The 72,089-nt window shown below is 37.8% G+C and overlaps 1 protein-coding gene and 1 pseudogene across 1 annotated transcript; both read left to right on the top strand.

Annotated features, from left to right (window-relative positions):
- Positions 1 to 29,981: 29,981 nt before the first annotated feature.
- Positions 29,982 to 59,561, top strand: Oprk1 (opioid receptor kappa 1). The gene is made up of 4 exons (XM_046428633.2): positions 29,982 to 30,248; positions 30,616 to 30,917; positions 45,797 to 46,149; positions 51,708 to 59,561. The coding sequence occupies exons 2-4, from the start codon at positions 30,664 to 30,666 to the stop codon at positions 52,238 to 52,240; spliced, it is 1,140 nt and encodes a 379-aa protein (XP_046284589.1). The 5' UTR covers positions 29,982 to 30,248; positions 30,616 to 30,663; the 3' UTR covers positions 52,241 to 59,561.
- Positions 59,562 to 68,970: 9,409 nt separating this feature from the next.
- On the top strand, positions 68,971 to 69,825 carry LOC124082154 (HAUS augmin-like complex subunit 2; annotated as a pseudogene).
- Positions 69,826 to 72,089: the final 2,264 nt, after the last annotated feature.

Raw genomic sequence — 72,089 nt, 5'->3', positions numbered from 1 at the left:
TGTATTGCACTCCAATGCTGCAAAGTTAAAGTGTTGCTTTAAGGCTCATTTTAATTCTCTTGGCAAAGAGCAAGCTCATCAAATCAAGTGATTCTTTACTCTCTTCAGGACACTTTCAAATTTTCCTATCTTATAATTTCCTGGGCGGCATGAAGAGCACTACAAACACCAGTGTGGGTGAGAGCTTTGGCAGAAAGCTCTAGAAGTATCATCTGTGGCCAGAAGAGTGAGTTCAAAGAGAACTTGGCACCATCTGCACATATTGTACCTAACTTTGTTTGTTTATTTATTTATTTATTTGTTGTAGTTGGACAAAATACCTCTATTTAATTTACTTATTTTTATGTGGTGCTGAGGATGGAACCCAGGGCCCTGCATGTGCCAGGCGAGCGCTCTACCACTGAGCCACAACCCCAGACCCTGACTTTGTTTTTATAGTCAAACTTGACATAAATGTTTGATGCTTTTTTTAAAAAAATCATTCTTTATGGACTTCAATAATATTGTCCTGAATAATTTGTATGCCTTCTTTTTTTTTGTTATGCTCTTCCAGAAACTATTTATTTATTGATTGATTTGTTTGTTAGTATAAGAATACATAGAATAAACTTTTTTTAACCTACATCACAATAGAGGAGTGCATTACATTCATAATTTTTTTTTGCATTACAATTCTTAATACACCTCTATACCACAATTTATCAAATCTCTGTTTGTATATAAGGTATGTTGACACTAAAACAAATACCGAATGTTTTCTCTGATATAAGGGGGGTGACTCAAAGTGGGGTAGGGAGGGAGAGCATGGGTGGAAAATTACCTCTAGATGGGGAATAGGGGTGGGAGGGAAAAGGAGGAAGAATGGGAATAGCATATATGAAGATGTGAATTTGGTGTATGCCTTCTTTTAAATGCTTGATATACTGTGGTAATGGGGAAAGCCTGAAAAAATAGAATTTTCTTCTTAGAAAAGGAAATCTGTGGATAATCATTTCCCAGGTCTACAATGGTGTTTCCTGGCATTGGCTTCACATGGGAAGGTTGAGCCCTATATGTACTCTCAGCTTCTCCAAGGACTCAGGTTTTGTTGTATGTGAGACTCTGGGCTAGACTTTAAAGCTAAAAGAACAAGATCCAGATATTCTTTTACAGCATGATATTCTAGTTTAGATGCCAGAATATTGGTGTTCTGTGGTTCAATTTGACCAGAAGATAAACATTCTATTTAATCCATACAATGTTGGACTCCCGAATTTTGAATTAGTTGCCAGTTGATTTTTACGTTAAGCTAACATATCCTTTTACATTAAAAAAAATTACAGAGTCTAAAAAAAAGTCAATATGAAGATTCTAAATGCAACAATTACAGATCCTTAAAAAACCCAGCCCCCTACCCTTACATATGACAGCTGTCAGCTGGGCAGAATTTCGCCTTTGGAAGGTGCAGCCTTTGTCTGCTTCTATCTGGACTGGGCATTCAAGTGGTCTTTGCTGGGACCTAGTAAGCCTTTGAGTTTGACACATGGCCAAATTGAAGGAGGGAAAAATGCAATCCAGTCAGCAATGACACTGAGAAAGTCTATAATCAGTAAATTTATTATATGAAGTCATGGGGACATAGCATGTAAGTGTGTGTTGGAAGAGTATTTTCAGAATTCTTTATTAATATCCAATTTTAAGTTGTATTTGCCTATGAGATTGATTTGTTGGTCATCTAACAGTGCTGGAAGAACAAAGCCTGGGAATAGGCTTTGACAGACTGGGAACTTGGTCAAGCATGATTTCAACACGTGTCATTCACTTTGTGTTATTAATCAACAATTCCATGCACTGTCTAGTGGGTTCTACTAATGTACCATGCACTCATTTAAACCTAGGTTGATGAGATTATCTCACAGACTGGATTCAGATGTCACTCTCCTCTTTGCACAGGTATGTATCTGGTGTGCACATCTCTGGCCTTGCTCAGTTAGAGTCACTCTTTAAGTGCTAGCAATGATTTTAGCTACCTCCCCAGATATCTACCAATTTTTATGATGAAAACTCTCAAATCTGAAATACACAAATGAAAATAATATGACCCAATGGAGCTTTTTATTATGATGAGTGCATACTTGAAAGCACATGCCCCTCAAATTATGTCATGTAGACTTGGATGTTCATGTTGTTTTTGAGATGAGACTTGGTTGATAGCTTGGGAAGCAAGACAGATTAACTAGGGAAGATAAAAAGGAAAGAGATAGAATCATTAGAGACTGCACAGAGCTCTATGATGCTCTGAGCCACTTGAGGTAGGGGAAAGCAAGGGCATATGTTCACTTGAAGAGGAGCACACGGGAAGATGGAGTGTAGTTTACCTTGGAACATTTCCTGGGTCTGGCTTTGAACTCTTTAATTCACATTTAGCAAGTGATCACTTCTACATGCTGAGAAATTAAGTGGCAAACCAGTTGTAACTTGCTTGTAAGCAAGTTCCACATATTTTTGTGTCTTCAAAAAACCCAAGCAGCTACCAATGAGACTTCAATATCAGAAGCATTATTTATATGGCATGAGATTTATGACTATATAATGTGATATTAATGCTCTGTATGAAATATAAAAGGCCTAAGGATTATAAAAGGCAAAGCATTTTCTTATATTGCTTAAACATCACCTGGCTTCGTTTCATGTACACAAAATAAAATGAATGTTGGAGTTAATGAATTATACAGTTTAAATTTATTTCCATTAAAAAAAATGCATGGATCAGGCGTGGTGGTGCATATTTGTAATCCCAGCTAGTTGGAAGGCTAAGGCAGGAAGATAGAAGGTTCAAAGTCAACCTCAGCAAAAGTGAGGACTAAGCAACTCAATGAGATCCTGTCTTTAAATAAAATAGAAAAGTAAGGCTGGAGATGTGGCTCAGTGGTTGAGTGCCCCTGAGTTCAATCCCTGGTACCCCTGCCCTACCCCCCACCCCCAAATGCATGCTCTGAAAAGCCTGAGTGGTCTAGATTGATCATACTTGTAAAAGTCATTACCTTATTACTTTATCTTCAATTTCAGTGAGCCTTGTTGAAAAAGACAGTGTAGCCATGAATAATTACATCTATAGTTCTATTTTCATTTTCATTGTGATTTATTTCTTCTCTGCAATTACTCTATTTATACCACCATTAAAAGAAAAAAAATCAGTGAAGGAAAGAACAGTACTTAATTTCCTGCATAGGCAGGTGGTGTTAAATGCCAAAAATGAATGGCCCTGCAGGAATCAGTTTTAGACTTGAATTTAATATCCCCACTGATTTATTAGTAACTTTGAGAAAGTGGTATATTACCTGATAATTTTAAATAATGAAGGATACTTAATTGGCAAACTTGATAGCAGCTAAAATGCAAAAGTGCCTAGAATTTCTAGGAACATTCAGAGGGGAAAAAAAGTGCAAATTAGTTATGGATTTTCACTGCCTAGAAAAATTAGAGAAAAAATATGAACTTACAGCTTTACGGATGGTAATGTCCCACAACAATGATAGATAAATAGGATTTTTCTATGAGCCGAAGGGAACAAAACCTCACATACTAAGATGTTTGTCTTTTCCATTGCACATCACCCACCTAAAAATGAATTGGGATGCTTTAGTTACTGGTCCTGAATTCCTTCTTAAAAAGTGATGGCTCTCTTTGTTATTATTGAGCTGAATGCAGGAGATACTGTAATTAAAACCTTAAGAAGCTATTGCTGAAAGAATGTGATCATCAAAACCCCTAAACATACAGATGGAGAGGGAGAGAGAAGAGAGAGGTTGCATGTCAATTCTCCTAGCTCGGAATGCCAGCCCTTCCTGCACCCCACACCTCACAAACAGGAAGGGCTTCTGTCTTGGGTAACTTGAAAACAGGCTTTTTGATAGTTTGTGTAAAGCTCTCAGTGTCAATATGGATAAGGGAGTGGGAAAAGTGGATCTGAGCAAATAGAGAAGTAGAACTGTGCTGTTGATGGTCACAGGGGCATCTATAAACCCACGGCAAGCTCTGCATGTCAAATGGCCTTGCAAAATTGTCCCAAATGGAGGCAAAGGGAGCCGACTCTTGTACTCCAATTCTGATCAGTCACTGGGTAAGGTCTGGCCCCAGGAAAGTAGTACAGCCTTGAGTAGCGCAGCTTCTTCAGCCAAGAGCTATTCTCAGAGAGCCATTAAGAAGCAGTACTTCAATGTGTGGGGAAGCACTTTCCTCTTGAATGCAGGCCAGAAGGAACATGGCTGCATCCACTGCAGCTGGCTTGAAGGGAGAATATTTTGGAAAGTGACCACAAAGAAAAAGATGTGCAGAGAAATCAGGAACAATTAAACAGAGAAGAGGAGGAAATCAATTCAAGAAGAATATAATTGGACTGTCAGCTGCTGGGGACAATGGGGACTCTTGCTGAGAATTCTGTGCACTGCAGAATGGACAGAAACATCCAGGTGAGACTTGGAAAACGGGAACTTGCATGGAGGCTTCATTCCCCAGTGGACAAAGGCAGCTCAGCTGCAGAACTGTTAGCTCCCTCACATGTCTTAATTTGTTCCTGTGCCAGAACAGCTGAGCAGGCTCCTGCAGGACTCCCACCTAACATCAGCTGAGCAATTATGGCAGAATAGGAGAGCACCATGGGATAAGTGAGGTGAGGTGCTGTCAGGCTGTACCTGGTGACTGCCAGTTTTCAGAGCAAGGACTGGAGCAAAGCAGTGGGCTGAGATGATGTCAGATACAGAATAAATCATGGTCGCTTTGCTTTTCTCATTCTTCCTAACTATCTGACGTAGGACTTTCAGTCTTTCTTGCTTATTTGGCAAACTTGTAACTTGGAATCAATATTTATGGGTTTCTTATTCAGCTGTGTTTTGCCATATATATTATCAGTGGGCATAATCTGTCATATTTAAGGAAGCAGCATAAACATATTTGGAAATATGCTCAACTATGACCTAAAATCCTCACATTTCCCCCCTTTAAATCAGAAGAAATTAATATGAAGTACTAAGGCTATTTTTTTTTTGTACCGAGGATTGAACTCAGGGGAACTCAACAAGTGAGCCACATCCCCACCCCTATTTTGTATTTTATTTAGAGACAGGATCTCACTGAGTTGCTTAGCATCTCACATTTGCTGAGGCTGGCTTTGAACTTGTGTTCCTCCTGCTTCAGCCTCCTGAGCTTCTGGGATTACAGGCATGTGCCACCGTGCCCAGTGTAAGGCATTTATATTGGTCCTCATAAAAGTGTGGTAGCACAATCTCCCTAATTTATTTAGCATTCTCTGCAAAGTGTGTAGCAAACATATGTAAATTTCCCAAATAACTAAAATTTATAGAATTTTAGTAAAGGATGGCACATTAGAGAACCTCTAGTGAAATTTACTTTATTAGGTCGAGTAAACTGGAGCAAAGTAGTGGGCTGAGATGATGTCAGATACAGAATAAATCATGGTAGCCTTGTCGTTTTCATTTTTCCTATCTGACACAAGACCTTTAGTCTTTCTTACTTATTTGGCAAACTTAAAACTTGGAATCAATATTTATTGGCAAGAGAATAAATGCCAAGAGAAAAAATCACTGTGAAATGGCACGTGTTCATTAGTGATTAGACAGAATGGAACTCAGGTTTCATTGAGTACATTTTAGAGTTCTTCCCACCCAAGACTTCGTTTCCTCCTATACTATACTTTTCTTCACTTTTACTCTGATTAAGTACATTGCTTTCTTCCTAGACGTTGACAGAAGAATATTCTCAACATAATGCATCAGTTATGTGGAATGTTGTTTTAATTGTGAGAGGGTGAACTGAACATATACTGATATTCCCTCTCTAAATCAAATAATGGACACAGTGCTTGGTGTGTGGAAAATAAACACAAGGCTTTACTCAAAAACAAAATAAGGATCCTTGCCAGGGGTATGGTGGTGCAGGCCTGTAATCCCAGTGGCTCAGGAGGTTGAGGAAGGAGGATGGTGAGTTCAAAACCAGCCTCAGCAAAAGCAAAGTGCTAAGCAACTCAGTGAGACCCTGTCTCTAAATAAAATACAAAATAGGGCTGGGGATATGGCTCAGTGGTGGAGTGTCCCTGAGTTTAATCCCTGGGTCCAAAAAAAAAAAAGATTCTTTAGTTTGTTTCTAAACTGTACATATCTCTGGGAGGAAGTAGGTCAAAGAGAGAGGCTGCCACAGATGATGTGTAAGAGGAGGGCCCCAGGTGGGGGAAAGTCACCAGGTGAAATGCAAGCCTGAAGGTCTCAGGGCAAAGAGAAGGAGAGAGCAAGGACCCTTAAGGAAAGTGATTGGTTTGGGTCCTGGTTTGTTTAACCCTCGCAGCCAGCCCAGCTTCCCAAGGGGCTGCAACAGAATTGCTACTGCTAGGAATCAACAGTGTCCAGGGCAAAGGGACAGGCAGTGCCTTGGGCCAGAGCAAATCTTCCATCTGGTAAAAGGGAAGACAAAGTAACTTGCCTGTCTTGCCCATAGTTTTGGATTTCCATTCCTTCTGGAGTATTTGTAAACCTAAAAATATCTTTGTATATACTTGGAATTTTGCCGCAGTCTGGCTGCAGCAAACTAACCGGGGGGTGACGAACAACTTGTGTAGATTGATATAGCAGGAGTAGGAGCCGTTTATTTCAGGACAGGAGCAGTATTTATACATTCCACACAGCTTATCTAATTAGCATAAACTAGATACATCAGTCAACCAATAAGGAATCTCCACACTTAATGGCTCGCTTTTGTTACTTCTCAAACCACTCCCTCTGGCATTTTGCCAGGTATCATCCAGACTTGTTTAAGAACTCTAACATTCCCCTGTCAAAATGCCAGGTGTTATTTTGACTTATTTACAGACTCTAACAGAATTTTACTTATATTACCTTTATAGATTAGAAAATTATAAGTCAAGCATTAAATGAAAATATCTCTAGAACAATAGTGTCCAGTATACCTTAAAAGAAAAAAAAAATAGAGGGTAAAAATACTCTTGACTCTACCTCCTTTAGGATTACTTTCAATTAAATTCTGCTGGGCATGCCTTCAAAGTCAAAATGATTAAAACATCTACAGTGGAAACATTGATGGCAGAGTAAGACTTTGCACAGACTTTGGAATTATAAACTAGGGAATATGACAATAATGCAGTCTTAAACTCTTTAATGAAATGAAGAAGGAAATGAACATATTAGCAAGAAATAAAAGATCAAATCAGAAAAGGCAAATTTGAAAAATGATAGAATAGAAGCTTTAGAAAATAAAAAAAAAACATAATCGATGAAATTAAATGGTAGCAGATGGTTGAAACAGCAGATTGGGTACAATTTAGAGGGAATTAATAAACCAGAAAAGTAATTTGAAAATACAGCACTAAGACATAAGGAAATGGAAAGTCAGAGAAGCTAAGAGGTATGGAGAATAGGAAAAGGTGGTCCTCTAGAGACTTTCCAAAAGAGAAGTATAATGAAAGTGAAAAAGAGAATGGTTAAAGAAAGCATAGATAAGAGGTTTAAAACATTGGTGGATGATACGTAAACTGCTTTTTCAGAGGAACACTGAATACTCTGAGAAAGGTACAACAACCTCAAAAACAACAGAGTAATCGTAGTTAACCATCAAAAGAGCCTAAAGACAAAGAACTTAGAAGCAGATGGCTGTCAAGGGAAGGCAAACAATGCAAAGCTGATTTCCTGAAAAGACAATGGAACCCAGAAGCAAGGGCTCATAGAAAATAGCTGTCACTTTAAAATTATTTGGTCAGGGCAACTTTCATGACAAAATAAAGACAAAATAAAGAAGTATTAAAATAGACAAAAGTTGAAGGCATTCCTAACCATTCCTGGAACATGAAAAAGAAGCACTGTGATTCACAGAAGTCCTGGGGGGCAAAGACAGACCTTTAAAAAGATTGAACAAGTTTAAAAAGAGTGTAACAATGATGATTTTACTGGGTTAAAACACAACTAAAATCCTGACAATAATGTCACATAAGTGATGGTGGAATGGCTGGATACAAGATTTTCCAGGGTCCTTATTTGCCTTGGAAGAGAGTAGACTGTGGATTTACTTAAGAATTTATGTTTGTGTGCTAGACATCCACCATCCACCCTCAGGCCTCTCTCCATCCTTTTGCTCTGCACCAGGGAAGGTTAACCCCTTGTGGCCTGCACTATGGGCTCCTTTGTTCTCTGGATTTCAGTTTGCTCTTGGGAGGCCCTGGTGAAAGGGGAGTGAGGAAGAGGCATTTATTCCCTTAGTTCCCTCCCAGCTGGGTCACCAGAGGTGCGCTTCATTGCTTTTCCAAAGACAGTTTCTGCTGGAAGCATCTTTTAAAGTCTCAGCTACAGCTTTCGCTACTCTTTGTGACTTAAGAGACTGCTCTCCTCAATTAGCCCTTTCAAACCTAACTATGATAATGACCTCTTGCTGTGCCTCCCCAAACCCTGCTAAACCTAACTCTACTTTAGGGAAAAATCCCTTTTTAAAAAGTGTATTCATATTAGCTATTAATTTCCACCAGCAACTTAATTTATATGCTATTCTGACATTCTAAAGAGAACCGATGAGTAAACACAAACCTGTGGACAACTTCTAAAGGAGCCCATGTTGGGAACGGAAATTTTAAAACCTAGAATCTATATGTGTAATAAGGATTGTAATGCATTCCATTGTTGTCGTGCATTTAAAAATAATAATAATAAAATCAATAAAAAATAAAAACCTAGAATCTAATAAAAGGAAGAAAGAAGAAGAAAAGGAATATAGGAAAAGCTGGAATTAAAGAAAGAAAATAAAATGTTATGTTAACTCATACAGGTCAACAATTACAAAAGTAAAAATGGACTTAACCTCAATAATGAGAAGGCATAGACTATCATATTGGATATGAAAACAAAATGCATACACCTAAAATGTAGGTTCACAAAAATGTTTAAGTAAAAGGATAAATAAAATTGCTATCTAAATTTAAAAAAAACTAGACTTTTAGTCAGAAAGCATTGCTGAACATAAATAAAAAGGAGTCATTAAATAGCAATAAATACACAGAAAACTAAGACAATTCTAAAACTGAATTTACAATATTATCTCAAAAGATATAAAGTGAAGATGGACAAAACCACATGGGAAACTGACAAATACAACGTGCCTCTTATATGATCAAACCAGCAAAAACTCAGTCATGATAGATGAGATGTGAACAACAGAATTAGTGAGCTTAATGTAACTGGTGTATGTAGAATCCTATTCACCTGCTAACAATACACATTATTTTTTTCAGCACACATAACTATTTATAAAAAAATTAACTATGTATTAGATTAGAAAAAAAAACATTTCAGGAAATTACAAAGATTTGATATCATAGAGGCCCCATTCTGAGATCATAATTGGATTAAGTTAGAAATCAATTATGAAAGTCTAACTGGACTGCTAGCCATAAGGAAACAGATGGAATAATAGTATTCTATCATTAAAAAAATAAAAACTATAAAATATGGGGAAAAAAACATTTAAAAAAACAACAGTTTGCAAGCATTAAAAAGCAGCCAATGCTGGCTTGCAATGATAGAAACACAGAGGCATACAAAGTGAGCCCCAAATTTACCCAGTTTTATATCTTGGGGACATGTTTCCACACCATTGTTTAGGAGAAATGATCCCAGGAATAAAGTAGTGGTCTTGCTAAACAGAAAAGACAGAGGTGGGTTCAAGGTACCAAGGAGCCTGGCATTTGGGAGGCAGGATGAGCAGAGGGTGAACCACATAGAAGGAAACTCCTCTTACTACACAGGAAAAGCAGCCCCCAGGAGACTGAGAGCTAAGTGGAGATTCTAGAAAGCACACATTTCTAGGGAGGCATTAGATTTCCAGTTTTGAGTGAGATAGCATAGAGGGAGATATTCACCCCAGGCTTTTGGTTGAGACCCTAGGAAGACTATGCCTTAGGAGAAAGTATCATACACTGGGAACAGGGGTTCTGCCTTAGGAAGAAACACAAAATCATGTTCAGCTTGCATTAGCTTGACAAGGCCCAATCACATCACCTGCCTGTCAGAACAAACTTCAACACTGTCTGGAGGAGATGCCAGTCCCCAGCTTCCGTGATGGATCACCCACAATATTCAGCATTCAGTTGCAGTTGTGCACCACTTAATAACAGGATGTGTTTTAAGAACTGCATCCTTAGAACATCACGGAGTAAATTTACATCAGCTAAGATGGCATGACTTCAGTAGACCATTAAAAACCTATGGAGCAACCATCATATATGGAGTCTGTTGTTGGTCAAAACAGTGTTATACAGCACAATACTATACTAAATATGTAAGTAAGCAGGAAACTGTGGCCTATCTTCAAAATATAAATCCATTTGGAGAAGGATACCAAAGATCCATATTTGGGGCAAATTAGACAAGGTTCTAATATAAATATTATTAATATGCCAAAGAAAATAGAGAAAAAGCTGGATGATAATGGATTTTAAAAAGGAACATTTCAACAGAGAACTGGATCTATAAAATAAATCTAATGAGCTTTCTAGAACTGAAAAAGTAATATATGAAATAAACTATACATGGATTGATTTAACAGCAGACTAGACATAGCAGCAGATAGCATTAAAAAACAGGAAACCAGGCATATTGAGTATATCCAAAAGGAAGTAAAAAGAGAAAAGAGAATAGAGAGAACAAGACAGAGTATGTAGGAGCTGCAGAGATGGTCAAAGGGTATAATGTGTAGTTCAGAAGGAGAGGGGGTGGGGAAGGGGACAGAAGCAGATTTGAAGAAATGGATGAAATTTTTCCAAATTTAATGGAGGCCCTGAGAAAGCCAGCAGTGCCTGACCATGGCAGGAAGAAGAATCTAAACAGCAAGTTGCTCAAGTAGTTTCCATGTAAGGAAGGTCCAATGTTCCTGTTTCAATCAGTGCTCTCCAAGGAACCCATAGAAAGGAGCTTGGGTTTGGGAATAATTATTTTAAAAGGTACGCCATGCATCCCTCAAATGAGGGTTTTTATATTGATATTTTCATATAAGCCAACTGTGCTCCTTCCAGGATGACACAAGCTCTAGTTATACATTCTCTTCAGTGTTCTCATCTAACCCTATGGCTTTAGATACCACTGAAATGTCAGTGCCTCCTAAGTTAATCTGTCTCACTGTCTCTCTTCACTGACTAATAGAATCCTATTCCCAACTGAATAGCATACTTGCACTTGGATGTTGAAAAACAATTCAGAGCAGCATTAGTGACATTTCAACTCTGAAGATTTATTAGTTCATCTTCTCTCTTTAGTTCATGGCACCCCCATCTTCCCGGATATTCAAACCAAGCAAGAATCTAGGACCTTTACCTTGATCTCTTCCTCCTCCTCACTCCCCATAGTCGATCCATTAGCAATTTTTGTTAACTTCTAAATGATTTTCAAACTCACTCATTTCTGTTTCGATCACTGTCCCCATAGTCTAAACACGGGCCACGATCATCTTTTCCTAGAGCAGTCCAATGTCTGTTTAATTTGCACTCTGCATTCACTCCAGTCTCCCAACTTCCATTATATCATCCAAACACAGCAGTATCAGCACTATTTTTAGAATAAAAAAAAAATCAGATCCTGCCACTTCTCAGTTTAACTTTTTTTAGTCTTCTCTTTACATTTGAAACAAGAAACCGTAACAAATCTCTGAGGTCTTGGCTAATCTGGTCCCTGCTCTCTCTCCAGCCTGGTCTCTTGCCCTTGTCTCCTTTGGTCCTTGTGCTCCCACTGCACTGCTTTGTTTTGAGATTTGAAAGGCCTATTAGCTGCCAGGCTTCCCCCACACATGAACCCTGGTTGCCTTTCAGACCTTAACTCCAATTTGAAGGCTTCAGAAAAGCTTTTGCCCAGCAGTCTCTCTCCATCACACACTCTGTTTTATCTTCAGTTGGGTTTTTTTTATGTGCTTACTTATTTATTGCCTGTCTTCCTTGCTAGTATTTAAGCTTCATGAAACAGGAAATACTGTCCCCCATCCAGAGCCTAGAATTGTGCCTGTGTGCAGTATGTGCTCAATTATCTGTGGGACAAATGAACACATCCATAAATGCCCTACTCCACCGAAACTCTTCCTGCTCTGTGTTGCAAGGAATGCATTCATGCTTCACCATTTTCTTGTTTCCCAGGGGTTCACCCAACAAAGATCTTGGAGAAGCTTGGGTGAAAGAGGGTAGAATAGGCTAGAATGCTTCTTCCTTGGTCTCTCTATTTAGAGAAGCATCTCCAACATCAGCTATGCTTCCCTGTGGCTCCACTTCCACCAATCAGAGTGTCCCTCTGTGATCTGAGCTCCACCGAGTTTTATTTCTTGCTATGTCTTCAGATTTTGTCAGAATTCTGTGAACACTGTTTCCTCCACTGTCCTTCAGTCTCAGAGCACATAAATTTCCTCCTGTTCTCTGGTCTCCTTTCTTGTTTTCTCTTTGTCTCTTCAGCTCTTCTATCAGGTAATATAATCAATTGCCTGGATTAAATATCCTCTGTTTGAGATACCTAGGCTGGTAGCTATTTTTCTGTCTGGATTCTGATAAAAACAAACATTTACAAAATGCTGCCATTGCTCAAAAATTTCTAGGAGTCCTTTTTTATTACCAATATCAAATGTGCTTTTGAACCATCCTGTCTTCAGTGGTTTGTGCTTATGCAACAAAGTATCACAGATTGGATAATTTGTAAAAAAAAAATAATAATAATTTCTTTCTCACAATCTCAGAAAGTCTGAGATCAAGCTTCTGGTGGGTTTGACATCTGGTAAGGGCCTGGTTTCTCTGCTTCCAAGATGTTGCTTGTTATGCCCTCACATGACAGAAGGCAAAAATGCTGAGAAAAAGGGCTCAGCTTATTTCCCTCTTGCCCTTTTAGAAAGCACTGAACCATGTGTGAGGACAGAGTCCTTATTATTTAACCACTCCCCCAAAAGCTACCACGACAACTGAGATTCAAGTTCAACATAAATTCTGGAGAGGACACATTCAAAGTGTAGCACATCCAAAAAAATACTCTGAAAAAATTAGACTCACTGTACAAGCATAAAAGTGCTTTTGACTATTTAAAATATCAAAAAGACATTTAACTTAAAACATATTTCTATATGTGCTGAAGTTTCTAATGAAATTATATTTTAAAAAAGCAATTTTATAATATTTTTTGAGAAAGGAAATATTTTTGGTATAAATATAATCTAATTTATTTATTCATCTCCTTCCTTCCTTCTTCCCTCGCCTCCCTTTTCTTTCCTTCTTTTTTTCCTCCCTTCTTTCCTTCTGTTTGACATTACCTTGATTACAAAAACTCATTTTTGCCCTCATCATCCAAAAAAGTTTGATCTGCAATTAGATATATGCATATATATGATCTAAAAATGTTAATTTGGCAGCAATTTTAGACAGAGGAAGGAAGAGAGACAGGAAATTTCAGCATCACACTGTGATTTCTATATTCACTACATTTTTACTTTTCATATCAGAAATCAACTTCATATCTTTTTTTTTTTCTCATTCTAGGAGCTATAATATGGAATTAATTCTGTACAAGACATTTTATCTCCTCTCCAAACAAGCATGAACTTGAAAAGTTTTATATCTTTAAAGAGAAACTAAAATTATTTCATAATTAAATTTATATAAGTGTATCTGCCAGAAAAAGAAAATCTGGGATCATGAGAAAACGTTGCTCAAGTGTCAGTCATTCGAATCTCAAAATATGAGCTGAATATGTTTCATAGAATTATTGGTGCAGTGTCTCCAGATGAGCCTTCTTCTAGAAAGTTGGTGTCTGGATGGACAGGGACATAGAAAGTTGGAGAACGTGTTGGAGAATACCAATTCTTAGAATTAAGTTTTGGTGTAACAAAATGCTTCCCTTTACCAAGAAAAAAATAAAAAGAAAGAAAAAAATTCTGTTTATTCATCAGATCAAAATTTGATATAGTAACATTTGTAACTTCTACAAAGATGTAAACAATGTTGACTTGGTTTCTTATTTATCCGCCTATCATATGACATAAGCAAACTCAACCTATGTTTACTTCAGAGCTACAAAGTTTCTATTTTTGTGCAGAAAGTCTTTGAATTTTGATCTGAAACATTTTCCTCCAAATTCTGCCATCTGGGGACACTGTTTTCTAAAAGACACATCAATAAAATTTAATGCTGAATTTGGATAATAAAATTAATTTATTTTGTACTTTGTAATTATCATTATCTTTGTTATATACTTGGAGTTATGTGTGAATCACAAACTTTTTCCAGTCATTTTCTTCCACTTCTGGGGATCATGCCATAGTCAACACTATTGAGAAATTAGAGAGAGAGAGAGAAAGAGAGAGAGAGAGAGAGAGAGAGAGAGAGAGAGAGAGAGAGAGAGAGAGAGATCCTTAGAATCACTTGTTTATTAAATTTTTGATACTATGAAAGTGAAGTGCCACCCCTAAACTGCCCCAAACTGCTTGATTCTGGCTTGCATATGAGGGTGCATGGGGTAGTGAGAAGATAAGGAAATTAAGTACAACTTTTTTTCCTGCATTTTTTTTTTAAATCAGTACATTATTGTCCTGAGCCATCCATGAGCTGTGTGTGTGAGCTATGGGCATTTGAGCATAGGAGGGGACTGGTCTGGCTTGGGGGCTGATTGGGCGGTGCAACCCAAGAGTGCCTTTCCTCTTACTCTGCCTGTGAGCCCACACAGCACCTAAGATGGGTGTGACTAGCCAAGATGTCAATCAATCTGCTGGCCACCTGACATCACCAAGCAAGACTCCACCTTATTTGGGTGGAATATTCTATTGAATGTCTTTTCCCCAATGAATAGGGGGGTTGTAGGGGTGCTCGCTCTCTTGCCTCTTTCCTCTCTTGCTCCTCTTACTCTCCAGTGCGGGAGCTGACTCCTGAGGTTGCAGAGCTGTCCGTGACCCCTGAAAAAGGTATTTTGTGTTTGTGTGGTCTTTTCATTGCTAGCTCAATTCATGCAGAGTGACCCTGAATATGTGGCCTGCGTGGGACTTGGGCCACACGTTATAATTGGAAGTACAGCTTCTCATTTGCTCTCACATCTTTTCCCCTTTCCTCTATTACTTTTGGCCCAGGACAAACATACTTTTTGTTGTTGTGTTGATGTGTCCCAGTCATTTAATATTTTGAATCATGTACTTGTGATTCCAAAATGCAAAAAACTCTGAAAATCTCCCCCTGCCAAAATTTGTAACAAATTCATAAGGAAGAAAAATCTTGGCTTAAGGTTGTTGGAATATTAATGTTTGAATACAAAAATAATCAATGTATCTATCTCTTTTAATGTTAGATTCAGGAATGCTTCCTCGGACTTTCCTGAGGAAGTAAAATGTAGTGCAAATACCATATTATTTTTTTCAAATTTTGAAAAATATGACGTTCTAAACCACCAAGGTCCAAAGGTTTTGTGTTTGAGATTTTAGACCCATATTTTTAAAATTTGGGTTTGTAGTGGTAGAAAATTGGGGATTGTAGAGAGAACAGCAATCTAGAACTTCTTCTTTCTTTTATAACAAACAATAAAAAACATGAATGTAATGTACTAAGAAATACTTAGTAATAATTATTAATAATTAATGCTTAGTTAATTAACACTTTTTATAACCTGATCTGCAATTGAAATAAATATTCAGACAAATTTAAGTGATTAGGAGAACATATGGTAATTCTATGCTTATTATTTTGTAAATTCCCAAAGTGGAAATGCTATTTTATATTCTCAACAACAATATATGAAGTTTCCAATTTTTCTGCATTTTCTCCATCACTTGTCTTTTATTGTTATTATTATTTTAGCTATTGTAGTGGGTAAAAACTGCTACATCATTGCGGTTTTGACTTGCAGTTCTCTAATGATGAATGATGGTGAATGTTTTTTCATATTTGTCTTGGTGATTGGTATATCTTCTTTGGAGACCTGCCTATTTAGATCTTATGCCCATTTTAAAACTGGATTTTAGCTATCACTATTATTGAGTTGCAAGTGTTCTTTATATATTTTGGATACATCTCTTTTCAGATTCATAATTTGAAAATAGCTTCCCCATTTTAGTGGCTTTTCCCCCCTTTTTTTCTACACCCCACCCGCTTGTGGTACTGGGGATTGAAACCAGGGCCCTATGCATGTTAGGCAAGCACTCTCCTACTGAGCTATATTCTCAGCCTTTTTTTTCCCCTCCCTCCCTCCCTCCCTTCCCCCCCTCTCTCTCTCTCTTTCTTTCTTTCTTTCTTGATACATCATTTGCAGCACTACTGTTTTTAATTTTGATGAAGTCCAGTTCATCTAGTTTATTTTGTCACTTGTCACTTGTACTTTTTGTTTTATGTTTATGAATCTGTTGCTTAACTAAAAATATAAAGATTTACTCCTATAAAAGTTTCTTTAAAGGTTTTTATGTTTTTAGTTCTCAAATATGGCTCTGGGCTTCATGTGGAGTTAATATTTTTTGTATGTCATATGCCAATTTTATTTTAAGAGGCCAACCTCATTCATTGGCATATAGATATATAGTTGTCCTAGTATTATTTGATTAAGAGACCTTTTTTTTTTCCATGGACTGGTCTAGGAACTCCTGTCGAAAATACATTGGCCACAAGTGCTTGAGTTTATTTCTGAACTCTCAGTTCTATTCTACTGGTCTATGAACTATATGACAGTACCACAGTGTCCCGATTACTACTGCATAGTACTAAGCTTTGAAATCAGAAAGTGTGAATTTATCGTTTTCCGTACTATTTTGTACATTCTGAGTCTATTTTGTTTCCATATGGAGTTTGGAAGCAGTTTTTCAATTTTTGCAAAAAAAAAAACAAAACCCAAAAAACAAAAACATAGGAATTTTGATAGGAATTGCAATGAATCTGGAGATCAATTTATGGAGTATTGTCTTAAAATTATTAAGTCTTTTGATCTGTGTATGTGTCATATCTTTACATCCATTCAGATATAATATAATTTCTTCCTTCAATATTTCATACTTTTCAGTGTCTAAATCTTACATTTCTTTTGTAAAAACTTTTCTTAAATATTTTATTATTTTTCATGCTATTATAAATGAGATTGTTTTCTTAGTTTTATTTTCAGATTGTTTATTGCTATTATAGAAACACAACTAATTTTTAAAATATGAATATTATATTTCACAGTGTTATTGAATTCATGTATTAGTTATAGTAGTTTTTTAGTAAATTTCATAGGATTTTCTAGATGCAACATTCTCTTATCTGCCAACAGAGAGAGTTCTACTTCTTCCTTACTAATCTTGGAATGTTTTATTTAGTTATCTTGCACAATTTCCCTGAACATAACCTCCAGTAGATGTTGAATAATTAAGGTGAAAGTGGATTCTCATGTCTTGTTCTTGATTTTAGGGGAATAGCATTTGATCATTTACTACTAAGTTTGATGTAAGGTCAGATTTTCATTGACGAACTCTTATCAGTTGAAGAAATTCCCTTTTACTCTGCTGAATTTATCATGATAGGGTGTTGAATTTTGTCAAATGTTTTTTCTTCCTCTTTTGAAACAATCATATGATCTTGGTTCTTTTTCCAGTCTTATGGTATATTATTGACTGGGTTTTGGTATGTTGTACCAATCTTGCAATCCTGGGATAAATCCCACTGAGTCATGGCATATAATTTTTTAATATGTTACTAGATTTGCTGAATTAGTGGTTTGTTGAGGATTTTCCCATCTACATTCAGAAAGGATATTGGTTTGTAGTTTTCTTTTCTTGCAGTATTTTTATTTATTTTGATATAAGCTAAGGCTAGCATCATAGAATGATTTGGAAAGTGTTTCCTCCTCCTAAACATTTTTGGAAGAATTTTTGAAAGATCATTATTAATTCTTTTTTAAATGTTTCATAGACATCACCAGTGATGTCACTTGTGCCTAGGCTTTTCTTCATGGAAGGTTTTAAATTATTTATTCATTCTCTTAATTTGCTATAGGTCTATTTAGATTTTCTATTTCTTCTCGAATTTTGTAAGTTGTGTATTTAAGGAATTTTTCCATTTAATTTAAGTTAATTTGTTGGGATGCAGTTGTTCATAATGTTTTTCTTAAACTTTTTTTATTGCTGCAAGACTGTTAATGATATTTCCTCCTTTATTTCTGATTTTAGTCATCCAAAGCCTCTCTTCTTGGTCAGAATGGCTAGGGATTTGTCAATTTTTATCTTTTCAACCAACTTTTGGTTTTGTGGATTTTTTTTTTGAAAATGACTCTTCTAGAAATTTCCATTCCTTCCCTCTGCCCCCACTCAGGGCATCGATTATGGCATGTTTACAAGATAATTAGATTGGATCACATGCCTCCTCTATATCTCAGGTGTGTCCCCCAAATCCTGTAACTGAAGAGAAATGAACTGCAGGCCCTACTGCTTAACTCCTTCCCTCCCAGGTGTTATTATCAGAAAAAATTAATGTCTGATAACTAAATTAATGATACTAAGTGAAATTTGCAATAAAACATAAAAGTTATGAACAGCAATGCTTTAAAAATATGGCAGTAACATTCATTAAACAGAAATTACAGAATGCAAAAGAGAAACAACAATAAAAAAAGTGAGTGGATTTAATTCATCTCATTCTTATATGACACATCAAGTAGACAATAAATAAGGATATAAAAAACTAAAATAACATGGGTAATAAGTGCAATTAATTGACAGTTACCAAACTATATATTCATATTGGAGAAAATAAATTTTTCAAAGGCTCATAGAGTATTCACACTGACCTTTTATTAAGCCACAGAAGCAAATTTAACATATTTCATAAAAGAAGTGAAAATTCAGGCAACATTTTGATCATAATACCAAAAGGACAGAAATAAATTTTAAATCAGGAACCAGAAATTTTCTTTCTTATGATTTTTCTTCTACAAAAAATCATCTCATTTAAGCAACTTCTGGATCAAAAAGGAACTATAAATCAAGATTAGAGAATTTCCTGAAAGCAAGATAATGAACATTGTATTTTAAGAACCTTTGGAATTAAAATAAAATCAGAGCCCAGAAGAAAAATTATAACACTAAATACTTTCATGTATTTTAAGAAAAGAAGAAACAAATTACTCTCCAAATGGAAAAGTTGAAAAATGGCACCTATTAAGCTGAAAATAAAAAAAAAATTAAATCTGGTTGTACAAAATAATAACAAGAAATAATAAAATAGTAGTTCATTTTTGAAAATGGGAAAAAATTCAAATATAAAAACTAAATAATCATGAGGAAGGAAACATGACATTAGAGGTAGAAATTATATAAAAGATTCCCCAATTTTTTTTTTCAGTTTTTCCAATTCTATTCTGGTAAAAAGTGCAAATACTTATCTTTCTGTGAAAGTATGGAGGCCTGGTAAGAAAAATGAATCCTATGAAGAGTGAGAATCATATGTCAATTGAAAATGTTTAATATCACTTTACAAAAGGGAAGTCTCCTAAATTGTCATGGATTGCAAATACCTTAAAGACATTTAATGTGATTATACAGGTAAATGCTTAACAACACACTTTCTAGAGAAAAGAAAATCTGGACTTGGCACTTGCCAATTTCTGTGGTGTAAATTCTGTTTTATGGTTGATTTAGCCTTGATGCAATGTTACTGAACAAGGAGTAGAGAAAAGATGGACAGGCATACACCACTGTATAGTTTCTCCCACATCCAAACAATAGACATAAGATTGAGACCATGGATTATAGCAAAACTTAATAAAATAAGTAGGAGGTGATTCATTGCTTTAAGTATGTATTACCTTCATTGAGAGTTTATTTAAAGTTTATATGAATTTAAATTTTTACAGTGCCTGCTTTTAACATTTAGATCAAAAGATCCCCATAGTTTTAACAGCTAATTCTAGCATGTCACTCTAATTTTTGATTAAAGCAGCTCACCTCTGATAACTTATCTTAAAAGATAGACTTGCACTCATGCATGAACTGCAGCATTGTTTGTGCTATCAAAAGACAAAAAGAAAAAAATTCAAGTTTCCACTTGTGAGGGACTAGTTATATAAACTCTGATATACCCACAAAGGGGAACACTCTGAAGAAGTTAAAAATTTTAATTATGCTATGAAATGTAAAAACTGTATCTTGCTATTAAAAATATCTCCAGTATGTACTAGCTACAAGAACAACAAATTATGTGGAACACTGGATATTTTTGTATAAAAAAATGCAGAGAAAGCAATTTCATAAAAAAGTGTATTACATATGAAACTCAAAAAAGTAATTTACTTACATGGGATAGAGGTAGAATGGGAGGATAAAAATAGAATGAGAGGGAGAAACAACTTCTCATTCTATGAGAATTTGTTTATGGTAAATAGTTTATGGTTCATGTGAATGTACTACTAAAACTAATTGACAACCTTTTTAAACCCATTTAAAAAAACCTTTGCTTATTTTCTATTATAAATGGAATTTTCTTATTGTTTACTATCTAAACTTAATAAATTGTACTACACTTATAATTTTAGATGGGGTGTATCATCCAGTTCATATCAATTGTTTTACCCCAAATACATATATTTTGTAGCATTTGATTACACAGTATCTTTCTTTTAATTGTGGAATTGATTCTTTATACTTGCTTTAGTGTCTAAATATACCTCTTTTATAAGTGAGCTTAACACACTATACTAACATTAATGCAGTTTCTCAAAATAATTTCCACTGTGACCATTTGTCTGTTTCATAAAATGTGAGCTAGCTCTTGCACAATGAAGACAATAAAGCCACAGTTCATGCTTCAACCTTGAAGTGAATACTTGACATTCTTCTCACATTTTAATTTTATTCTTATGACTCATCTCTGCTTTCATTTTAACTAAAAATTTTGTGCACCCTGGGAAGGTGAAGAGATCACTGGGTTGGAATTCAAAAGAACTATTCAATTCCTACTTCCTCCACTTATTAAATGATCATGCTTATGGAATTTAACTTCTTGGATTTTGCTTTTTAAATTATATAGCTGACATAGTCAAGATTTTTTTTTGCACAAAATACAGGAATTTATCACGACCAAATGAGACATTATTATCAGAAGTGCTTTGATGAAATCAAAGGCTAACACAAATGTATGATATTCTTATTACTATGACCTCAAAGAGGTGGTTTAATATGATGCATAGATTTTTGAAAAGAAAAAAAATGTTTTTGAAATACAGCTGGATTTAAATTTTGCCGTATTACTGAGAGTATTTATGTCATTTCTATCTTTGTTTACTTTTATCTCTTTACCAAAAAATATTACTTTATAGCACCTACTCCCTCTGCTGTTCATATGTACTTGTTTTCACATTTTGTTGAACTGGGAGCAGAAAAAAAAACAGAGATAAAATCAAACAGAATTCACCTCTGTGTTATCTGAATTATCATTGTAATTATCTCATTCTTTCTTAGGGTAAATTATTCAAACATTCTCTCTCTCTCTCTCTCTCTCTCTCTCTCTCTCTCTCTCTCTCTGGCAGTTTGTAGAGGTATCCTTTGATTTTTTAAAATATTGCTCTTTGACTGCAGTCTAAAGCTTTTAATTTTAGTGGCACATGCAGTAAAATGCTAGATATTGAAGTTTTTTTTTTTTTTTTTTTTTTAAGACAAAAGAGTCAGTTAGAAATGGCAATCCTGGACTACTTGAGCCATTGTTGCTCTGTTCAGGGGACTTTTGTTTCTAGTGCTAACTAAACAGTTGTAGAATCTAGTGCAAAATAAGTATGTTTTGGGCACACACTGCCTTCAGATACGTAGATGATTCTGAATCTGACACCTCTGAAATTCTGAATTCATAATTTCATTAGGCTCACTGAATTTATTCTATCTTAATGAACATACACAGAGCTCTGTAACACTAAACGGAATCCAACAACTTGTTTTCTCTAGATTTGTTATTTGAGTTTTATCACTTAGGTCATAATTTTGCTTTAAGATGCATGTGAAAAAAAAGGAAAAGAAAATGCTATCAAAGTTGTTAAGTCAAATGTAACTACTTTCTCAAGGTAATGCCACCTTTCAAACATAAGCTATCAGTCTGTAAGCACCATCTCTGGCTTTTAGCCCATCCACTCTCACTGCTTCTCTGCAAAATGTAGTATAGGATCTGATGTTATTCTTAATTCACTCAGACAACATAAGTTTAGCAGGTTCCACAAACTGTATTATAAGTAATCACATCAATGTGAACATTTATTAAGTCAAAATGCTTTTTAGTTTTTGTATAAAGGACTTAGGGTTTGGGGAATTTAAGGGTGATAGCAGAAAATTCTGGGTGACCTTGTGTTTAGGTTTGTTACAAGGACTGGCCAGCTAGCATGAGGTCTGTGTTCCCTCTGCAGAGCCGAGAGTATGCACCACTGCCTTGTCCAATAATTTCTGCATCAAGAATCAGGGGGGATGAAAGCCAGGGTATTTGGTTGGGGTTCTGTATAGCCTTTGCTGGGCCATTTAAAGGCGATAAAGAAAGCAATCATTCAGGGACCGAGGAGACGCTCAGTTCCAGGGAAACCAGTTATCCTCTGAACTAGCAGTCAGTCACTCCCTCAATTGTCAGTACTTTTTCCTTCTTGCCCTAAATGTCCTTGCTTACTGGGTTGCACCCTAGTAGTTATGATAATTCTCGGAGATGAAAAGCTCTTGACTTTCATGCTCTCCCCTGACACTCATGTCTTTGTACATCAGATGAAATCCTAAGATGTTTGTATGAACCATGAGCAACACTTTCGCCTAAAGAATGTGCTCATGCCTTTACCATGGCATTTCCCATTCAGTTCTCAGAGACTGGAGAACTTCAAGCCAGTGTTTTCCTATACACTCTGGACAGTAATGATGGTAGTGGCAAGGCATCCATTTGTCCTCTAGACTCTCTTGGGTGGATTACATCAGAGCTAGAGATGTCGATGTTAGTGAAAAGAATCCCAAGGAATTTCCTAATGCAAACCAGGAGCATGCACACACTAGAGAAGAGAACATAATTCCCAGAAACACTCAGTAATGATTAACATATTTTGTGGCTTGGGGGTAGGGACAAGTGACTCTATTGGTCATGACAGAAAACAAACCAATAAAGAGGATAAAAAAAATGGTGAAAGAATTCCTCAGAAATCTAATATGTCTCTATAAAAGAGTTTAGATAAATAAAATGATCTGAGATATGATACCAAGAAAAACTCACAAAATTTTTCAACTTCCTACAAACAATGTCCATAGAAGATAATTAGCTGAGATGCAAAGTGGCTTTGATATGTGTGAGCCCATGGCCTGGCAGAATTGGATCAACTGACCAATCAGGAGCCTTCTCTCTTCACAGTGGCAAATGAGGATGCTGTTTAGTCAATATTCAGCCTAATCATGACCTATTGTGTATGAAGTATATTGTCTATGACCTATTGTATATATATTTTAACCTCAAGGAAAGCATGGACTTTGATGATTAAAGGTTATAATGAACCTCTGCTTAGGGCCCTACTGTATCAATGTTGTTTTGTGGCACTAATGAATTATTTTATTCATACCAAGATAACTCAAAGATAAGCCCTTTCCTAAAAAAAAAATGAAGGCCAGGGCGTGACAACATCATTTTAGTTTCAATCAGGGCATTCTGAAAGACACATGATCAAACACAAAATTGCAGTCTTTTGAAATGAGCTTAAAGAAAACTACAATTGCCAGTCATGGTGGTGCATACCTGTTAACCCAGCACCTCAGGAGGCTGAGGCAGGAAGATCGCAAGTTCAAAGCCAGCCTCAGCAAAATCAAGGTGCTAAGCAACTCAGGGAGCCCTAAATGAAATACAAAATAGAGCTGGAGATACGGCTCAGTGATCGAATGTCCCCGAGTTCAATCCCTTGTAGTCTCCCCTCCCCCCAATAAAGAAAACCACAATCAACTTCCTGTTCTATAAACACAGGTGAACAATGCCTAGGGCACTGGGTGAGTTGCAACATTGCCCAGCTCTTTCCTTGCAGTAGGGTGAGCACAGATTCCACTTAAACCAGGAAACCCAGATCCTCAGTTAGGACAGATCACTACCTCAAACTCAGTAGTTAAGGAAGGTTTAATAAAGAGACTATATATAAGGTATGGAAAATGGGGAAACCAGCAAGGATTTGATTCAGCACTCCAGAGAGAAATAGAAGGAAATTTTTACCACCCTTTTGCCTGAAGCAAAGAAAAAGCAGCATTTCTTGGAGTTTTGAGAGAATAGTTATGCAAAGAGGACTTTGTAGCAGGAGCTGGGCTCTTTGAGGGGGACACAGGTCCATGACAGAATCCTGGGATCATCAGAGAGAACTGAGACAACTGACACAGCTCCACTCTCCACCTGCCCTCTGGATTCTTATCAGGTGTCTCCCATTGTCTGGAGCTAATGAGAACCTTCCTGGACACAGAGCAGGGTGAAAATGTGGAGAGTGGAGAAACAGGCAAACTGAGGATATCCAGCCTACATGGTTCTGGGGAAACTGGAAAAATGGTGCCCCCTGCCCCAGAGCTGAATTCTGGATGCCCAAACAGGACAAAGGCTGAGAACTGGACATTGACCGAAAGAGAAAGCAAATGCATCCTCCCTCACAAGGAGTGCAGTTCTCCTATCCCAATGCTGGCCACAGGGCTGGGCTTTTCTTTTCCTAAAGTTGTGATATAAACTGAGGAATGGCCTCTGGGCAGAATAGAGAGACAAGGGTCTTTCACACTGGCCACCTAACACAGCCTCTGACCTCAGGTAAGAGTTCCTTCCATAGAGAATTTGAAAGTCGCAGGGGTCTTCAAGTCTTCGTATGCTTTATTGTCTGTACATTTCTATCTTAATGACATCCTCTTTGCCAAATATTTGTGTTTTCTGTCCTGAGGATACTGGCAATCACCCTGTACTCCCTGAAATTCTCTTTTCTCTCTCTTCATTTATGCCTGCTCTCTTTACCAGTCTTCTTTACTAGGTCCCTATGAAAGGGCATGGTTTCTTCAGCCTTTTCTCATCAGTTTGATTGGTCTGCCACGCTCACCTCGGTGCCTTCATTCATTTCCATGGCTCTAACTGCTCAGTGTCTCACCTACACTGAAGCTCATCACCCCCACATGATGTACACAAACAAATACCTCCCTGGTGCCTCAAACACAACCTTCCAAAACCAAACCTCATTATGCTCTACTCAAAGCTTGCTGTGATTTCCCTCAAAGTTGTATTTCAGTTAATCGTCCTGTCATTCACTTGGTCACCCAAGCATACTCCTAAGGTAATTCTAGGCGCTTCCTCCTCTCTAACTTCCACATTCATTCAAACTGCAAGTCGTGCCAATTTAATTTCCTAAATGGCTCTCCAAACTACCATCTCTCCATCCTCTCAGCAGCTATGTTGCTTTAGTGTTGAGTCATCTCCTACCTAGACGACTAGGAAAGCTTTAGCGCTGCTCTTTGTCTAAAGGCACCCTTACCTTTCTTGGAATAGTACACTCACAGCCCCACTGCCACTCATTCCCCTCCCTGGGTGCACCACAGTCCTTTTAGAGCTCTGCTTCCGGACTGCTGCTTCCTGTGCCCCACTGCTAGGCTCCACATGTGGTCCTCTCTACCCTCCGCAGGATCTCACCTTCTCACCATTCTGTGTTTGTGACGCAGCAAGCTCCCCACAACCGTCCGGCTCTGATACTACTGCCTTTGTGCCTCTGTGCTTTTTCATCCTGGTAAATTCTTGCTCACATCGAATCTCTACCTTCATGCCATCTTTTCTTCATTACCAGGGATAATCCTTTCCTCCTCTGGATGAATTTTGCACAGATGTTTGATAGACCATTCATTGCCTTGTGTTACCAAAATTTCTTACTCCCTACCCTGGTGCCTGGCGTGTGACTGTCAATGAATTTTCAAATTGGTTGGTTCAGTTCAGTGACAAGTTTCAATATAAAACAAGTTCCAGATTTAAGTCTATGACCATATGAGTTTTTATTTTACCCCTCATTTATATACTGTATATCATACGATGGTGGCTTTTAGCAATAACTGTGAGCAATGCTGATTCAATATGGAACTCCTCTCTTCTCTCTTCCCTTCCAGTACCTTCACCACACTAAAGACAAGAGATTTCAAAAACTCAAATCGGAGCTTGTCTCCCTCCTGTCTCAACTTCTTCAGTGGCTTTCTCTTATTCTGTCACTGAAGTCAAAATAGTTGGCAAGCCAATGGGATGTGCCATCTTACTTTACACCATGCTGTTCTTGACCATCAGGCTCAGACACCTTGACTGCGGTGCCACAAACAGACTCAATTCCTGCCCACCTATCTCTTTCACAAGTGCTGTTCCCTGCTTTGGAATGGTTCTCTACCCCCCCCCCCTCCCTCCAACACCTCTTCACTTGGGTAATAACAATTACAATTTCATGTCAAGTTCAATGCCACTTCTTCAGAAAGAACACCCCTGATGCTGTCACTGACTGTGGTTACCTGGCATCTTCAGGCCTTCAGTATGTATGTGCAAATTGTACACCAGCCACATGTACAATTTCTCACAGGATATTTATACTCCAAAGAAGTCTAACTTAAATATTTGTGATGACAACTTACCCACAAGTGTATGTAACATGTCTCCAAGAGGCAGAACTGTTTTGAAATGTGCACAAACTTGATGCATTGACTGTCACTCTGATTTATTTTTTTCTTCTTAAAACTTTGCCTATATAACGGAGACCAGAGTTGCCTTTATTTAATTTTTAATTAATTATTCATAAAATTTTGAACATTTAGATTCTCTCTCTCATGCCTGAGTGCACATTCCCTTTGAGAAGAGATTGACTTTGTCTTGGTTGTTGTTTCAACTGCACGGCCTGCCTTTAATTCTGCCACTTGGGTCCAGTTAGCAATATGTGTTGAGACTGGCTGCGTCCTGGCTTAGTGTCCTGTGGTGGCTGAACCTGGGGTCTTAAGCAAACAGGGCTGCTCCTTTCAACTTGACACACATTTGCGTCTGTCCACAGAGCCACAAGAAAACAAATAAATCATGATTGGCTGGTGAGTTATTTAGTCATCTGACAGAAATGCCAGAGCTGCTCAGCACCTAAGATGCTTTGTAACATTAACCAATAAAAATCTGTCAACATTTTTTGCTTTTTAAAATGCTTTCCTTGTAGTTAGAAGCTATTTGTATCGAGTAGAATGGCAAGCAGATATAAGTCCTAGTGAGTTTATCATCCAGGATCTATATCAGTATATAATAGTGCATAGCATTTTAGTAGTTTATCTAACACCACAGAAACAGCCACACTTAGCAAACTCAGAGACTCTGGCGGGTTCCCCTGGCAACTAGAGTCGCTTCAAGGCATCTCAATGCTCTGCTCATGTTGACTTCAGTTTATTTTGGCCATTAGTTTGGTTAAGAAAAAGGGAGAAAATTAGGGGTACATAAATTAAACGAAACCACTTTTATTATAATCAGTGTTATTTTATCTTCAAAAGACTATCTCAACTAGTAGGGCTTTCTTTACCAATGATCAGCATTAGGACATCTTCTTACATTTTAGAAGTCCTGGCTGAGTTCTGCATCCTACTTTAGTAATAGAAATATATTCTAGAGAAACCCTTTCATACTCATTATGTACAGTCTGTCTTCTCTATACATGATTGCTGTATCTGTGGATCAACCAACTGCAGATTGAAAAATACATACATATTAAATTGTGGTTTTACTAAACACGTACAGACTTTTTATTTCTTGTCTTTATTCCCTAAAACAATACAGTCTGTTTGCATAGCAGTTGTATTATGTCTAATATATGTCAAATATAATGTCATCTAAAAATGATTGAAAGCTTAGAAGAGGGCATAGCTTATATACAAATACTATGCCATTTTATATAAGGGTCTTAAGCACCTTTGATTTTGATATCTGTGGAGGTTCTGGAACATATCTTCAGAGAATACTGAGGGACAACTATATACATGAGAAAAGGAGATAGAATTTAAATTGTTAGAATTGTATTGTCCGACTCTTAGAATTTTTTACAATTTCAAAACTTTACCTAAATCATTTAAAGTAGTACATTTTCCTTTCTTGTTTTCTTTGTTAAATACCTCCCTCCTAAATTTGTTTTGCGCTTGGGGCATAGGGGGTCTGCATTTGTCTCCTTATATAAAATAGTTCTGTTCAATAGGCACCAGGCAAGAACCTATTGAACATACATGTTTGTACATCTGGAACATATGAGTTTGAACCCAGATCTAGCTATGTGAACCACCTATCTGTATGCTAAATAAAGAAAACAACCACTGTGGAAAGTGAGTGCAAAAGGAAGATAGGCACACTTTCAAAAGTGTGTACCACAAAGACAGTTGTGTCTTTAATGCATGAGATCATAGAAAAATAGATAAGTAATAGATAAAAAGATACATGGGTAATTTTGGATTTCCCAATAGTTTTCATTGACAAACTATTTTTACTTTCTTTTCAACTCTAGTACTATTCAGTTTTTGCTAATTCCAAATAAAACGTCTTTGCTTGGCTAGTTTGGTGATAGCATAGGATCATTTTAGCAGGAATTTAGTCTTTATCCATAGAGGGTAAGATTCTGTTTGTCATCTTCCTTATGGAGAAGTCACCCCTAGATACATGGAGGTTCCAGAAGGGCTGATTATTTTTCAAAAACATGGTACTTTCCAGTAAGAATTTGTACATAGGCAGGGCACCGTGGTGCAGGCTTGTAATCCCAGCAGCTCAGGAGTATCCCCCTCCCCCCCCCCAAAAAAAAAGAATTTACAAACAAACTTAAAGGATACAAGATTTAATAATCTTGAAACTCAAAGTTGAAGTGATACCATTGGCCAAAGGGAAGCTTTTCTTTTGCTCTTTGTATCATACTTCTCCAAAGAGTTGTGCATTTTAAGGCTGTGGGAAACTTCTGGTGACCAAATCTCCTTTGGGGTCAGGGTGTCTTGAAAGAACTAGGAGCCCTCTTCTACTGTGAGCTGATGAAGGGAAGATCTGTCGTGCCCATTAGCGTGCTGAGGTGTGATCTTGAACTATGGAAAACAGTTTGTTAGGCTAAGACAGTGAATCCACTTGGGAAATTCACTGCCTAGCCCTTGTTCTCCTATCCCACCTCCAATACCCAATGAGAAAGGGAATGTCCCCACTTTCTTTCCAGATCTTCACCTCAGTGACAGTCCTGGATCCCTGCCTTTGCCCCAGGGCCTCTTTCACCCAGCTGAATCTGGCAGTAATTCTTGGACTGGCACAGTCATACAAGAAATCGTGGTGACTGAGTGTCTCTACAGAGGTTAAATTCTGGGCTTAGAGTAAAGAAGGGCAGTGTGATGGCTTCCAGGATTAATGTAGGGGAGAGAAACACCATCACCCTCCAGGACCAGGAACGAGGCCTGGGTAAGGACAGTGGTTTGTCTTGGCAGGTAATAACACGCTATACAGTTAGTACCTATAAGATGCAGTTTAGGTGCAGCCTGCCACTCCAATTGAGGCAGACTGAAAGTTACAAAATGCACAGGCAATTCTAAGTATGCACCTGAAAACATTGATATTTTACGACCTGGTCTTATTCTAACTGGATTATTTCACAACTTTATATGACTCGCTCAAACAAACAAAATACAGATAAAATTACCATAGCTTTTCTCATTTTTTTTTGAAAAAAAAAGATGTGTCAGACAATAAATTCTAAACACATTATGAATTATCCAGATGAACACTGGCACTAAATAAGCATGCCTCTTCCTATTACTGAATGTAAATGACCCAGAGCTCAGACTTAGGTCACTGGGGAGGCTTTAGAAGCATTAAAGCAGTGTGCGCCTCTAGCCAGTTAGTGCTCAGGGTGAGTCTGCGGGGCCTCTCCTTGGGCGGCTGGGCTGGTGGGGGGCGGGGGGATAGCTCCGAGTGGGCGGGGCCGAGCGCGATGGGCGGGCCTCGGGCGGGAGCCAGAGCCCAGCTCTCAGCCAGCGGGTACCCAGCGCCTGGCTTCATCCTACCTGCTTCCAGTCTCTCTAAACTGCCTCCAGTAGTGGGAGCCCCGCACTGAGTGAGCAGTACAGACCAGGACCGTGTTTGGCAAAACGCGCTCTACTCAGAGCGTCAGAGGGGTCCAAGAGCCAGTGACGCCGGGCGACAGGTGCACACAGATCCCGAAGGCTGAGCCAGACCTGGGAACGCGCGGTTCCACCGCTACTACTTCGTTTGCCACTGGGAACAAGAGGTGAGCTTTGGGCTTAGGAGGCGCAGTCCCAGCTAGGACTCTGTGCTCTGGGCGGGAGGGGGGGGTCCCTTGTCCTTGGAACTCAGATCAGCATATTGCGGACAGTTCTACCAGTGGACAGTACCTAGGAATTGGCGGGGGTCATCTTAGAAGCGAGTTCTCTCCACCCCTGCGGGTCATCAAGAGGGGCGTCAGCTGACTGGGAAGGCAGCGAGGTCGGTCCTCCCCATCCCGCCCCCCGGGGGAATGTGCGACGGGATGAGCATCCAGGGGCTGCTGGTCTCCAGCGCTGCCAGCCTCTGAGCGCTGGCCCCCGCGCTGGCAAAGTTTGCCCGTCCGGGTCCAACGTGTCCTCTCGCTTCCACAGCCTCGCAGGTGCCACCTTTCCTCGACCTCCAGCTGCAGCCGCCCCGCGATGGAGTCACCGGTCCAGATCTTCCGTGGGGAGCCAGGCCCCACCTGCGCCCCCAGCGCCTGCCTGCTCCCCAACAGCAGCGCTTGGTTCCCCGGCTGGGCCGAGTCAGGCAACGGCAGCGCCGGCTCCGAGGAAGCTCAGCTGGAGCCCGCGCACATCTCCCCCGCCATCCCTGTCATCATCACCGCGGTCTACTCGGTGGTGTTCGTCGTGGGCTTGGTGGGCAACTCGCTGGTAATGTTCGTGATCATCCGGTGAGCACCTGGGTCAGGGCGTGGCGGAGACAGGACGAGGCAGGGAGGGAAGCGGCGGGATCCTGGAGCAGCCAGCCTGGTGGTGGGGGACTCCTCTGTGCAGGGTTCAGGAGATTCTGAGAGGGTTGTTTCTTAAAACAGGCGAAGGATTTCCTAGGAGAGCTTTTAGTGGGGGACTGCAGGCCTGAAGCGCCTCCAGGATTTAAGAGAGACCTACCCCACTCCCCATCCCAGGGCACCAAAACCCTCTGAAAACAGTGTGTGTGAAGGTACCAAGGTTCAGACTGTATGGGCAATGTCTCTTGATCAAGAAGCCAGACCATTTTCGTGGCATTTTACCTGGTTGCCTGCTCCAGTTTGCAGCACTTTGTTTGCCCTTTAAATATTTCTTAAGATGAATTTCAGGCCCCTCAAGTGCACTGAAGGCAATTCAGAATTTTCTGTGACTCATCAGACTGATGTTATGGTTTATGAAACAAACAAACAAAGCCTGATATTCTATTTAAGGTTATAATACTCCATATAGGAGCCTTTTTAGTACTAAAATGCTTCATATCTTTACACTATCAGTGACTTTTGTAAATTAGCCAACTAATATTCATCCTCTAAACTGTGGACTGTGCAGATACTTTTAAAATTGCTTTGCTGTTTCTTCCCCACTATGAGATATTGAAGGTTTTATTTTATTGCTCTTTTGTGGAATTTTGTTGATGTCAACTTCCAATAAAGTTCCAAATATCCACATATGTGCTAAATTTCTGGTAAGTAAACTGATTCTTAATTTTAAATAGACAGAAAAGGGAAAAGATGTACTTTGTTATGTATGCCTTTTGAGATATATGTGCTTCACTTTCTCAAGACAAAATGCTGAGGAAATACACCTTGGAGAGTGTATAAGGAAGCTTACATTCCTTCCTGTTGTCCCTGAAAATGGAGGAGGCAAGTTGCCCTGATTAAGGACATCGAAAGGATGAAGAACTAATTATTTCTTCTTCCTCCTCCTCTTCTTCTTCTCTTCTTCTTATTCCCATTCCCCTTCTCCTTCTTCTTTTCTTCATCTTCATGTTGACTTTAGTTTTGAGGCAGAGCCTTTAATTGTGAACTTTAAAAACAATATCTACAGTAGCATGAATCTTTCTCCTGGAAAGTCACCATAATTAAATTTCCTCTTTATCTTTTTGGTGGGGAGGGAGCTTTGAAATGTCAGGTCTTTTATCTCCAACTATACTCAGAAGTTAAAAATCATTAGTTAAGCCTTTAAATACATATTATAAAGCTCACTTTACAGTTAGAATCTGTAGCATGCTACCCTTAGTTTCCCTATTGCTTATCGCATTTCACAGCAATTTCTATGTGATGAGTAAAGAATATGAGAAAATATGTTAAAGACAAATCATTGGTCCAAGTCATTAGTAATTTCAGGACTGGTTTCCATTCAAAGAGAAAATTACACAAAAGAACAGACAACTGTATTCTACACTGTAATTAAAAATTTTAGGAGATCTTGGTATAGAGGTCCATTTTTTTTTTTTTGGTAATGAAACATTGTTATACAAAAAGAGGACTCTGACAAACACATCTCCTCTGTTTCTACTCATGTCATATTAAGTGCTTAAGTGAAACAGATATATATTATTGTTACTCCAATGAGTACCTGAAATTTTGAGTTTGAAAAGAGCTTCCTAGCTGCTCTTCAATGTTTTAAATGGCTGTAGACTAGAATTAAAAAGAATGGAGAATCCTAAAGCAGCACTTAGATGCTCTGTGCAAAGATAGACATGTTGGGAGGAAGAAAGGAATTCTTGCAGATTACATAGGACTTTATTGGATAGACTTCCCAAAGATAGCCAGTATTAAAATTTGTTAGATGGAGATAAATTCAGCTAAAAATATTTTAAAAAGTAGTTCACAGAACAATGTCACCCAGTCTCCTACCACATTCTCATTATTAAGAGGTTAAGTATGACAATAAATGAAAATGAAGTGTTACACTGCTACCCTGGAAATCCAGGTATGACAGTTCACTTAAATTCATAGCCAAAAGGGTAAAAATAAGTTTTTAGAATTTGTTCATGCTGAGAGATGATTCAAGAATTGAAAAATAAAACCTTTGAAGAAAAGGTGATGGGCTTGGGTTTACTTAGCTCAGGAGAAGAATAGGATGATGATTCAAGAGAGGGCAACAAGAAGGAGGTTTGATATGCTTTTCAGGACTGAGCCAGGTCAAGTGTGGAATCCACATGCCATTCTTCTAATGGAAATTGGGGGCTTGACCACTTTGCTTGAAAAGATGGAGGATCACTTTTGAGAAAGACACTGCTTTAAGATATTATACATGGAAAAAGTTCCTAGTGTAACTCAGTCTTAAAGAAAATCCTTTTAGAGGTGACAATTAGATGCTTAAATGAAGGGCAGTTTATAGGTCTAGGATGGAGAGCTCCAACTTGGGGAGAAAATCAGAACTGTGGAACTAGAGCTTTGGAAAACTAGAGCTTGATGACTATTTTTAGACCTACCTTACAGATAGTTTTTCCCACCTTGGGCACCTGGGAATGCTGCCCAGTATCTTCTGAAGATATTTAAAGTTTCAAGGGTTCTCATCATTTACTGTGCACCAACAATCATGACCCACTAATGTTAGGGCACATCAACATTTCACTGTGAAAACCCTAAAATCTATGTACTCCCGCCTCTTCCCCTTGCCAGACTTTGGGAGCTGTGATCCTTGGATGTGCCCTTGGGTATGCTTCGCAGGTTCCTAGTGCCATGTTAAACTTTAGTAAACACTCTTGTCCAGCACACCTGTACTCTGGACCTTGGCAGGCAGCCCTACATCTGACATCTTAAACATCCAATCTCCTACCTTTACCACAACTTTCCATGCTTAACAAATGTCTCCTGCATTAACAAGGATGATTAAAATTTAATAAATGCTTAATATGTGTCATATAGGAAAATCTATCTACTTCATGGGAATTATTTTATTTAATCTTAATAGCAATAGATGTATTATTACAATGCCCATTTAACAAATTAGAAGACCAAAGCAAGGGCAGATTAAACAAACTAAGGTCACTCTTGTTTTTCTATGTCCCTATCCTATTTTCTAACATGAGCCAATTTCTTCTCCCATTTCCTATAAAAATGGAAGCCAGAATTAAATATGCACTGGCTCCCAAACTTTTCATCTGACTATATTTTCTTTTAACAGTTAATGAATGACCTTAACCAGTAGGTCACTGAGGGAGGAGAATTCAGTTTCTGTGGTGTCTTCTCCTGTGCATATTGATATCTACTCTCTCTACATTCTGTTCCATCTCAGGGGAAGAACTTCTTTATTTCTATACCAGTTCCTGTGTTTTGACCCTCATATCCTTTGGAGGCTTTGCTATACAGTTATCTCCTTTTACTCTCCCTGTCCACTGTCTCTTGTCCATTCAGCACATTAACATGCTCAATATCCACCAACCCTCCATTTTTCTGAGTTCCTCTAGCTAATGTCCTTTATCAACCTGTGTTTTGCAATAGCTGACTTCTTGGAGGAATAATCTATCTTTTTGGTTTCATTTTCTTCCCCATTCCTCTTTTTCCTGGTTCCACTTAGTTGCTTTGCTTGAGACTCCTGTACCAAAGTTATGGCTTTATGTTTCAGAGGCTTGTTGGAGTTTGGTTGGTGCCTGACATCTGTGGAGGTCTGGCATGCTTTGCCCAACCTTGGGTTTCTCTGAAAACCCTCATTCCTCAGTTTCCCCCTCATCTTCTGGGCTTCTCTTCACATATTCCTCTTCCTCTGATGTTTTTCCTAGGGTCTTCTCAGCTGTCTTACGTCCCACTTGACATATTCTTTGTATTAGTCAAGGCTTAACCAGATAAGCAGAACCAGTAGTGGACATACATGCTAAGAGATGTCTTGCAAGGAATTGTGTTACATGGTTGTGGAGCTAGCTGGCTGGGCACATCCAAAATCCATAAAGGACAGGCTGCAGAAAGCTGGAAAGGACAGGCTAATATCCCCAAGTAGAATTTCTTCCCCAGCAAACCCCAATTCTGCTCATAAGGTTTATACATCAAGCCCACTTAGATGATCTAAGATGATCTCCCTATGGTCTAGAATGATCTCAGCTAATTATGTCCTTTAATCACTTCTAGAAAACACCTTCACAGCAACACTCAAATAGGTGTTTGAAGACCTAGTCACGGACTGGCTGAGAGGATACAGCAGACTGTCCATTACACCCCCTTTCAATGGCTTGGTCCATTCTTGTGACTTTAACTGTCAGGTACATTCTGAAAAATCCTAAATCCAATCTCTGCCTCCCAGTTATCCATCCCTTCTGCAGACTCAACTAACTTCCTTTCTGGATGACTCTATGTGATGATCTCACTAGCATCTTGGGTTTCTAGAACATCTGCCTACCCTGGTCTGCAAGGACTGAACTTACCAAGTGCCATAGACTGGGTGGCTTAAATAGCAGAAAGTCATTGTCTCAGTTTTGGATGCCAAAGTCTGAGGTCAAGGTATGCACTGGGGTGGCCTTCTCTGAGTTCTGCTTTTTGCTTATAGATGTCTATCTTCTCCCTGTGTCCTAATATGGTCTCTCTGTACACAGTTGTATCCAAATCTCCACTTTTTATAAAGGCAACAATAATATCAGATTAGGACATACCAAGATGTCCTCATTTGACCTTATTTACTTCTTTGGAGGCCCTGTCTCTGAGGTATTAGTGACTAGGACATTAACATAGTAATTTGGGGAGGACACAGCTCAACCCAAACACAACCCCTTCTCCCTCTATTCTCCTTAAGAGAACACTCTTCTCAAGCTTCAAATTCCATAATGTTATGTTTATTTTTGTTTAATTTAGAGGAAAGCTATACTTCTGTAAAGGTGTATGAATAAACAAGGAAATTTTTACTAAAAAAAACAGGATCATAAAATTCTTTGATTATTGGTCATAAGTTTTGCCTTTCCCATTTCTCATTAGTTTCCACTAATTAGTTGCTAGAGTTCAGTCCTCTCCTGACCTTGCCCTGGGAGTAGAAGTCTTATGCCTCCTTCTCCTTCAGCCTTAGCACATTGAAATTTCTCTACGGGGGTGACTTTATAAGGGATTCAGAGGAAAAACAAACCAAAAAAGAATATGGAAATTGTTACACTTGCTAAACTCAAATTTCTTCTCCAAAGGCAACAAACAACCCAAGTTTTCTGGGTGTGGAGCTTGATCTTCATGAAGGCACCTATTTTCTTGCTCATAATTGGAGGAAAGAGCATTTTTCCCTCCGCTGTTGAGCAGAAGTTCCATGCTTCTCTCTCCTAGGTTCTGTGGCATGTTCTACTCACTCAGGGCACTGCTGGGCCAGTCTGGTCCCTTGGTAACTGTATAAAGAGCTGGAGTTGTATGTAAAGGAATAGGGTAGCCCAGAGTGTCTGTCACAGTGCCTGCCTCTTTTCGTCCCCCTCCTTGAAATACTTATTGTCATCACTGCAGTGGTGTGTATATACGTCTCTCACAGACTCACAAGTGTCACCATAGCCCACCTTAGATAATGTTCCCCCAAACCACATGTAGAGAGGTATTAACAAAAACACCAAGGTGCAATGCTGTGCCTGCATAATTCACCATCTGCTGCCCCCTGTTGTACACTGGCCTTGTCTGAGGCTTTGAATAGTGCATTCTCATTTTTCCTAAATCCTGTTTTGGAACCAGCGTTACACATTTCCTTTGATGCAAACGTCACAGAAATAACTTCAGGAATTAAAAGCCTATCTTTCACTTTTCAAAGAAATTTGTACCTTTTGGACAGCCTCTCAAAAAAGAGAATCAGTTTCATTGTAATTGCTTGTATGGATTAGCTAAAATTATTTTCCTACCCTTGGGATGTGTGATTGCAGAAGAAGTCCAAAACCTGGTGCAACCATTTCAAGGGTCAGAGATCAAACAAGTGTGAAGAGGGAAGGAGGGAAGGAGGGGGATGAGGGGGAGGGATGGAGGAAGTAAATTCATTTGGAGACCTGGTATAAGGCTCTTAAAACTTTAACAAACTCAAAAAAAATTGTAGCTTCCAAAATTACTTCTCAATTCTATTGGCTTTACAGTTTTTCCTGGTGTCTGCCTCACTCTTCATTTTGAGAGGGATTCATTTTTCTCTGGAAGAGAAGAGTTCCTCCTTTCATTCCAGATTAACTTTTGGATGAACTCAATTATTGCCCCAGGAGGCTCTGAGCCCTGTATGGCTGCAGGACAGATGCCTTTCTAAAGTTTGGCTCATGTGATTTTAGTGGTACAAGTAATATAGACTTAGAACTGGGTTAATAAGAGAAAGTTTCAGAATAACATTTTTTATTCCTCAGTGGAAAAATCAAACAGTAGTTCCCTCCTCTTCTTTTAGAGGGAATTCCAGTTTCTGTCTTAGATAAGAAGAACTTATGTAAGAATAGATTTTAGGAATGGGATAATATTTTAGAAGGCTTGTGGGTTATTATTTGTTTGATGCTTGCTGTACTGATTAAGCAAATTGAAATTTAAATGAAAGATAAGGAAAACATGATGAAATGAGAGATTCCAAAGAAACTGGTCAGAAGCTGGAGGGGGAGACCTTAAGTTTAGGCATGACTGGAGTTAGGAGCATGTAGAGATCAGGTACCACAATAGGCATGATTTTCTTAGCTCCTATTGAACATTAGCTCATTTAAATTAACAACAAACCTATGAAATAAGGATTGTTAGAGTTTTCTTTTTTTCCAGATGGGACATAAAACTGCAGTTTCAAGTATCTGTCTGAGGGCCCATGATTGCTCAATGACCAATCTAATATCTGAGCCCAGGGTCTGTCTAACTCTAAATCTCTCTCTTCTTTCTGCCTTACTGTGTTGCTTCCTACCCAGGGAAGGAGCAACTTCATCTGACAGAGGGCATAGCAGAAAGGGTAATCACAGGGCCTCTCTACTAGTCCACACTCTAAGACTTGACCCTATCTGAGTCAGATTTATATGTGAAGATATGGAGTGGAATTAAAAATATCCACATACCTCTAGGCACCAAGTAGCTTTGCATTAAGAAACAACATGCTAGTTTGTAATTTTAACTTTCTTCTGGGAGCTGGCAGATATGATAACTTTCACACTGCATGCACAACTGGGTGCACTCAAATATTTGTTCTGGGGGTTGAAAGGGTGCACCATGACACCACTGTAACTAGTGAGACAGAGGAATGAGCTGTTCCTGGGGCACTGGCTAGTCCTGTGAAATTCCTACTTGGATAGTCCCGTGAAATTCCTACTTGGATAGTCCCTGTATTTCTTGGCTACTGCCCTTCAGGGGCAGACTGCCAGGGTGCAATGCAGCTGCACACCTGGGATCCTGGCTGTGCATTGCTACTTGTGTGCAACTGCAGTACAACGGCTCAGGAACTCAGGTTCCTTTGGAGTTCTGCTCAAGACTTTTGCTCTGTGCATGTGAAGGAGTAATGCAGGGTAACTGTAAGTGTCGGAATCCTATGTGAATATGAGTCTTTTAGGATATTATAGACTGAGGAGATATCAGTCAAATCATTGGAGAAACAATGACTGAATTTACTTTCTTTTTAGAAAATGAGTAAACCACTGCCCTTTTGTAAACAAACACAATTCCACTAGCAAGTAATCCAGGAGGATATTTAGCAAATTAATGTCATTGAGACAAACCAAGGCTATCTGGAGAATTAGTGAAACAAACTCATTCTCTTTTTAAATGTGAGAAGTCACATTAGGACCATAATTATTATTCCTGATCATTTTATTTTCACTGAAATTTTTAGAGTGACTTCTCTAAAAAGTAGTTTTAGGTACACAGCAAAATTGATTGGGAAATATAGATTTCTCATATACTACCTTCCCCTCACAAGCATAGCCTCCCCCATTATCAATATTCACACCAGAATGGGACATTGGTTATAACTGATGAACCTATATTGGCAAAGCATTATCACCCAGAGCTCATAGTTTACATTAAGGTTCATTCTCACCACAAGCCTTTTGAGATCTAATAGGCATATAAAAATTGTATGTATCCAAGATGTACAAGGTGATGGTTTGTACTGTAGTTTAGATCATGATGTCCCATGCATTGAAGGCTTGGTCACAAGTATGTGGTGATGTTAGAAGGTGATGGAGTCTTTAGGTGGTGTGGCTAAGTGGGAGGTTAGTGTCCTTGAAAAGGATATTGGGGCTCTGGCTTTCCTGTCTCTCCTTCTCTTCAATCTCTTCTCTCTCTCTCCCTCTCTCTCTCAAAACAAAGTGAAAACACCTCCATTGTCACATGCTCCCACCATGACATATCATTGGCTACAGACACCCCCCACCAAAATAAATGGGCCAAATGACCAGAAAACTCTATAAAGTTGTGAGCAAAAATAAATCTTCTTTACAAGTTGATTATCTCAGGCAATTTTTTATAATGAAAGAAACCTAACACAATTGAAATGCATATACATTGTGAAATATATCATGTGTTAACATGATAATGTTAACACATCCATCACCGCACACAACTACCATTTTGGGCATGTGTATGGGTTTGTGTGCTAGGCAAGGAAACTTAAGACTTGCTCTCTTAAGCAATTTAAAGTATGCAATATGGTATTAATAACTATTGTCTGAACACTAGATCCCCAGAATTTATTCCTCTTGTAACTGAAGGATTTTGCTTTTTCATCAACATCTCCCCCGCCTTCCCTCAAACTTTCTGATCATTTTAAACACAAAATCTGGAATGCTATGTATCTGGAAAACATGCCTGGTAAAGTGAATAACCATGTTTGTCGGAGATGCGGAGGATACCCAAAGCTTGTCTCTTACCATGCTGGTCTCCCACTGTCAGCTAAAAAGGACTGCATTTCCCTGGTGCTGCAGAACTGTCCTCTTACTCAGAGTGGTTACTCATTGTTGGGAGATAGCTGCCAGCTCTCATGGGTTAGTTTGATCACAATCTTCTTTTTAACCAAACAACATTTCAAGTGTACCTCATGGATATTTAGATATTTGGGATGTTAAAAAAAATCCACTCAGAAAAATGGCCACTAATCTTTAATTTTTTTTTCTTTTTTATCACATTGGTACTAAGGTTTGACTTCCTACTGTCTCACTAGTTCGTAGTTTCAGACAAGTCACCTACTTCATCTGAATTGTCTCCTTGCCCAAATGGGTATAATTGGCTTTCCATGTACCAAACAGGCCTGTCATATTTGGTTTTATAAGTGATCTAGAGATGATTTAAAGTAGACCAAGGAGGTGCTCAGGTTATATGTAAATATGGCACCAATTTATATCAGGACTTGAGCATCCATGGATTTTGATGTCTTTATGGATCCTAGAACCAATCTCCCACAGATACCCATGAACAACTAGACCACCTAAGGAAAACCTCAAATACCATGACATATGTGAAGGTGTTTTGTCCATATAGGGTCAGTATGCTAATGTTTTATAATCATATTATCCTCTGGAGCATGCCCTGTTTTCTCATGTTAAATATCTTCCATGCCCATAATGCAGATTTGGCCACACTTATCAGAATGCTTTCCAATCTCTAGCTGCAAGAAGTGGCAGAGTTCAGAGGATTACCTTGTTTCTTTGATAAAACACCTGACTCCTTAGGAATGTTTGTCATAAGATGGTCCTGAGTTCCTCTATTTATTACATGTGGATTCTAAGAATCCTTGAGAAACGTGGAGAGTACTTGCTAAGATTTTTTTTTCTCAGACCTTTCCTTTCCCCAAAAAAGTAGGGTCAATGGCATCAAACAAAATTGCGCTATGGGTTTTTAGGGCTCTGGCAGGTAATTAATAATAGCAGCAATAGCAGCAGCAGCAGCACTGTGCTGGTGACAGTGTCATCTGGCACCCACTGCACAACTGTCAAGGACCAGCCCCACTGCTAAGTAATTTTCTGTGTGTGCTGTTTGATCATCACGACAACTTTGCCAAATAAAAAGAAGTTTCTGAAATAGTGTCTGTGACATAAGAAATAATAAATGTTAAAATGATTTTTGTCCTTTGGAGTTCAAGGTCTTCTGGAACCCAATACACTGTTCCCATTCAGTCATCCCCCCCAATCCTCAGCAGCATCCCTGAACCTGGAAATCCCTTTTCTCACCCATTCTTGAAGGAGACACTAGCTTCTCCATCCAAATCTTTCTCAGAGTTGAAGGTCCTGCCACATCCTCTCTTCTTTCAAATATGCCCTGATTTCACTGATCTCTCTCTTCTTTTTTTAGTGCATATTATAATTTGAATTTGTATATAATTTGGGTTTGAATGTTGATTTTATTTTTCAGTCATCCTCAAATGATAACATGTTGCTGTCTGTGGGGTAGGCACTGAAAGAACATGTTGAGAAAATGAAGGGATGAAGACAGAGGAGGGAACGTGAATATAAATGGAGAGAGACGAGAGGGTGTATGTAAGGAAACATGGGGCACGTTGGAGGTAAAGGCTAAAAATAACAGAAATCAATAAAGCTGAATGTGTGCTGGTGATCAGTCATCAAGATTAAAGGCTTATTGTGCTATTGTTGTGAAGGTGAAATGGAGTTCCTGATTAAAGAAGCATCATTGAAATCACAAAACAAAAACCAAGCTCATGCAATAGACAGCAAAGGATGCCAATAATTCACTAATCATCTCTTCCTCCTGTGTGTTGCCGGACCATAGCAAGCAAATGGAAAAGGACAAGAAGCCCTCATGACTGAGTCATAAGGACAGAGATCCTCCTAATGGCCCCTGTGTCTAGCATGGCAAGTGTCACATCTCCTAGGAACTCTGCTTGATGACCTTTGTTCCTGACACATCAGCAGATAACTTTGGTCCTCTTACCATCACACAAGGGCCTATGGATGTCACGTTAGAAGCCACTACCCCATTCTCTATAAAGAGAACACACTAAGATGTCCTGGGGGAGCATTTCACCTCTCTGAAACACTCTTCCCCTGAGGTTCACACCTCCCAGCTCCCAGGTTGACCCCTTTTCCTGAGCTTCCCCTTGTACCTCATCCTGTGCATTGTACTTTGATTTGTAACATTCTCAAGTTTAGTGAGGACAGCCCCCAGACTTTGCTCTTTTAGTGCCATATGCTCCTGCGGTGTGTATGCTAAAAAGTGCAGCCACTTGCTGCCAACCCACCTCCAGTTTTTCTACACAAGCCAAAGCTTCCCACCCAGATGGTGCCATTTTACTTGAAATGCTTGAGAAATTTTGTAAAGCAACATGGATGAAATAGAAAATAATGTCATCTCCTATCAGAGCCACAAAGCTACCTTGTTTTTTCACCAGAAGATATACAGTGAATGACATATAGTTAGAACTGACTCATGTTTTGTGTTTAACTATAAACAATTACCTGACGGCTCACCTGGATTGTCTCTGAGGGTAAAGGTCTACTTTTAAATTCACATGCTCACAGGATTCAGTCCCAGGTAGTCCCTAAGAGATCATCAGCAAGTATTGATTGAACACATAGTTTATTCATCACTTTTAGTTATACCTGGGATTTCTCCTCTTCCAGTGATGTAGATGTATAACCATGTGTCTTTAGAACCCTGGAAGGGAGGTTTTGCCCTGACACCTGACATCCCTTTCAGTTCCTCCCACTGAGGTCCCACCTCTCATGATGCACACAAAGCACCTAACTTACCTGCACAGAACTCTTCCAATCCATGAGAGAAAAGCTATACATCTCAAATGCCAACTAGAAGGGAAGTTGTTGTGAGAATCAGTAAGACACTTGAAAGTCAAGGTACTGGATTAAATTATAAAGTGCTGGAGATTGATGGGTTTGAATTTCTGCTATGCCTTTTATAACTCTGAGAATTCTATTTATTTATTTATTTGGTACCAGTGAATGAACTCAAGGGTACTTAACTGCTGAGCCACACCCTCACCCTTTTTTATTTTGAAATGGATCTCACTAGGTTGCTTACAGCCTTGCTAAGTTACTGAGTCTGGCCTTGAACTAGTGATCCTCCTGCTTCAGCCTTCTGAGCTGCTGGGATGACAGGTGTGTGTCACTATACCCAGCTAACCGTGAGAATATTTAAGGAAATTCTGTGATTCTTAGTTGCCTAATCTATAGAACAGAGATATGAACATTTACCATGTGGAGTTACTATGAGGACTAAATGAGATAAAGTCTGTGGAATGTATGGACAGTGCCTGACACAGGAGCTTTTTGAAATAAGTGGTTATTATGATTGTTGTCCATGCTCATATTTCTCATTCTAAGACTGGATGATAGGATTTGAATTCTGTATAAGGTCAATTTTTATGCAGTTCTAGACATCTATTGCTTATAAATACCTAAAAAAACTAAAAGCAAACTACCTTTAAATATTTTGTGACTACTTTAAGATACGTTTTATTTTATGTATGATTCTGTCAGTTTTTCTCCAGTGTATTGGGTCTCAGTCTTCACTTTTACTCCTATCTTTTTATATTCACACTGAATTGGGTAAATCTGATCATGAGCATTACCTATAACTACAGTCCTCTGTTTGCTGTGCTAACTGGTGGCTTCCCACCATATGTATGAGTTTGAGAACAAAAATTAAATTAGACATGCTCTTTGGATCAGATTCATTCCATTGATTATTTCTGGAACTCTATGGGATAAACATTATATTTTTCTGTTTTATAATTGGAGAAACTGAGGCTCAAGGTGGACAGTGAGCCTCTCCTATAGTTTGGATCTTGAATGTCTCCAAAAGTCCATCTGTTAAAGGCTTGATCTTCAGGGTGGTACTAGTAGGAGGGTAGTGGAGCCTGTAAGAGGCGGGACCTAGTAGGAGGACTGGTCATTGGTGGTGTGCTCTCGAAAAGGACTGTGGGTTCCCAGCCCACTCATTGTACTGGTGGTGAGGTGAGCAGTTTGCTCTGCCATGTCCTCCTGCCATGATGTGCTGCCTTGCTGCAGGCCCAGAGCAAGAGGTCAGCCAGTTATGAACTGCAGTCTCTGTGAGCCAAAATAAGCCTTTTCCCTTTACGAATTGATTATTTCAGTTATTCGTTATAGGGATGAAACAAACACTAACATGACCCTCTAAAATCTATATATTGTTGGAAGAAAAAAAAAAGACTTAAACACAGGATTCCCTAACGTTATAAAGCAAGGACTGGTAGTCTAACTTCATAAGAAAGAGGGAAATATAAGGGTCACAAAATCTGAGAGTAGGCACCAAAGATATTGCCTGGTGGAATCTTGGTCAGTAGCAGGAATTTGGTGGTGGGAGTGGGAAAAAGTGAAAGAGTACAAGATAGGTGTATGAGCTATATTTTTTTCAAACATAGAATCATATTTTTAAATTTTATTTATTATTTATTTATTTTTGTATTACAACTTTTAATAGAATCACATTTTTAAGAAAACAATATCCGAGGAAATCACATTTCAGTCTTCCCCATTAGAAACTTTTGGCTCTGAGTAGAAATACTTGCTTGACACACAAAACATATTTTTAAATAGAGTACTTATTTTCTAGATTAAATCACTCTTTTAGTAACAGAACATTGAAATGGACACCAACCCAGCCTTTACAATGCTTTTCCATCCAACTATGAGTGTATCCACTTCCTAACACGATGAGAAGGGAGAGGGGGATTGGATGGGGAACGTGGGCATGACTCTGGGGGTGAATTGTGATCCTATGAGTCAAGCCATCGGCTGCCCTTATCTCATGAACTGCCAGTTAGGTTTTATGGACCCTATTTATCAGGAACTGAAACTCAGCAAGTCACATAGTGAGTTCAGACTCAGAACAGTAGGACTTCACGTTAGACTATTCTGCCACTAAGGGAAGCCAGGGTTGCTCTCTCACTGAATTTTAAAAGATGTTTCTCATGTGGAAATTTATATATATAGAAGGGGGCCCAGATGAATTAACTGTGAGAAGGTCTACACATCTGGGGTGTGTAGAAAGCAGTGGATTTCCCCTCTTGGTCTCTTAATGCTGTATGGATTTCGGAAGAAGCATTCTCCAAGCAAAATAAGCAAAATTCAGTTTTAGGTGAAAATGGAATTGCTCTAAACTTTTGTTATAATATAAATAATTTGGACTTAAAAGCAATCTTTGAACCTATGTTGAAAATTACTGTCTCCTTCATTTAAAGATGAGACAAATATGTGTTGTAAAAAAAATCTGTTGAGATTGGAGTAGAGATAGAATTATTTCTCCTCTGCTACAGAAGTGCTGTGATATGTGTAAGACAACTCAGTCCAATTTATTTATAAAATACACTTAAAATGACAAGCTAGTGACATGCTGAAAAACAAAAACCAACAAATCTAATTTTTTTAGACATTGCAATTGGACATTTATAAGAATCAAAAACCATTTTGCATGTTCAAAAGATAGAATAATTACAATAATTAATTTCTTAAAATAACTTCTAGGAGAAAATGTTTTAACTTTGTTTTACCCAAGGAAGAGAAAAGGATAAAGTGTCTAACATGCTAAAAGTCAAACACCTCTGTCGAATTAGAATTAATTGTCAGTCACAAAATAAAGACCTTTACTAAGTGCAATTCTGTTGAAAAGATTTATGTAATCATCTATTTATCTACCAATGCTACCTTCATTATCTTTTTTTTATTAAATATTTAAAATAATTTTTCATTAAAATATTTTTTAGAAAAACCTCTAAAATAAAAAACTCAATAAACTCAGAGATCTCTGCCAAGTTTTCAACTACTCTGACTGTCTGGAACACTCCTTCTAGATTTACACAATGATATTTAAAGAATAAGTAAATAAATAGGCAAAATTAATAACCCAAAGTAGTCACAAACACATTCACCTTATGACTTTGACTTAAAAGATGGAGAAAAATGCTATTGCTTCTTGTCTTCTAGATACACAAAGATGAAGACAGCGACCAACATCTATATATTTAACCTGGCTTTGGCAGATGCTTTAGTTACTACCACCATGCCCTTCCAGAGCACTGTCTATCTCATGAATTCCTGGCCGTTTGGGGATGTGCTGTGCAAGATAGTCATTTCCATTGACTACTACAACATGTTTACCAGCATATTCACTCTGACCATGATGAGTGTGGACCGCTACATAGCTGTGTGCCACCCTGTGAAGGCTTTGGATTTCCGCACACCCTTGAAGGCAAAGATCATCAATATCTGTATTTGGCTCCTGTCATCTTCTGTTGGCATATCTGCAATAGTCCTTGGAGGTACCAAAGTCAGGGAAGGTAAGAATCATCATTTTCATTCCATTTATTAAAAAAATAACTTCTAATTATACAAATTTTAAATTTGGGAGCAAGTAGGGCACATATCTAGTGGCACATATAAAAGTAAAAAAAACAATGAAAATATAATGTCTGATTTTATAAAATCATTCTGTGTTCCTTTCCACCTCTAATGCAGAATGGGATATCAACATTACCAAGACACAGATACCCACCATCTCCTATTCTGGAAATGCTTATCAGAATCTGGATGGGTGGAATGAAGCAAAAATCTACAGGCCTGTGGATTCTGAAAATATAATCTGGCAACTCCATGACACACTGCTCTTTCCTTTTTTTTCTCTCCCTAACAAGAAACTGAATCATTAGAGACATATGCTAGATCTCTTCACCTTTATCCTTCAGTGTTAATCTCCACATCATTGTGACAGCTTCATTGGCTGTAGGCCATTCAAAAATCGAGTCCACAGATGGATAGTAGTTACAGATGAGCACAACCATTCAGTTTGGACATATTAGTTCTTGCCCCATGCAAACAGGATAACTGATGTTTTCCCTGTATTTCTGGGCTGTATTTTAGAATACCCTAGGGACTTTAGAATATACTGCCACCCAAGTCCTGCCTCCAAGGTTTAATTGACCTCTAGTGTGACCTGGTTGTCAAGATTTTTAATATCTCCTAGGTGACTCTGACCTGAGCCAAGGTGAGAACTACTGTTTTTGGAATAATTTTGCTTTAATAGTAAAAGACAAAGCTATGGAAAATATCTTTGGTTTTAATAGAAATTTGCTGAGGGGAGGGCAGCAGAACAACTCACTTTGAACTTTATAAATGCTATTTAATGTTTCCAGCAAGTGTCTGAATGATCCAGTTTATTAGGGAGGTTTGTGATACCTGTGATTACAGATAATTGAATATGCGCAGCAAAGACTTTCCAGGTAATAGTAAAAATATAGGTGCTAAAATAATTGTCACTTATCTTGCGTTGTGCATGCACAGCTTGTCTTTGGTTTTAGACAGTTTTTTTTTTAAGAGCAGTTTTAGGTTCACAGCAAAATCGCATGGAAAGTACAGAGTTCCCACTTACACCCTATCCCTCACACAGGCACAGCCACCTCCGTCATTAACATCCCCGCCAAGTCCAGAGCACAAGTTAGGTTCATTCTTGGTGTTGTATCCTGTATGGGTTTGATACATTATAATGACATGTATCCATTGTTTTTAAACAAAACATTATTTTTCATCTAAAACTATAAAATGAATTTCCAGCTCAACCACAGCCAATGAGTGATAAGCTCTAATACATGGCAAATTTTAAGAAAATGCCTAATTTTCTCTATTAGAGAAACATTTAAAAATATGATTAATCACATGTTTTCTTGCCTACAGCAAATGGAAATAAATTACAAGAAAGTCTTCTGACACTGAGGTGTTTGTATATCAAAACTCCAATTTAAGAGCAGATGCTGCTGTTAAACTAGGAGAGTGAGAAGAATGGCCTAAATAATAAAAGAAGATAGATGATTTTCCCAGGGCAAATAAATAAACAATTTTTATATTTCATGTTACACTTGTAGACTTATCCACTGTATTCCTTCTAATCTCTGTCAGAAAATGACATCCTAGAAGAAATGGATTTCAATTAGGCTTTTGAAAGAGGAAATGAAGATAGATGCGGTTTTTCCAGGAAGGAGATGTTGTAGACAAATGTGTGCAGATGCAATGGAAGAAAAGATACACCAATGTCAGCAGAAGATTAATTTGTGCAGCATAAAAAAGAAAAATGGGAGAAAATTAAAGTAGTCTTATAGGAGGGTTCTGTTCTTCCTTTCAAAAAAAAATTCAAAAATAGATTTTGTTGATGTGATGAAAGACCGCCACATTTTCTGCATTCATTTTGGAGCGTTGTAGTGCATGCATGTTAGGACTCTTAAGGGGAAGTCCAGATATGCTCTCTGCACTGGATCAGGGCTGACTGACATTGGTGGTTCATAGTCTCATGTTTGTAGAGAAGGTTCACTGAAAGGGAATCAGTCATCAATCGCATTGGAATACACACACCTGGACAAACACTGGCTCAGCTAATGCCTCAAAGTTTACAGTATTACTTTTTTGGTAAGAGTACAGATTATGGAAAAATCTGCCTGGTATTGGATCCTGATTTCACCATTTACAGGCATTGTCCCTGTGGAACTGTCACTTAGATTTTTGTGCCTCAGTTTTCTCATATGCAAAATAAGGTTAACAGCAGAGCTTACCTGTTCAGGTATTTTTCAGATCTACTGAGTAGATGCACGGAAAGCTGGCAAAGTGGTCCCCCATGTGAAGTAAGTACTTGATAAATATCAGCATTGTTATCCAATAGAGTGGCCTTTCATAAGTCCAGGCTTATTGCTTATGTTTATCCACCTTTGTCAGGATATTCATTCAATACTGAGGGCTCTTTTATATAACAACATTTTCACTCTATAAAGAAAGAGTGATATTCTACATATTGTATTTTACATACTGTGTTCTACATCTGATATTCTACATATTGTAGGTGCACAAATTATATACTTCGATAATTCATAATCTGACTCTTACTGTTATTATGATAGCTAAGTATTAGTATAAAAACCACAAGCATAAATAGCATTGTTATTAACCAAAAAGGATACACACAAGAAAATCTTCAGTTTGGCTATAAAATCTAGCTCTGTAATTATGGAAGCCATAAGATGTTGGAACACGTATCAGTGGAAGCTGAGGCCCTTTGATATTAATATAAAAGAAAAAGAAAGACTGCTTTAATTTTTTTGATTCATGCATAATAACTCTACGTATTTATGAGATACAATGTGATGTTTTAATACCTGTGTGCTCTGTGGAATGATCAAGTTGGGTAATTGGCATATCCATTACCTTAAACATTCGCATTTCTATGTGGTAAGAAAATAGCTCTTGCTATTTTGAACATGCATTGTTCACTATAGCCAACCCACTGTACACTAGACCTAGTTTCTTTGTCTACTTGTAACTGTGTACTTGACCAGCCTCTCCCTAGCCCATGACTCCCCATCTCCCCACTTTCTCGTAACCACTTTTCTGCTCTCAACTTCTAGGAGATCAGTTTTTCTAGATTCCACATATGTGGAGTTACGCATTATCTGAGGAAAGACTAATTTTGGAACTGTGGAAATTGTAAAGACAACCTGAAAATGTATAGTTTTTCTGGAAATTGGATTTTTAATGAAAATGGCAGATTTGGACTAGAATTTCTTGATGAGTACCTCTTCTTGAGGTTTAAATTCCAGTTCATTGATATTTCTGTGTGATATTTCCAACTCTACCATCAGTAATTATTTCCTACACTGCTGTAAAATTGGCTATTGTTGATTATTTCACCTGTTTATCAAATAGTTATTGAATTCCTCCTCCATGCAAGATGGTTAAATGATGATTCTGAATCATACAATAGCCCTTATATTGCTTTGCTTGACTTAGGCAGGTGACTCTGGCATATTCACTACTGTAAATAATATGTATTTTCAAGGTTTTGATATTCACGTGGAATATAATTGTTTATTTATTTTAAAACATATTCTCTATGCATTATGTGTTCCAGGCATCACCCTTTGCTAAGGGTTGAACATTGGCTAGGTTCCTATCCTAAGGTTCGTTACATTCTACATTGAGAGAAAAATATTAGGAAACATAACACATAATTATGGATTGATAAAACTTTTGTCTAGGAAATAGAGTGAGTACAACACATAGGGTAATTTGTAAGGGAAGGACTGAGAGAGACTTCTACCTAACTGCCTCTGAGGTGACATTTAAACTGAGGACAAACATGAGAAAGAGATAATGCAGAATGCAAAAGTTAAGCAGGAAATATGCCCCCCCCCAAAATGTATATTCTGACCTTCAAGGAAACCATTACCAGATTCAAGAGAAAAATAAAAATCTATAGTAGGATATTTATATTAAATTGACATTTAAAAAATACTATCCACCAAAAGTTTAATAGATATTTTTCTTTCTATAACAGTGATGGTAAATTAAAAAGACAGTATTTTAAATAATTTCCTATAGAAGTTAAAGCAAAAACTGAAATGATTCCTTGTTAGTTTCTGATAGTCTTCATAGAAATAGTACTTTGGAAATGACTTTTTAGGGAATCAAAATGACCACTTACTCTGGGAGCTTTCATTTACTACTTAAAGTTCAAAGATTTTTATGATAGCCATCTTTATTGGTGTCCAAAGTGATTCCATATTTTGTATTTTACAGTACGTCTACTTGAAATTCTAATAAGAGACATTTAGTTTTGGTAAAGCCTATTTGATTAAGATCACCATAAATTATTTTTGAACCCATTTATAATACAGCGGTTTTGTTATCTTAAAATATATTTCTTGTGCTATTTTTTTGAACAGATCTTTTCTATGTCTAAATAAAATATTTTTAAACAAAAGTGACACTGACAGTTCTGTTCATGACTTCTTCATCTGTGAGGGAGGACACTGCAAAGTGAAATCCACATGTTGTGTGCTTCCTGACTGCTCAGGGGCAGAAGGAGGTGGGGCTGGCTGGCCTTGGGGGATGGGAAGTCTGGGGATGTGTAAGTGGACTGCCCCACCCCATGAAAGTAATTTAAAAACTACTGATCCTGGGCCTTTTTAAATATTAAGGTCACTCCAAGGGAATTCAATCTATCGAAGAGAAGCAGAGCAAATTAAGTCATTTTCTAAGCATATGTGTACACAACACACACACACACACAACACACACACACATGCACACACACATGCACACACACTTGTTTTATCTGAGTTACATAGTAATGGTAAAAATGAAAAATGTGCCTGATTTATTTAAAGTTCCCTTGATAATGATGATGATTCTATTCGTATTTCTTTGTTTCCTTTTAATCTCCTTCTCCTTCTTTTTGTTCTTCTTATTCTCCTCCCCAAATTTATTAATGTTTCAGCAACCCCCTTAATCATAATGAGCATGCTTGGTTCCCTTAAATCACAATTCCTGGGTCATCAGGTAGACAAATTTCTCCATCAGTTTTTGTGGATCCACATAAAGCGGTGGATGTTTTTCAGATAAGTTGGTATTTGTTAATTCAATGGCTAGATTTGAAATCTTCAGTCATTTATTACAAATAGACATTAGCTTTAATTGCCAGAGCCTTAGGTCTGGGAGAACTGCTAATACACAGAGATGCGAATAAGTGCCAATGCTATAAACTCACAATATAGCTCTCCTGAAAGCCAGCAATGCCAAACCGACTTTCACAGCTCGATAAGTCATACTGCTAGCTAACCTTATTTATTCTGTTAAGCATCGTATACCAATAAATGGCTGTTTTCTAGCTTCTCGGTTTTATGCACAATGATAGAATGGTTACTATAATATGGCATCTATTCCTCATTTGCTTGAGGTAACATCATCGCACTGTCATTGGACCTTTAAATCAACGGTATTCAGATGCACATTTAAAACATTTTGTTGCAGGCAACACTAACAATAGGCTTCTCTTTGCGGTTCTGGTTGTCTCCTCTAGATGTGGATGTCATCGAGTGCTCCTTGCAGTTCCCAGATGATGACTACTCCTGGTGGGACCTCTTCATGAAGATCTGCGTTTTCGTCTTTGCCTTTGTGATCCCCGTCCTCATAATCATTGTCTGCTACACCCTGATGATTCTGCGCCTGAAGAGTGTCCGACTCCTTTCCGGCTCCCGAGAGAAAGACCGTAACCTGCGCAGGATCACCAGGCTTGTCCTGGTAGTGGTGGCGGTCTTCATCATCTGTTGGACCCCCATTCACATTTTCATCCTTGTGGAGGCTCTGGGTAGCACATCCCACAGCACAGCCGCCCTCTCCAGCTATTACTTTTGCATTGCCTTGGGTTACACCAACAGCAGCCTGAACCCCATCCTCTATGCCTTTCTTGATGAAAACTTCAAGAGGTGCTTTAGAGACTTCTGCTTTCCCATCAAGATGAGGATGGAACGTCAGAGCACGAGCAGAGTCAGGAATACAGTCCAGGATCCCACTTACATGAGGGATGTGGAGGGGATGAATAAGCCAGTATGACTAGTCGTGGAGATGTCTTCCTATGGTTCTCCAGGAAGAGAAGAGTTCAATGATCTAGGATTTACCCAGATTACGACTGCAGTCTGAGAGGAGAAGATGGGTGTTTTTTTTTTTTTTTTATAAACATTTAGAAATTTCATGGTCTGAAGATGCAGGCTGCATGAGAAACCCAGTCAGTGGAAATATCCAAGGCTGTAGGGATGGAGGATGAAGGGTCCGAGGCACAAATGCAACTCTTCTCTACAGCAGGCAAGCAAGGCTGATTCCCAGTTCCTTTGATGAACAAAGAAATAGGACTTTTTCTTCTGGTTTCCTAAATTTAGTTCAATCCCCATTTGCTGTGGCCTTTCTATGCAATGTGGCTTCAAAGCTCTATTTAGGAAAAAATAAATAAAAAGAAAAAAATTACCCAAAACATTAGTTTCAGAACTGAGTAGCATCCAATTCAGATGTTCAACATGGACAGCAACAATCTAAAAAAAGAATGAGAACCATTTTCAGTGCCTAGCTAACTTTCTGCTGGGTAGACCCATATTCATGTGGCTCTATGGAAAAAATTCCACCAAAGTAGGAATTGGACCCACAAATGAGGCATTTGATAATCACATATGACAGAACATTGTCTTGACATTTAAGAACTTATTTAAACATGCAAAATGTGGTTTTATGTTAACATAGACTAATATCTTGAAAACTACAGTTGCTAACTTTTATTTTAGCATGCTATTCAGATAAATAATATTCTGATAAAGCATGCATTGATATAAAAAACATAAAGTGGTTTAAATGCCACCAGAAGTGTATATGATTTCATCTGTAAATAATAGTCTATGTGGAAACAAGAAATGGGCTTCCTTTTCAGCCAGGACATTTCCCAGGAGCACACTAATGATATCCCTTGCATTATTAAGAGTTGATACTGACACATTTTGCTGCAACATAAACTAGTCTCTGGAAGTCAATCATGAGGGATTACTTTCAGACTCCTGAACACCATTTAGTCCTTTAGTCATGCTCGTAACACGTGTTAACAAATTCCCCAAACTTTAACTCATTCCCAGGTTGTAACCTTGGCAGGATCTATTGTATTTGTGGAATCTCTTTGTGGATATATAGGTATCACCAGATTCTCTCTATTCATGGAAGGTAAGGTGTTTTGATTATGTACATCTCAAGGTATTATTTGTGGCTTTCAGCAGGGAGTAAAATTGTTCCTAAATGTGTGCTGAACAGGGACATTATGTCACTCAGGGTTCCTGGACATAAGTTGCAGGGTGTTCTGTGAAGGGCATGCCTGCTGAGGATAATGCCATAAGCAGTGTATTTAGGATAATTTTGCTAAAACTTCCAAATGACATATAAATTCTCTCTTTCCCCCTGAAACTTATGGTTTCAGAGGTAATGGCTTTTTCTGTAATTTGCCTGGAGAGAAGAAAGGGATAATTTAGAAATGACACCCATCTCGAAACCTGTATCTTATCAGGGCAGCACCTTTTGGAATTTACTAGGAGAATTTAATGTGTCGCCCTGTATAACTGTAGGTTATTACTACATCTCGAGTTTTGTTCACTGTATGCTTTCTCTCAAGCATATATTCCCCTTCCATCTGGAAACAAACCCTTGCACTAAAGGTTTTACCTGCGGCTTCATAGTTGTACATTGATCATGTTTGTGTCCATTCTAGATCTGAGCACCGATGGTGTAAGGCAACGTGGAAGATATTTTTCCTAATGAAAATGAAGAGAGCTTTTGAACATTTCTTAAATTTTAATGAAAATTCCTAGGTGCTCCTGTAACCTTGTAACTGGATGTAGATGATTAAATATTGATTGATGTGAACACAGTATTTAAAAATCCTGGCTACTATACAAGCAGGATGTCTATAGAGAGAGGAGTTCCAGGAACAAACTCTACTGAAAGAAGAAACAGAAAGACCTTTTTTATGAAACAGCTAAACCCAGTAGATTTTCTTGGTGGGTTCCCTCCCAGAACGAAAATATAAAAGAGATATAATTTGGGGATGAAATTATGGTAAAGTTCTCTTTAAATTAGCATACCACATGCTCCTCAAGCGTTCATTGTCATTACTGAAGTTGGAATCTTTCTCTGATAACCCTGCATCTCATCATGTGTAAGTTGCAGCCCAAGGAGGAAGATAAGTAGCTTCTGGATTATTGTTAACACTGACTTCCTCAAACTGAAGGAAGAGAAGGAAGATGCAAATGTCATTTTAGGGTACTGCTTTAAAGGAATGATAAAGTGAATTACATAGGGTAGGAAAAGTACCCCTTCTATAAATGTGTTTCTTTGTCCAAAGCATGTCTGTTTGCATGTATGTGTGAGTGTCAGTGTGTGGGCTGCTGTGAAGAGCGATCGTACTGCCATCCTTTCATCTTTCCAGACAAAGCATTTGTCCAAACCTCACTGCCTCTCAGATATCTCCTGATGTTCCTGTTCTCCCACCTCAGCAAGAAGGGCACTGCCTGCTGTGTCTCTGACCTTGAGATTGACTGTCTGTGTGAACTCTTTCTTCCTGTGCTTATAACAACTTTGGGAAGACAGGATGTAGTGAGGGGTCAGAGAAAATGCAGAGAGATGAACCAGCCATGCAGGAGTCAGCAGTGAGGAGGAAACTCACAACTCTAACTGGGACGAAAGTGGAAAACACTCTTAGTGCCCTGGTCTGCTTATGAACCTAGGATCATCCCCTATGCAAAGAGTTTAGGGTCAGGGCTTACCACTAAAAAAGAAGTGCAGTTTGAAAATACATTTTGGGAAGAAATCAAGAAATTTTCACAGACAACTTAAGAAAACTGGTTCCATTCTGTGATATATTACTGAGAAATAAACTTTTATTAACTTGCATCAGACCATTTATAGATGTTTCATCTACTACTAGGACACAGATGAATAACTGGAATAAAAGTAACACATTGACTGGTTTTAAATGAGAGCATTGTAAGGAAAATTGTGGCAAGGTTTTATGTCCGCTCAAAGAGATTTCTTTTCTAAGCAAGAGTTGTTTGGATGATTCAGCATAAATAGGAAAATCCCATCCAAAAAGAGCATAAATTACTTGTGCCAAGATGATTTTCTTCTCTGAAAGAAAAGTATATTCATATATTCATTACTATATTGTATATTATTTATATCTAATACTTTTAGAAAGTGGTAATTATGCATTGTATATATGACTGTGTGCCTTGCAATAAAACCAAAATCATACCTGCTAAAAATCACAATAGTCTATTACTTAATAAATCACTTATTCTTCAGTGACTTCAGTGACACTGTACATCATCAAGAACAATGTTGTGTTTCTCAAAACTATAAGTGTTGTGTTAACTTTCCATTCACAACAACACTGTGGGTGATTAATGGAATGGAACAAAATATGTAATATTCTAAACTATTAAAATAAATTCCCAGACCTGAGCTGGGGTTGTGGCTCAGTGGCTTGCCTAGCACGCATGAGGCACTGGGTTCGGTCCTCAGCACCACATTAAAATAAATAAGTCAAATAAAAGTATTGTGCCCATCTACAAATAAAAAACAAATGTTTTTTAAAAAATTCCCAAACCTATGGAATCACTTAGGAAATTCACTTCTCATAGTAACACTGTCAGGATACAAGAACTGATGTTAAATACTGACCTCCCAATGAAAATCAGCTTTTTCAGCGTGAAAACCATGCAAACTTCAAAATTAAGCTGTCTTACCAAAATCAAACTCAACCTACAAACACATTTAGCCGTCTGTCCTGGGGTTGATATAACCACACCATTGCCATGAATGTTTTTAAACCTCATGGTATTTGTACAGATGAACAAAGAACAATTTTTAAAATCAGTGTCTTGACAAAAGAAAGATTTTTTAAGTGGAAGCACAAACTTAGGGAAGTAAAAAGGGGCCCATCTTGCCAAGTGGGAAGAACATACTAGCAGATAGGTTCTCATTTTAAAACAACAAATCTCTTATATTGTTTATCATTGATCCATACAATATCATAAGTAATTGGAGTGCAAGTGTCTCATGGGATTCTACCTCCAATATTTGGAGGAGACTTTGGTCTATTTAAAAAAATAGTGACAAAAATAAATTGGAAATATATCAGGATATGAAGACATAAATAGTTTTTCATTTGAAATAAGATCTCTTTTGCTGGATACTGAATCTTTGGGTATATAAATGATTGTGTATGTTGAATGTGACTAGAAACTTATTTTCTATGGAAATTGTTAATATATTTGTAGAGAAAACTCAATATGCAACAAGTTTCAGGTATTATGATCACTTCCTGGACTATTTTGCAGGACTCTACATTCTTTCTGATGTTCTCTGAGTTTGGGGAGACTAGTGTTGACAAAGAAATGAACATTATAATTGAAATGTTTTCAACAACTGGTGCTGGAGAGAATATTATCATATGTATACTAGAAACTGATAGATTCTGTATAAACAGAGATAAGCGAACCACATACTCTTTTGATGTTTGCATTCTAAAGAAAACAAGAGATTGAGCCAGTAAATGCAGCAAACTGCAAAAGGGGAACAAATCAGTAGAATGTAATCATTTCTAGAAGGTATGCTATTCATCTGCATAGGTATATTTTTTTTAAATCACCTTGCTTATAACTTTATATTATATTTGGAATTACCACAAAAGTTAAAATAGCAGTTATCTCAATATTTGAAGATAGTTAATTATTATTATTTTCAATTAGCCTCACTGGAAAAAACACTAGATTCAACTAGTTCTACTTTCTTACAATTCTAAAATGGCATGCGCCTGAATTCCTTGCAGGGGGCTTCATATAGTCATCTGACACAGTGTAGACACATGCAGTTTGGTGGGTAGTGAGGACATAACTCATTTTTATTGTCATATATCCTTCCCATCAATTAATGTGAAACAAAATTTGGACATCAATGTGTCCAAAGAGAGCCTGACAAATCACAGGTCTTTATTCTTCCTGCATAATGAGAAGCCTAATCCAAGGACTTTGTTTTCTTCTCCAAACCTAAGTTATTCATGGATTGTCTCATCACCATTGATTGGTCCCCTCTGGAAGTGAGAATTTGTATTGGAAGGGGAAGAACTGGCTTTGTTACTCTTTCAACCAAGGAGATAGCACATCTGGTATCGGGGCTCATCTGTGCTATAGCTCAGGTACCTGAAAACCTCAGATGATGGAAATAAATGGATTTAATGCTCAAATGAGGATATGAGGGCTCTCTTTCTCGCTTGATTTATTTGTTTTGTTGTCTTCTCTGTTGCTTCATGTTTAGGCCATCTCTCTCAGTGTGGTACTGACAGCTCCAGGCTCACATGGATCATAAAGCTCATAATAACTTAGAAACACAGTTATCATATTTCTCTCTAGAACTCATCTATCCAAGGAAGTAGATTCTAACTATCCAATTCCTGAATCAATTGTTATTGCTGGGAGATGCAGCACTCCATTTGGCCAGGAGTAGGTTATATGTGCCTGTGTGTATTAGCAGGGAGGAATCGGGAATGGTTCGTTTTCTTTGTGCTTCATACCATGGATTTTCATTGGAAGGAAAGATTCTATTCCTAAAAAAAAGAAAAGTATACTGGAAAGAGAAACACAATCATTATATATCACAGTATTCATCAAACCAAAGTTTTTTCATTTTCTCAGTGTCTCTACAGGAAGGAAGGAGAAGAATCTGGTGGGAATAGAAAAATAGGGAAAGCAACTTTGAAAGGAATGTACATGTAAAAAGTAATTGCAGGTGGAAGTGGAGGCGGAGAGTGAGCAGAGGTGTGGGATGAGCGAATGAGAACAGCAGTATTGTTAGCATAGGCTGCCATAGAATAGGGGCACATTGAGTTCTGACAGCCCATGCTACTTCCCTTCTGTTCTGGAAACTGGGGTCCAAATTCATGCCAAGAAGAAAACCTACACCTAATATATTAATATTCTCAAGTATTAATTCTAAATAACAATTGAAATCCAAATTTGCATGTGTTGTGTTAATAAAAATGAATAGCATATCATTAAAATCAGTAAGTAAAATTTAACATGTAAGCCACAGGGTATATAACCCTTTTGAAGAGTTTTGACACTGACAATATTTTATAAATAGTACATGGCAGTAGCTGTTAAAAATAAATGAATATTTGTAGTTGTTAGAAGTAAAAAAAAAAAGCCTCTAAAAATATCACTGCTAACACAAACCACTCTTTGGAACAATTGATTACCTCTTCTAACTAAATTAGTGCTTTTTCTAAGCCTTCTATAAAGACAGGCTCTTAAAGACATGGGACTTTGTCATATGGGGGATATCTGTCCCAAAGTTAATCTTATGAACATCAAGTCTAAATTAGGTACCACTTTGAGGGACATAAACCCAGCTATATAGTTGACATGGCTGACATGGAGAAAGCATCCCAGTTCAGGGACAGTAAGGAGAAACATACTTAGTTCCCATAAAAAGAAGAGGGTTTTGCCGTCCACTTTGTAGCCACACAGAGATGCAACCTATGCCAGCCAGAGCCCACTTCAGTTAGAATGTTTGTACTCTGTGAGGTAAAATGGGGAGAACACCAATAAAAACTGACTATGTCAGGCTGGGTTTGTGGCTCAAGTGGTAGAGCACTCGTTTAGCAGGTGTGAGGCACTGGATTCAAACTCAGCATCACATAAAAATGAAATACAGATATTGTGTCCACCTAAAACTAAAAAATAAATATTAAAAAACCTGATTACGTTATTAGTTTTTAGTGTTTTTTTTTCCCCTAACTATAAGGTTCTTTTCCACAGCCTGTTTTCATTTTGGAGTTCCGCTGTGATGAACACACTATAACACCATGAACTTCTCAAAGTGCTTTGCCAGCTGTGCTTTCTTCATTCTGTGAGGCATTTCCCCTCCCAAATTTGTTTTCAAATAGAAAAAAAAAGAATAGATCACAGCTTTTCTCTTTTTTTGTCGTTTTTGTTTTTTGGGATATCGGGTATTGAACTCAGGGACACTCAACCACTGAGCCACATCCCCAGCCCTATTTTGTATTTTATTTAGAGACAGGGTCAAACTGAATTGTTTAGTGCCTTGCTTTTTGCTGAGGCTGGCTTTGAACTCATGATCCTCCTGTCTCAGCTTCCTAAGCTGGGTTTATATGTGTGCACCCTGTGCCCGGCTCTTTTTTCCTTCCTTCCTTCCTTCCTTCCTTCCTTCCTTCCTTTCTTTCGTTCTTTCTTCTTCTTCTTTTTTTAACGGTTGTTGTAGTTTGTATTTTAAATGTCCCCCAAAGGCTCATATGCCAAAGGCTTGGTCTCCAGCCTGTGGAATTTGTGAAGACTTTAGGAGGTGAGGCATGGAGAGAGGAACGTAGGTCATTGAGGCCATGCCCTTGAAGGGGTATTAGGAATCCTGCCCTGTCTTCCCTCTTTTTTTCTTCCTGGCTGTGATGAGATACATAGCTTTGCTCCACTGTATACTTCCTGCAACGGTGCTCTGCCTTGCCACAGGTGCAAAGTGATAGGGCCAAGCAACCATAGATTAAAACTTCTGAAAATGAGCTCATATCAACTTTTCCTTACATTTAAAAAAAATTCTTGTTTTTAGATACACATGACAGTAGAGTGTTTTTTGACATATTTTGCACGTATGGGGTGCAAACCATTACAATTTTGATCCCATTCTTGTGGTTGAACATGTTGTAGAGTTACACTGGTTATGTATTCATACATGAGCACAAAAAAGTCATGTCCCATTCATTCTACTGTCTTTCCTATTCCCCTTCCCTTTATCCTTCTTTGTCTAATCCAGTGAACTTCTATACTTCTCCTCCCCACCCTCTCTTGTCAGGGTTAGAATCCACATATCAGAGAGAATATTTGATCTTTGGTTTTTGGGGGACTGGCTTATTTAACTTTGCATGATATTCTCCAGTTCCATCCATGTAAAACCAGCAAATGCCATAATTTCATGCATCTTTGTAGCTGAATAAAATTCCATTGTGTATATATGACATAGTTTCTTTATCTATTCATCTGTTGAAGGGCACCTGGGTTGTTGGTTCTGTAGCTTGGCTATTGTGAATTGAGCTGCTATAAGAATTCATATGGCTGCATCACCATAGTATGCTGATTCTAAGTCCTTTGAATATAAGCTGAGAAGTGAGATAAATGGGTCAAATGGTGATTCCGAGTTTATCTCCATACTACTTCCAGAGTTGTTACACCAATTTGCAGTCCCAACAGTAATGCACGAGTGAGTGGTTTAACTTCAATATTTTGTCATAGCAATAGAAAGCTGACTAATACAATTGTTCTGTACATAAGAATTTGCTTCTAGAAGTGCTTTTTAGGAATGGAGGGCATTTCCATTTAGAGAAATACTCAGGCAAAATTTATTATATTAAAATATTAATATATTTTTTCAGATTATGACATCCAAATATTTGTTCAAATGTAATTAAGAATTTAAAGCCTTGGAGGCTTGCTCTTGAAACCAGCAGCCTTGTAAGGAAAACCAAATAAGCTCTTACCGGGAGACCACTTGTAAAAAACCAGTCAGGATTCTAACAAACAAGGATTGCCATCTGACGGACAAGTGAGTGAAGATGTCTCCTTAGAAGTCTAGCCCCTACCCAGACAGTCATTTCCAGCTTTTAAAAAAAAATTTTTAGTTGTAGATGGACACAATACCTTTATTTTATTTATGTATTTATTTTTATGTGGTGCTGAGGATCAAACCCAGTGCCTCTCACGTGTGAGGCGAGCACTCTACCACTAAGCCATATCCCCAGCCCTCATTTCCAGCTTTTGACCACTTCCCAGCTAAAAACCCAGACCTTATGAACAAGCCATCTTTGCCTTCTCCAAGTTCCTTACCTACAGAATCAGTGAGCATAAAACACAGTTATTTTATGCCACAAATTCTGTGATGGTTTGTTGTGTAGCAATAGTAACTGGAGCATGCACAGAAAGCAAGCAGATTTCACCCCATTCTTCCACTCAAAACCTCCCTGCTCACCTCTCCATACTGCATGTGCACCAAAATGCTCTTCTTTGTGATAAAAAGTATCATCCCAAAGAGATTTAGCCTTTCTTCCAAACCTTATTGGCTCACCAATTCCCAGATTCTTTAAGGAATAGTAACATAAATGCTTAGACTTCTGAGAAACTCACCCAATACTCATCCCAAGTACTTTAGCTACTTCTGGTTCATAAACAGCATAAATGAACATAATTAAAGGCAGCTGAGTGATGGCAGATAATGTTGAGACAAAATTTTTAGTAATGTGAACTAGCAATGATAGTAGACACTTAATAAGGACATAGAAAACAAATTTCTCTTAGATATTCATAACTACCACAATATAGAGTTTGTAGTAAAAGGCAAATTTATTATTACATAATATTTCACATCCCTACATATTCTTGTAACAAATTTCTACCAACGTTATTATAGACAACACTGGGGGAAAGGTTAAAGATCATGGTTTGGAGACGTAGAGAAATTTGGATTTGGAATCACCTCCATTTACTTACTTTGTGACTTTGAATGTATTATTTAACAGTTCTCAAGTCCTTGTTTATTTCTGCACTAAAAAAAGAAAGATAAAAATACTTACTTTGATAATCTTATATCAAATAGATTATTTGGAATTTTGGGTTAGAAATCTGAGATACAAATAGAAACATAGGTTTTTGGTACTATGTTAAAATATACTTCCAAAAGCCAATTATATAAAGTTTAATAATTGTGATGAAACATTAAGAAGCCTATAATTATTTGTTCTCAGAGTAATACCAATTTATTCTGAGTTAATTCAGGTGGGGATTTTAGAGTACATGATCAAATACAGAAGCAAGTTTATTAATACTTTCCAGTAAAGGAAAGTTGGGGGATATTAAAGTCATCTTTATAAAACTCACAGTTTGTAGTGTAGTTTAGAGTGAATTTCCTTAAAGACTAATGATAGATTTTCAGGTAAAAATGTAAGACAAAATGGGAGACAGGGAGGGGAGATGCTTCTTTTTTCATTATTCTCTATAAAGAAAGACATGTATTCATAGATTCACTTATTTTATTATCTAGCATACATATATAGTCATTATCTTCAAGCACATACTCACACTCTCACTGCAGTCCATTGTGGGGGTACAAACTGTAAATCTGTCTGGCAAAGAGCATAAGAAGATGGCATTCCCAGAAGAGCTGAAGGCATGTTTTACTCAGCCTTTTCTGTCACTGTGACCAAAAGACCTGACAAGAACAATTTTAAAGGAGGAAATGTTTATTTTCGGATCATGGTTTTAGAGGTATCAGTCTATAGATGGCCATCTCCAGTACTCTGGACCCAAGATGAGGTAGGACATGATGATGGAAGGGTATGGAGGAGAAAAGACCCTCAGAACATGCCCACCGGGAAGGAGAAAGATAGAGGGAGAGAGGGGGAGAGAGAGAGAGAGAGAGAGAGAGAGAGAGAGAGAGAGAGAGAGAGAGAGAGAGGAAGAAATGAGGGGGGTATTTTTCTTCTTAACAAGGACAAAATATATACCCTAAAGGCACACCCAATGACCCACCTCCTCTAGCTACACTCTGCCTGCCTAAAGTTACCACCCAGTGACTCTCTATCAGCAGATTAATGCATCATTTAGGTTAAGACTCTCATAACCCAATCATCTCACCTGTAAACTTTTTAATATTGTCTCACACATGAGCTTTTGGGGAACACCTCATATCTAAACCATAATACATGTGGTTTTGTTTATTTAGAAAATAAAAATAAATACAGTTTTTAATCTTTTGAAGTGGACATTAAGTTTGTATATTAGTTCACATTGCTTTACTTTTGTGAAATATTTCTCAATAACACCCCTGCACGTATATGAGGATATATGTTTTATATATATATATGTATATATATAAAACATATATATATATATATATATATATATATATATATATATAAAAACATGCATGCACACACATATGGAGAGAGAACAACCTTCAGAAAATAAGAATATTAATATTCCTATGTGTTTGGTTATATTGTGAAACTGGTAGGTAACTGTAAAGGTTAATTTTAACAGTGAGGTGTTATACCAACTGAATGCTTGGTTTATGGAGTCCTTCTTCCAAATATAATTGTGATTACTAGTGATGATTAATACTTTCATTTTTATACTAAGGACACCTGTTAGTATTGCTCAATTGTGGGAATCATAACTCTACTGATCACTCCAACAGGAAATGCTTTCTTTATCCTTAGAGTTCTTATGATATTGTTCTGTTTCATTCATATAATACTTGAGCTCGACTATCTTTCTTTCTAGAGACATTTGAGATCATATTCCAATTTCCCATTAGCTACCTCCGTATAATCATAAGCTCTCTGAAAATCCTGTGCATAATTTTTATCTCCTCAAGAGCCAGTACAGAACTTTGTCTACTTTAAAATAGGTTAAGTATTTGGAATATATGTATAAATGTTCTTATTTTCTACTTACAAGCTAAAAGACCCTTAACAATATGAAGTGATCTTTCCTTTAAAGAATAATGAGAATGAGCAGTGGATTAGGAACCCAGAACTTGGGCTTTGCTTTAACTAGCTCTAGGTGTTGGTGTTAACTTTCACATTAAGACCTCTTAATTTTCCTCTGTACAACCTGAAGGTGTAAACAATGACCAAGAATATTTTACTGTGAGTAAGATTAATTTTTATACATGTCTTTTTTCCTCTCAGATTTCCTGTGGTTAAATTGAGGTCCAGGGGCTGTCAAAGCTATTTCCTTCCTCAGGCTTTGGTCCTGGTAATAACAGTATTTTTGACACACTGAGGCTTAGTTGGAAATGATATTGTAGGAAATGGTGTCCCAATCCTGATGTGAGAGCTGGATGTTGTCTTGCCAGGCACCTCTGAATGCTTTTTAAAGTGAAGAAAGAAAAATAAAACTTTCCTGAGAATCTCACCTTTTAAAAAGCTTTTCTATGACATTCCTGGTAAATCGAGTCTGTGCTGAATTTGTGATCAGTGCCAATTTAAAAATTGATAGTGAAAACTAAAGTACATATATCAGGCTCAATTGTGTGCCCCCAAATATTGAAGTCCTTACCTCTACTACCTGAGAATAGGACCTTATTTGGAGATATGAGCTTTAAAGAGCTAAGTTAAAATAAGTTCATTAGGATGGGCCCTAATCCAACATGACTGGGCTCTCTAAAGAGCACATTAAGACAAATGCATATGGAGGAAAGACGGTCCGTAGAAGAAACCAGCCCTGCTGATGAGATGGTCCCAGATTTCTAACCTGTAGAACTACAAGAAGATAAACTTTTGTTGCTTACTCAATCTTTAGCACTTTGCTATGGTAGCCTGAGCTGACTAATAAGATATATGATAAATCTGAAAATCTCAGTAGATAGACAACATTCTTTAATTGGAATTTAAATATAAGTATGCAAGCTGAGAGTATTTTTAAAATTTGAATTTCAACAGGTTTCTTTTCAATGAAATGCTTCAATTTTAAGAGTCAGATTGTATTTTGCCAGAGTTCATAAACCATTGGGATTATGTTATATGATTATATAGCACTACAATTTCTGGCATGAATAAATCTCATTGAATGCCAAAGATAGGCCAATGAATATGCCTTGAAACACTGATAAAGAAAATAATTTCTTCATGACTGTTAGCATGAATCACATGAGATTTGAGATCTCTAAGGTGGTAGGTACAAATCAGCATCAATTTCTCTATTCTTTATGTGAATTTTGTTATTCATCCCAAATGATTTGATTAAGATAAAGCACTTATTCACTGGGGAAATGAATGGTACTGACATGGTATACCTTTGTAAAATATCATTGCATTTTATCATTATTAACCATTGCTATAGGATGCAACAATTGCTGACTTCTGGTACGATCATAAAACATTGGTATGGAAATGATTTTAAAAATAATCCCTTTCTTATAAAGCTAAACATAGTATTACCATGCAATCCAGCATAAGGGTTCCCAGATATTTTGGAAACATGCCCAGTGAAATAATTTCCTTAAGGTAGCAAAGATGACCACTCACAAAAGTGAATATGAATGTGCATAGCAGATTTATTCACATTTGTTGGAAATTAGAGCATCCAAGACATCCTTCAATAGATGAATGGATAAGTCATGGTATATTCCATATAATGGAATATTCTTCAGTGATGACAGGAGTTATTAAACAGCCAAAAAACAGGATGAAACCTAAATGTATTCTAAATGAAAGAATCCATTCTTAATTTTTATTTCATACATTCTGATTCCAATTTTATGATATTCTTGGAAAGGCAAAATTATAGAAACAATAAAAAGATCAGTGGAAGCCAGAGGTACAAGGGGAGGGAGAAAAGGTTTAATCAGTGAAGTAGAAAAGATTTTTAGGACAGTGAAATAATTTCCTTAAGATAGCAAAGATGGATAAATGACAGTATGACATGTGTGTATTGGAATTGAAAAATTAAATCCATGGATGTGAGCCATATTCCTCCTTTATTGGTATTTTCAGACTGGCAAGGAATATTGTTATTCCATGTAGTAATAAATTGGAATTGGAGGCATCAGCATGACTTCATGTTTATTTCAATATAGGTACAGATGATTACATATAGAAAAATTTATAGATACATTGTATTCATGAATTATTAGACACATACACATTCTTGTTCTGTCAATCAAAAGGCTCTAAAACAAATTACATCCCAGTAGCAAGGAGCACATCCAGTACACAGATCACAGTTCCTAATGTCATTCTCCATCACAACCAACTAGGGAAAGTAATATAAAATATTATCCTGGAACATCTCTTAGTTCAAAAATCAAGATTATGCTCAAAATAAATAAATAGATCAATTTTCTTAGGAGATATAGACGGGATGCAGGAACCAACAGAAAGATACTCAATGGCCAAAACTGGAACAATTTGGGCAACAAAATAAACAAAGCAGTACTAGATTATAAGTAGAGTAAATTGTATAGCATAAATATCCATGAGCCCATGGTGGCACAAATATAACTTTGAATAAATAAATGAATGGAAAGAAGAGGTGAATTTCAAATATTTTATGTAAATAGTGCTCCTGTAATGAAGTATCGTATAATTTCCTACTCCTAAAATATGGGCTATTCATTGTGACTGTGTTCTAGAAGTGTAAGTAGAGAAACCTGACAAACACTCTCTCATCCAGGTGCCCAAATCGACATCAAGAATGATGTCATGTAGATAGTGCGCTTGACAAATTTGTAGTGAGAATAGCATTTTACCTTGGTTTTCCTTTTCAAAAATAAAGGTAACTCAAGTTTTCATCATGATTAAGAAAAATCAGACAAATCCCAATTGAAGAATACTCTACAAAATACCTGAACAGACCGGCCATGTGCCTGTAATCCCAGCAACTTGGGAGGCAGGTGAGTTCAAAGCCAGTCTCAGCAACAGTGAGGCGCTAAGCAACTCAGTGAGACCGTGTCTCTAAATAATATACAAAATAGGGCTGGGGATGTGGCTCAGTGGTTGAGTGCCCCTGAGTTCAATCCCCATTATACCTCTGCACCCCACAATAACAACAAAAAACCCTGAATAATATTCCTTAAAACTTTCAGTATCATAAAAAATAAGGAAAGTCTGAGAACTGTGATTTTTTTTCTTGACCAGTCAAGAGGAGCCTAGAGACATGACATCATCTACCTTTTGCTATTTTACTTGTCACTCTATATTTTGAGCAAATGAGTTAACAAAGAGTTGAAAGATATTAAGCAGCCTGGATGGTCAAATTCATGTATTATTAATGTGATAAATGGATTGTGATCTTTGTTATAACTATGACCGACTTTCTTTCTAGGAATAAATATATTGTGAGAAAAAGGGTAAGGTTCAGGAAGCAGCAGTATTCATGACAGATGAAATAGTAAATATATTTGTGTTTTCTGAGCAATGGAGATGTCCCATCAGCCTCCACAAGATGCAGTTTCAGATGTCTATGAAATTGGAATTCTCTCCGTAAGAGGAATACTTGGTTCATCTCTGCTGACCATGTCATATAAGATCAGTTCTAAGCTTTGATTAAAGCAAGAACACTTTGTTTACATACTCCAAGAAGAGAAAGGAAGATATTTCTTTTTAAGCAACAAATGATTTTTTGTCACTGTTATCAAGAGTCAATGGAAGATGATTCCTACATCTCCTAAGTGCTGCTAGTGGCAATGGGCATATATTATTTACCAGTGAGAGATAGTGCTGTGATTTGGATCTAGAATACCCACCCCCCAAAGCTCATGTGTGAGGAAATGCAGCAATGTTGAGAGGTGAAATAATCACATCATAAGAGCTGTGGCCTCCTGAGTGGATCAATCTATTTAACAGATTAGTAACAGCAGAAACTCTAGGCAGGTATAGGAATGGTTGGAAGAGACAGATCACTGTGGGTATGGCCTTGGGTTATTTCTGCCCCTGGTTCCTCCCTTCTCTTTCTGTCTTCCTCTCTCCTCCGCTCCTTTCCCTCTTCCTCCTTCTCTTCTTTCCTGCCCCTCCTTTCTGGCTGATGAGTTGGAAAGTTTTCTTCCACTATGTCCTTCTGCTAAGAAGCACTGCCTCACCTCAGATCCAAAGCAATGGAGTCAGTCGACAATGGATCGAGACCTCTGAAACAATGAGCCCAAATAAAAATCCCCCCCTCTAGGTTGTTCTTGTCACATATTTTGGTTAGAGTCACAACAGCTGACCAACACAGGGAGCTACCTTAGACCATGGTTTTATGTCAGTGGGCTCAACACGTGTCTTAGACTTAGTCCAGAATTTTATGTAACAAGCATGAGGAAACAAGTCAAGTGAAATGTTTCTCAGACTGTGGAAAACCTCTATATTAAACTTTCCCTTGAGAAAAGTTGTTTCCAAATTGGCATACCACACATGAGCAATGAGAACTGGAGCAGTTACTGAATTTCATATCGAGGACTATACAGTTTTCAACTGTGGATAATGCTATATAAGCTTTGGATTTTCATGGATTGAATCTAAATGTCAAAGTCATAATTATAGTCGCCATGGTGAGAATTTCTGTTCAGCTCTAAGCTCTCCTTCTGGGACATTTGGGACTGCCATAGACAAAAACAACAACTGCCAATGATTAGGTGTTTTTGTGGGCTGGCTACTGTTCTAAGTGATTTTCACTTATTAACTTGGGTAACTAAATAATACTGTGAGGTAGGCATTACCACTGTTTCTATTTTGTAGAAGATGAAATTAAGGCTTTGGAAGGTTAGACCATTTGTACAAGCTCATACATGTGTTAACTGGCAGGCTCTCGTGCTCTATAGACTTATACTAAATATTTTTGTAAAGAGCTGCCTCTATTCTTTGAGACTTAAATCAGTGAAGGTGATTTCAGATCTACAGTCAGACAGGTTCCATCAGAAAAGACAGTGATGGTCACTGCTATGGTTCAATGTATACTCCTAAAAAGTTCATGTGAAAAAAAAAATCAAGCCTCAGTGCAGTAGTGTTGGGATGTGGGTTTAATGCGAAGTGCTAGGTCATAAGGACTCCACTCTTAGGAGTATATTATTGCTGATTATGAAAGGGATTGAGCCCAGGGCTTCCGCCCGTGCAGGAACACCGGGCAGGAACACCCTGTGATGTCATCGACCCGCGCCGAGCGTTCGTCGCGCTTTCCGCTCACTCCTGGCGCCAAGCGGGGAGGTGTGTTAGAATCATGGCTGCTGCCAACCCTTGGGACCCGGCTTCCGCGCCGAACTCCGTAGGGCTACAGTTGGGCCACTAATGGCTTCAGGGTTGGTCACCCAGGAGATGTTAAATATATCTAAAGAAAACAGCTCCTTGCTTTGAGAAATTCTGCAGACTACAACCGATCACAAATATTCAAGCCGAAATCTATCAGAAAAGCCTGGAAATTGAACTTCTGAAACTAGAAAAAGATGCAGCAGATGTTGTTCATCCTTTCTATTTGTCTCAAAAAGTGTCACGATCTACAAAGTATGAATAATCACCTGGAAGCTGTGCTGAAAGAAAAGAGGTCCCTCAGGCAAAGACTGTTGAAACCCATGTGCCAGGAAAACTTACCTTTGGAGACTTTTTATCACAGATATATGGTACATTTGCTGGAGTTGGCTGTGACTTTCATTGACAGATTGGAAACCCATCTTGAAACAATTAGAAATATCCCTCATTTAGATGCAAATCTAAAGAAAAGGAGCAAGGCTTTAACCAAGATGGATGTTTTGGTGACTGAGACAGAAGAACTGGCAGAGAATATACTTAAGTGGCGAGAACAACAAAAGGAGATTTCTTCTTGTATCCCCAAAGTATTAGCTGGAGAAAGTTACCTTCAAAAATATGATATTATAATTTCTCCTTTACCTTTTACTTCTAAAGGTCATGCCCAAACAACTAATATCAAGTGATCATCAATTTTATTTTCCCTAATTATGTATAGTCATATACATCCATTTCTAGTTGATTGTGACTTGGGTATTTAAAGGCTTTGCTGCTAGCACTACTGAAACTGCCCGCAGTATATTGGAGTACCAAAATTTCAAGTTCATTAGGACCTGACTTCTTTCTGATTAAAAGACTCAAAGACCAAAATAATAATAATAATAATAATAATAATAATAATAATAATAATAATAAAGGGATTGAGACGGTGAGTTCAATCTCTCATTCCCCTCACACTCTTTTTGCTTTTCTTCCAGGGAATGATGCAGCAAAAAGGCCTTTGCCAGATTCCTGCTACTCAATGTTGACTTTCCAGCCTCCAGAACCATGAACCAATAGATTTGTTTTTATTATAATTTATAAAACAATTTCACATATTCTGCTAGAGTAGCAAAGGTAGACCAAAACAATACCAATGGAGGATGAGTCTGGGAAACTGAGGTCATACTCTGTGGCTGCATTTTGCCATCAAGAGATAATCTCCCCTGTATCAGTTTCCCATGGTTGCCATGATAAAGCCACCAACTGGATAGTTTAAAACAACAGTAATTTTCATCTCACAGTTCTGAAGACTAGAAGCCTGAAGTGTAGGTGTTGATAGGGCCATGCTCTCTCTGAAGGTGCTAGGGAAGGACTCTTCCTTGACTTTTCCTAGTTTCTTGTGATTGCTAGCAATCCTGGATGTTCCCTCTATTGAAGACATGTCACTCAAATCTGTCTCTGTCATCGCCTGGCCATTTCTGGGTGTATCTTTTCTGTGTTTGTTTTCTGTTCATAGAAGCACACCAGACATTTGGGATTTAGAGCTATGCTAATCAGTATGACTTCACCTTTGCTTGATTATATCTACAGAGACCCTATTTCCAATAGTCACATTCTGAGGTTCTGGGAGGAAATGAATCCTGGGAATGAACATTATTTAGAAGTTGGGCACTTACCTAAATATTCAGGCTCCTCAGGAATTCTATGGTAGAATAGAACCAAAAGTCTGGGATCCAATGATCACTATGGTCACTGTGACCAATAGGGCAGCCCTAGGGCCACACATGAGCAAATGTAATGGTCTTTTGGGATTCAGCTCACAAATATTGACAAACCAGACCCCAAAATGGATACAAATGAAAAAGCTGAGAGCAGTGTCCATCAATGTCACTTACAAAATACCACAGTCACTCAGAGTAAGATTGCAAGAGTTTTTTAAAGGTTAAGTTTAAACAATAAAGTTGGTTCATTTTTATTTTGAAGCTGGTCATCTTGAGAAAGATTTTATCTTGGAATCCAAGATATTTCAGATTGTTTAAATGATAACAAATTTTAAGCAATTAATAGTCAACATGTAGAAATGATAAAAGTTTAAGGTGAATTATTCTGAATTGGTCACTATTCATAGCTTACATGAAGCAATCACGTTGTTATATATATATATATATATATATATATATATATATATATATATATATATATATATATATAATGAGCCAATCAAAAACTCAAGTCAAATAATAAAATGGAAAAATATTCAAAAACAATTGCCACCATTCTTTTGTCAACAGGTAACCTAGCATAACAAACATGGAAACAGAATGCCCATGGCTGAATTTCATTTGAGTCTGTGTTTGATTCATAAGCCTGTTGGTATTGCTGTGTCCCTTTTTATTCTCTTTAACTGTGAACTTGGCAGCATCAATAATTTCCTAAATGTAACTCAGAGAGGCATGACATCTGGCAATTAAGAGCCTGATGGTTAACACAAGTTCCAGAGACACCATGGTAATAAGTCTATATATAAATGTTTCCACTTCCTGCATCTGCACATTGGAGAATAAGGTGCTGTATTTTAGATGTATTTCTTTGAGACGTGGAAAAGTCATCAACACGCAGTTCAGCAAAACAGCAGAGGTTCTCTTCTGCTGTCTCCCTTTTTGCATTTTGAGTCTTGCAGGACCCACTTTATTGTTAGGAATTTATCAATACACATGGTTTATTTCAAAGATCTATTTGGGGTGAGTAATGTCCCCTTTCAGCTGCTTTCACTACTGATAAAACTTAGCTGGGTGAAGTTAAAGAAGAGAGCTTAATCTTCCCTATTTTGAAATGAAGCACCAACTTGCAAGATGACAATGAGTTCTACACCATGGATAGAGACACCCTCTCTTTTATTATTATTATTTATAGACTGACAATGGGCAATAGGATATCTACAAAAGTTGGTGATGCTGTTATTTGAATCCTCTCCTGCCCTCCTGCCTCCCTCTGCTTTTCCCAGGCCCTGTATACCTGGAAGCTTGCCCACTGGCCGAAATGGCCTGGGTGACTTAGTTGGCTGACCAGCATACTTAGCCATTATAAAAAAAAAATCTGCACTTGATATTACAT

The sequence above is a fragment of the Marmota monax genome, unplaced genomic scaffold (assembly GCF_021218885.2).
Source record: "Marmota monax isolate L192 unplaced genomic scaffold, Marmota_monax_Labrador192_F-V1.1 WCK01_AAM20220418_F8-fsc00044, whole genome shotgun sequence".
In the NCBI taxonomy this organism is placed as follows: Eukaryota; Metazoa; Chordata; class Mammalia; order Rodentia; family Sciuridae; genus Marmota; species Marmota monax.
The sequence above is the reverse complement of the archived record's forward strand: the minus strand, read 5'-3'. Positions and strand labels throughout refer to the sequence as shown.

Excerpts from the sequence above, each read along its gene's own strand:
- Oprk1 (XM_046428633.2), top strand. The coding sequence starts at position 30,664 with ATGGAGTCACCGGTCCAGATCTTCCGTGGGGAGCCAGGCCCCACCTGC. Across the intron at positions 30,918-45,796 it reads GTAATGTTCGTGATCATCCG|ATACACAAAGATGAAGACAG; the intron begins GTGAGCACCTGG and ends CTTGTCTTCTAG. Across the intron at positions 46,150-51,707 it reads AGGTACCAAAGTCAGGGAAG|ATGTGGATGTCATCGAGTGC; the intron begins GTAAGAATCATC and ends TGTCTCCTCTAG.